The following is a 71,392-nucleotide window of genomic DNA, read 5'->3' on the forward strand; positions in this document are numbered from 1 at the left end:
TATACATTTGCTGTAGGATAGGATAACAGTTGTTTAAGAATTTTAGAGGTCTAAGAGCGCGCAGTTCTCATGGAAAAACATCCTATATCTGACATTCCATCTTGGTGTGTACGTGCAAAATAGCAGCCCGCAGTTAATCGCAAAACTGCTGTCTGATTGGTCTGTTTGAAAGCACCCTGGCATGATATGAATGGTTGTTGCCAAGGTTCCTGTTCTGCCTTGTGCGCCCTGGATTGGTTGTTACCAGGGCCTTTGTTCTGCCTTACACGCCCCCAACAGATTGCTTATATACCCATGTCTGTGAGAAATAAATGCTTCTGACCATCTTTGTGTCACTAGTCATTATTAACCCTTCTTGCTTCCACAGGACCCTTCTTTTCCTCAGAAGAGTGCTCTCCACCCACACCGTTGTGCGACTACCTGTTGAGCAGAGCCTCAGCCGCTGGCCGGCTGTAGGCTCGGCCCTAGGGCCGGCTCCGGGAAACCGCAGATGTACACAGAATCTATTATGCTGAGTGAAATAAGTCAGAGAGAGAGAAAAACGCAGAATGGTCTCACTCATCTATGGGTTTTAAGAAAAATGAAAGACATTCTTGCAATAATAAATTTCAGACACAAAAGAGAAAAGAGCTGGAAGTTCCAGCTCACCTCAGGAAGCTCACCACAAAGAGTGATGAGTTTAGTTAGAGAAATAACTACATTTTGAACTGTCCTAATATTGAGAATGTATGAGGGAAATGTAGAGCCTGTTTAGGGTACAGGCGGGGGTTGGGTGGGGAGGAGGGAGATTTGGGACTTGGGTGATGGGAATGTTGCACTGGTGATGGGTGGTGTTCCTTTTATGACTGAAACCCAAACACAATCATGTATGTAATCAAGGTGTTTAAATAAAAAAAAAAAGTCAAAAAAAAAAATTTCTCTTTACCTGGAAAATCTCAGCACCAAATTAAAGACACTTAAAACTATTTTTTTTCTGTCTTTAAAATTCCCTTTAAGTTCCTGTATTTTTGGAACTTAAATATTTTGTACTTATCTCTAAAAGAGACTTGAACACTTGTTTGACTTTTATCTCAGAATTTACATAGAAAAGGTTTGGCTGAGATGTAGCATTGGGCTGTTGAAACTTTTACTAAGTATAAAAATCTGCATTTCTTTAGATATAGCCTCTTTCACCTGCTCCTTATACACAAAAACGTCTTCCTGCAGAAATATGAAAACTGAAAGGGAAACTTAGCTCCTTGCTAACTTCCAAAAATTTACATCTGAAGCTAGCTGGGTAGGATCTGCATTGAGATGTTAAAATTAACATTCTCCCTTCTAACTCAGGACTCGTACTTAATATAGTTCCTTTCACCAGAGCTGCATATCCCACTAGCCAGGTGGGATTGTTATGTAAAGCAAACAAGGCTAGTTTCTGTGTACTAGAAATCTGTGCTTTGTCAATCTGAAAATTCTTCTCATACCTGTGACTGGCAATTTACCTCATGGATACCTGTCCCCCAGATTAAAAAATTAGAACATTGTTCTCCCACAGATTTGTATGGTCTCTCATTTCTTCGTATCTCACCGTTTGTGTCACCCATTCTCAAGGGAACTCAAAGAAGTTCTGTAATGCAACTGAATGCAAAAAGCTAGCCTGTGGCATAATGGGAAGAGTGATCATCAGCTAAGTCATTAAGACCCTCAAAAGCAAGAAAAACATAGTAAAGGGCGAAGGACTCTTGGCAAGACTGGAGTACTTGGCTGAGTCCTGGTTGATGCAGGAAACAGCCCGACATGGTGCAGGTTGGCTGAAGCCAGGAAGCATTCCCTCTCCAGAATGCCCTGGAGGCTCCCGGGGGACTTGTCTTTGGGGGAGCTGCTGAAGCTTCATAGGAAACTGCCCATGTAGATGCCTCTGGATGCACCCCCTTTCTGGGGTAGCCATGTGACAGAAAAAATCTGGAAGCAACCCTTTCTCATATAGGTTCCTTCCACCAACTCTTCATTGGCACAAGATTTAAGTCATGTCAAGGGGCCTCCATCACCCCTAGTTCCTGGGGAGCCCCAAAGACATGGAGCTTTGTCCCTGTGTGCAATGAATTTCTTTCAGAATTTTCTCAAGGGACGGGAGCTGGAACGCAGGAGCCTGGAAGAGGCCGTTTGATGAAAGAAGACGAAGCCAGAAACAAAGTGCATTTATTAAAAGAAAACCTGCACGTGGTTGGTTGCACACTTGGCAACTGCACAAAGATGCAGCAGGGCCCAGGGGATGTGGCTCACAGCACAGAGGAAGGATTAAGGCTTAACTTGGGGCCGCAGAAACTAAGACAGAAACATTCAAAAGGGACTCGGGTACCCACATGTTCCTGATGCGAATCATCTCGGGGTGACGGGCAAGGATGGGTAACAACCTCGAAGCCTATTCAGCAGAGGCCTTCGAAACTCTCAGGGACTAACTGGATGCACAGGACGGGGCAGCTGTTCCACCACTACCTCTCAAATCTTTTTGTTTTTCTTTGTTTTTGTTTTTGGACCACACTTGGCAGTGCTCAGGGGTTACTCCTGGCTCTGCGATCAGAAATCACTCCTGGCAGGCTCAGGGAACTATATGGGATGCCGGGGATAGAACCGGGGTTTATACCAGGTCAGCCACATGCAAATGCCCTATCACTGTGTTATCACTCCAGCCACCCCTGTCACATCTTTTATTACACACACACACATACACACACACACACACACACACACACACACACACACACACACACACACACACACGACACAGCTGAGAAATCTGGGACCAAGAACAGGGCCATGAGAATCAAGGGGACAGCTGCGGCCACATGGGTCACTCTTCCAGCAGGACTCTCAAAGAATGCAGAGCTCAAAAGTATGCTGGGGTCAGCTCTGTCTTTCCCTCCGAGGTGACCACCTGGATCAGGCTTCCCGAGCTGGGCCGGTTTTTCTCTGTGATCCAGTCATGGAAGGTTCTAGAATGAAGAAAGAGAAGCTTGGCCTTTTGAAAGCAAAACATGGGGCAGATGTTTATTTATAGCTATGCATCTGTGGCTGGGGGACTGACGGGCATGTGGGGGCACAACAGCTGTGAAAAGGTCTCAGGAACATGATCTGGGCTCCTTAGTCTGAAATCTGGGCCACAGGATATGCCAAGAAATCGTTTCATTCCTGTATTCAGGTCCTTCATAATGTCATGCTTTGATTTTTAAGGGATCACAAAAGGTTTGAGTTATTTTCTTCTATGAGTGAGCCCTCTGCATCAAACTACATACTTTGTTATGTTACTACCCTAGAAATGTAAGAAAGAGAAGAAATACATTTTTTTTTTCATTTTAGTGATATGGAGCACCTAGACTGTGCTAAGCAATGGAAATAAGATAAAAACAGAATTATCAAAATATGTCAGTGGGGCCAGAGAGATAGCATGGAGGTAGGGTGTTTGCCTTGCATGCAGAAGGACAGTGGTTCAAATCCCATAATCCCAGAATGTCCCCTGAGCCTGACAGGAACGATTTCTGAGTGTAGAGCCAGGAGTAACCGCTGAGCACTGACAGGTGTGACCCAAAACCCAAAAGAAACTAAAAAAGTCAAGTGCAGATATGAGGGTCCCTGCTTGAAGGCATGGAAACCTCTAAGAACACTCCAAAAAGAGGGGCCGAAGTGGTGATGCAAGTAGTAGGGCATTTGCCTTGCACGTAGCTGACCAGGACAGACATGGGTTCAATCCCAGCATCCCATATGGTTCCCCAAGCCAGGAACAATTTTTGAGCGCATAGCCAGGAGTAGCCCCTGAGCATCACCGGGTGTGGCCCAAAAACCAAAAAACAAAACAAAAAAAAAAGAGCACCCCAATAGAAAAAGGTGAATTTTACTAAGATAGCACCAAAGATTAAAAACAAAATATCTCAGGGGCTGGAGTAGTGGCGCAAGGAGTAAGGCATCTGCCTTGCCCATGCTAGCCTAGGACAGACCGTGGTTCGATCCCCTGGCATCCCATATGGTCCCCCAAGCCAGAAGTGACTTCTGAGTGCATAGCCAGGAGTAACCCCTGAGCATCTCCTCACCCCAAAATAGTGCAGTTTAAAACAGTTCAGATCTCCCTCACCATCCCCTCATCCCCACACACACACTGCCATCATCCCATCAGAAAGACAGACAGCCCAGTTCCTCCATTAAGCTCCATAAGGAAAGAATGGTGCCAATACTTCCCCCCAGGGAGCCTAGTCCAGTCTACTCTCTCTGTGGCATTCTCAGATCGAATGAGATCTATGATCTCAGGAGATCAAACAGATTCCCCTTTCTGCATGAATTAACACCAACACCAGCCCAACACCCCGCCCTCCCTACACCCTCCAACAGAAACAGCCTGGCCCAGTGACTTAATCCTTTCAAACTTCCAAGCCACCCCATTTGCTTCCAATCTATAAATCCTGGACCGCACAACCACACATGGCCACGCCAAGCCTAAGTATTTTTTTGTTTGTTTGTTTTTGAGCCACACCTGGTGACACTCAGGGGTTACTCCTGGCTGTGCAGTCAAAAATGGCTCCTGACTTGAGGGACCATATGGGAGGCTGGGGGTCAAACCACAGTCCATCCTGGATTAGTCATGTGCAAGGTAAATACCCTACCACTGTGCTTGGCTCCAGACCCTCAGTATGTTCTAGTAGTGGCAGCCCAGTAGTAACCCAGGAAATCTGATGGGAAGGTTCCATAGAAATCACCCAAGCTCAGTCAGCCCAAACAGTAGCACAGAAGCTCACAGCCCAGTCGATTCTTCTTTGGTTTTGCTTTGTTTTCTTTTGTTTGCTTATATTTTGGGCCACACCTGGTGACACTCGGGGGTTACTCCTGGTTCTGTGCTCAGAAATTGCTCCTGGCTTGGGGGACCATATGGGATACCAGGGATCAAACCTGCATCCATCTTGGGTCAGCTATGTGTAAGGCAAACGCCCTACCGCTGTGCTACCACTCTGGCCCCAGTCCCACCGATTCTTACACACTGACTTTAGTATGACCAAGGAGAGAAAGAACAATCATTTCAAACGGACCCATGTTAATCTAAGCTTTGATTGTTCCATTTGCCTTTGAGTTGTAATGAATGAGCTGAAGTAAATTTGTGCCTGCGAGGGGGCAGGCTAGCTAGGGTGGTGGTTGAGAATCTGGGGACACACGGGTCACACTGGTGATGGGCTTGGTGGTGGGCCATTTAATGCCTGGAATGACTGCATTAGAAACAGCTTGGTAGATCATGGGACATAAAAAAGTAGAAGGGGTAAGGAAAAAAATCCATGCAGATGTGAACATGGTTCCAAAAGTCTGACTTCTTGCACAATTTCGGCCTTTTCTTTTGTTGCAGTGCCAGCATGAAGCATGACATTCAGCCAGGGCAGAACTGAAAGCTGGCATAGAGGATGCTGCCCCATCATGCTGGAGTTTGGTCCTGGCTCTACTGTGTGACCCCAGATAAGTTACTCAGACCCACCCTAGCTCTCCTGTCTCCGGGCCATAAATTAACGATGACAGCAATTTTGTCACAGACTTGCCCAGAGAGTCAAATGCCAGCTTAAATACTTTTTCTGAGCATAACAATCCCTCAATCTTTCTACTTAAATGAGATCTGATCTCAGGCAAGAGGTCCCCAAAAGTGACACAGCTCAGGGGCCTGAGCAAGTTAAGGTACTTGTTTTGCAGCAGTCAATCAGGTTTGATTCCTGAGAACAGAGTAAGCCCTAACACTGTCAGGGCTGACCCACAGACAAAAATCAAAAATCAAAATGCTCATACAAGCTGCCAACACAGTGATGAGGTCGCCACCTACTGGGGTGGGCAGGGATGGCATCTCATTCATGGTGTCCCACACTGGGTCTTGGGCAGGCGCTTCCATGCAGGGGTCTGGGGTCCTGCAATCCAGGCAAACTCCAAGCTCAAATTCTTAAGGGTTGGCTGACATGCTGGGAGCACAGGATGCTTTCCGGGGGCTGGGCTCAGCATGAGTTCAGATCAGATGTTCTCCTCAACCAGTCCCCCTCCCTCATTAGCTAAGATCATGACATTACCAGGAGGTGAGCTTAATTTATAGAATCATGGGCCTCTCCATGGACTGTACCAGCTGCCTGGCACAGGAGACCATATGCACTCCTTCCTTCTCACAGATAAGATGAATCCCACACAGACAAAACACTGAGGCCAAGGCGGGTAGCAGTAAATGTTCTCAGAAGAGAGGGTTGGGGGAGAAGGGAGGTCAGATCCCTGCCATATCAAATGAGAGAGAGAGAGAGAGAGAGAGAGAGAGAGGAGAGGTAGAGGAGAGAAAGAAAGGAGAGAGAGGGAAGAAAGAGAGATAAGGGAAAAAGATAGGGAGGAAGAAAGAGAAGAGAGAGAAGGGGAAGAGAGAAGGAGACGGAAGAGAGAAAGGAGAGAGGGGAAAGGAAAGAGGGAAAAGGAGGAGAGAGGAGATGAAAGGGGAAGAGGAGAGAGATAGATTTGAAGGTTAGAGGAAGCAGAGGGGGAACAGAAATCAGATGAGTGGGCAAGAAGATAATGAGATAGGACAGTGATGGAGAACAGGAAGTGGAAGGTGATGGGCAATAGGAAGAAGACGGGGATAGGAAGCTGGTGAGGAACAGGAAGTAGATCGAGCAGGAAGTAGATGAAGAACAGGAAGAGGATTGAGAGGCATGAAGTAGATGGGAAAGAGGAAACAGATGAGGAAAAGGAAGTGGAAGGAGACAGGAAGTAGATGGGGAACAGGAAGTAGATCAAACTCAGGGAGAAGAGGGGGCACAGGAAGGTCAGCCAGGTGATGTTTGATACTTACTCCACTAGAAACTCCAAGGGGGTCCAGGAGCTGAAGTCAGCCTCAGGCATGGACTTTCGGTTCATGGGGGTATCCAGGGTAACTCTGTGGGTTTTAAGGGACCAAGCAAGAGCATTAGGGGGACCTCCCCATTTACAAGAAATGGCACCAACGAGGACATATCTGAGGGACTGGGAAGCAAAGATCCTCGAAGTGACCAGGTCCCTCCCGTCTTGCAGATGGAATGAAGAGTCATTCACCTTTGATTTTCAAGAGTCCCTTTTGGGGGCAGGTTGGGGGTGAAAGCAGGTCAAGCCATGCTTTGCACACTGCATGCAGGAGATCCTAGTTGGAGCCCTGGCACCACATGGTATCCCAAACATCACCACTAGCAATCCCGAAACAAAGCTGAACAGAGGCCCAGCAGAACAATAGGTGGGGTCAAATAAATTAGTAAAAACTGAAAGTGCTTCCCACCCCCTCAAAAAAAATTAAAAATTACTACCTGCCCCTGCCAGGCCCACTCCCCACTTCCAGCCAATCTCAAAGATGGTTTTAGTGAAAGTGAAATATTTGCTACATGCACGCTAAGATTTTTCAAGTGTGATAATACCATTCCTTTAAACATGGGAGAAAGCCAGCAATGAGGCAAGGAAAGCCTGGAGTTCTAGAACATTCGGGGAAATAATTCAAGACAGCCATGGAAGCAGGTGCGAAGAGTTAAGAATAGGACAGGCCCCAACCCCAGGTGGATCTTTCTACTCCGAAGCAACTGCTCCTTGGGGCTGCCCCCAGAGACCCCCATTCTCTCCCCAGTATGGTCTCCTATGACTTGAGGGATATTAAGACCAGAAACACCAACAACTGTCAAGAGTCAGCAGAGGGCAGGGCTGGGGAAGGTGCTTGTCTTGCATACAAGGACCCGGGTTCCATTTCCGGCATCCCATATGGTCCCTAAAGCCTCACCTAGAGTGATCCCTGAGCGCAGAGCCAAGAGTAAGACCTGAGCACTGCTGTGTATGACCCCTCCTTCCCCCGCAAATAAATAATCTAAGAAGGGGGGAAAGAGGGTTGCACAGAGGGGGAAAAAAAATGAGGAAGAGGATGAAAAGGGAGCAGAGGGCACCCTGAGCCAAGGAGGTGGCTGCACTCACGGGAGCAGAGCTATGGCAGCGGCGCCGGCTGGCATCCCGCTGTTGGTCCCTGCCAGGCTCTGGCACAGTTGGTGCACGGCGCCCTTGGCCATGCCGTAGCCGATCATCCCTGTCGGAGGGGGAGGAAAAGGGCTGAATGAACTCTGGCTCCACTATGGGAGGTGGACCTGCATTTATTTGGGGAAATGCATTAATGTGATACCCCCAATATAAAAACATATTCATCCGATTGTCACCCTTGACCCCTAAGTGATTAGGGCAGAAACAAACATGCCACCCCCCCCAGCCGTGACAGCATGACAGGAAGTGGGTGGCCCTCTCCTATCCATAGCAACCTACCCCCCAGAGAGGCTCCCCAACTGCCTGTATCGTAGCCCTCAAAATGAAGGGTTGCTTGCTGCCAGGGCCTCACTTTGCCAGCACCCACTATTGCTTCTTCGCAGGCTGGCAGGAAACAATTTAAATAGCAGTTAAGGGACCAAAGCAATAGCACAGTGGTAGGGCATTTGTCTTGCATGCAGCTGACCCCAGGATGGACCTGGGTTCGACTCCTGGCATCCCATATGGTCTCTTGAGCCTGCCAGGAGTGACTTCTGAGAGCAGAGCCAGAAGTAATCCCTGAGCACCACCAGGTGAGACCCTCCCCCCCCAAAAAAAACAAAATAAAGTAGATAAATAAATAAAAAATAAACAGTAGGGTCCAGAGAGATAGCACAGTGATAGGGCGTTTGCCTTGCATGCGGCCGACCCTGGACTGACCCAGGTTCGATTCCCAGCATCCCACATGGTCCCCCAAACATGCCAAGAACAATTTCTGAGGCCACTAAGAGTGATCCAAAAGCATAAACAAGCAAACAGCATTTCTGGGTGGTTCTGGGTCATAGTACAACCAAGCACTCAGAAAAACTGCCCAGAAAAAAACCTGAGCTGGGAGCAGAGCGATGACCAGGGGGAGAGTGTTTGCCTTGCAGCGGCCAATCCAGGTTCAATCCCCGGCATCCTATCTGGTCCCCCAAGCCTGCCAGGAGTGATATCTGAGTGCAGAGCCAGGAGCAAAAACTAAAAACTAAAATAAATCCTCATTCCAGGCTTATCTGGCTCCTCCTTCTGTGCTGTGGGCCGAAGTATCAAACCCATTTCGCTGATTCAAAGGAACTGGCCTGGGCAGCTCATTCATGGAGCCCCAGGCCTATCAGCCTCACTCACTTCCCCAGGAGAGTTTTTTCATTCCATTCAAACAGAGCAGGGAAATTAGAAACCAGCAGGCAACAAGCCCAATGGCTCACGCTCTAGAACCCAGCATTCTGTGAGTCAGGGGCTCATGTGTAGAAGAACAGGAAAAAAATCTGCACTTCAAGGCCAGGGAAGCAGCTCAAGGTGGGCACGGGGGCCTTCCATGTCCAAGGTCGTGGGTTTAATCCCCCACACTGGGCACTTGGTTCAGAGCACAATTCCCAGTGCCTCACCACAGAAGAGTCACTGTCACTGTGTCTGATTTGTCTACCTGCTTGTTTGGGGGTCACATCCAGGCATTCTCAGGGCTGATTCCTAGCAGGGCTTAGGGGAACATCAAGGATGCCAGGAATCAGGTCAGCCATGTTCAAGTTAGGGACCTATCCACTATACTATCTCTGCGGCCCTCATCCCTGTTCGATGATAAAGGGAACTGTAGAGAATTGGCCAGAAAACAAGCAAGTCTACACAAACAGGTAAAGAATCTGTTTCTTTCATCCATGCCACTTCCCTTTGGGGAAACACAGCAGGGAGGCCAGACCCGTCTACCCTAACAGTGTTCCTTCGTGGGCAGAGAAGCCAGATGGTCACACTGACCCACACTGATCAGGCACTAGGAAGGGGGACCAATCAACTTTCGCCTCAGACCCCAAAGATACAGCTAAGCCCCCCATATGCAAAACTACTTCCGGGGTTTTGCTGGCCGCACAAATGGAAAATGGCAGCTGGCCAGGGAGATAGGACAAAGTCCATGTCCCACAGGGGCCATGCAGACTCACCAGGGGTCCCATCTAGGGCAGCCTTGGCTCCAGCCAAGGTCAGGAGGCCTCCGTCCTTGAGATGCTTGGTGGCCAAGTGGCTGGAGATGGTGGATGTCCAGATGCTCTGCTTCCACATCAAGTCACAGTTCTTAAAGAGAGCTGAGCGAGTAAGAGGGGGGAGAGAGAGAGAGAAAGAGAGAAAGAGGGGGGGGACAAGGGGTAAGACTCTGGCCTGGCACACATCAGGATCTGGTTCGAATCCCAGTACCCCATAGGGTCCCAAACAGAGCCCCAGCAAGAGTAATCCCTAAGTGCAGAGGCAGGAGTTATGTCCAGAGCACTCCTGGTTATGTCCAGACAGACAGATAGGCAAAGGAAGCCTATGGGCTATGCATGGGTTTGAATCCATGCTAAGCGACCAGGAGTCTCCTCCTCCTTCCTTGTTCAACTGTTGACATTTTAGCCCAGAAATGAGGATTGTCACACAGCATTTGGAGCCAGAGTGATAGTACAATGGATAAGGCACTCACTATGCACAAAGCCAACCCGGGTTCAATCCCCAGCATCCCATACACCATTGCTGGGTGTAGCCTTCCCCAAAAAAGAAATGAGGGCTGTGAAGAGATAGTGGACCCTCATCGTACTCGGGGGTCCACGTGGTACCAAAGACATGACCCTGACCCCTGACTCTCTCTTACCTGTTAATCAGGATGCTGACACCCACTCCCCACCTCCCAGAGTTACCAGGAGGCGACTGCAAGACCGTGGCTGGCAAGACATGTGCACCACCAAGGTCTGTGTCTGTTGCTTGGAGCATAGAGCAAGAGAAAGGAGAAAAGTGGAGAAAGACTCACATTTGGACTTGGCATTTCCGCCGGCCCAGCCTCCAGCCACACACAGGATGGCATCCACCTTCTCTTCTCCCAGGAGCTTGCCCACCTCAGCTGTCACCTGGAACAGAAGGGGCAGAGATGCAGGTGAACCCCACAAGCTGAGCCTTTACTGATATCCGGCTATAACCCCACTAATTTTTCTTATATTTAGGAGATCATACCCAGTGGTGCTCAGGGTTTATTCCAGGATCTGCACTCGGAAATCATTCCTTGCAGTGTTCAGCTCAGCTCACCAGGGTTGAAATCTTGATGGGCCGCATGCAAGGCAAACGCCCAATCTGCCTATCTGTCTACAGTTCAGCCCAAGTTTAGGATGCAGCACATGCAAAAGTGCTAGTCGGTTCAGTCCCCAGAACGCAAGGCAGAGTTGCTAACTACAACCCCCAAAAGAACGTCTTTTTTTGTTTTGTTTTGTTTTTTGTTTTGGGGCCACACCCAGCGCAGTGCTCAGGGTTTATTCCTAGCTCAATGCTCAGAAATTGCTCCTGGCAGGCTCAGGGAACCATATGGGATGCCAGGGATCAAACCCAGGACCATCCCAGATTGTCTGCTTGCATGCGCTGTGCTATCGCTCCAGCCCCTTTATTTTTATTTTTAAAGAGATATTAAAGGACCAAAGAGATGGTACAGCAGGGAAGACACTTGTCTTGCACATGGCCAGCTGCTCAGATTCAATCCCCAGATCCCCATCTGTTTCCCAAACCCTACCAGGAATGACCTCTCAGCACAGAGCCAGGAGAAAGTCTTGAGCACCCCTTGTGCTCAAAAAATAAATAGCAATGAAATTGAATAAAATGTCAAAAATGGCGGGCCTGGGAGTTTTATTTGAATTCTCTGCTTCTGCTGATTAAAATGTTTCATTGTGTTGGGGTTAAAGGGATGAGGTTAGGGATTAGGGCACCTTCCTCACATGCCCAAGGCCCGTTTCAGCTCGAAGACCCATGCACCCCAACTCCCAAGCTACCAGATTTAGCCCTATGGAGCATGCCGAGGAGTCTGAGAAGCATCAAACAGCAGACCCAGACACTCAATCATCAGATCACCCAACCAACTAAGCACCACCATCAACAGTAAACAAAACAAAAAACAACAACAAAATCAACAAGAATCCTCCCCTTTAAACTGTGCTCTCTGCCCTGTTCATTGGAGAAACTGAGTCACTCTAACCTCCACCCTTCACTGTCAGTACACATCCTGCCCAGGGTACCAACTTGAAGTGTTTGGAGATTAAGTTTCCTCTTCATTAAGCAAAAACCATCTGTTGAGTTGTTCTGTCCAGTGAAGAAGTAGGTGAGATGTGAGGAAGAATGGGAGACCTTAAAATGTCAACTGATAATAATTAACTCACAGGGAATGCAAGATGTGCTTGAGGCACTGGAGCAATAGTGCAGTGGGGAGGGTACGGCCTTGCAGGCAGCCAAACTGGTTCAATCCCCAGCACCCCACATGGTCCCCGGAACCTGCCAGGAGAGATTTTGAGTGCAGAGCCAGGAGTAAGCCTAGAGCACCTCCAGGGATGGCCCCAAAACAAAAACAAAAGAAATAAAAAATTTAAAAAACAAACAAACAAAAAAAAAAAAACCTTAATCCCTGGGTCAGATGTTAGCTCTCCAGAAAATGCTGAAAATTAAGCATCTTAGCCAGAGTTAGGTCAACGCCAAAGCAAGTTTCTACCCCCATCACACTGATAGTGCCAACATTAACTGCACAGGGCGAGCATCCCATAATAGAGGGCTGTCTTGTCTCTCCTGCAGAGGCTTCCAGCTGGCTCCATTTCTCAAGGTGGGATATAAATCTGTGTGTTTTTCCTTCCTCCATCTCCGTATGTGTATATGAGCTCCACCCCCACAAAATTCAATTGGGTTCACTCCTGATCATCTGGCAGGTATAAATTAGATTATCTAAACAGCTAAAGAAGAACTGAAGGCCTAGGAGACATTTCCCTCTCCCAAAAGGAAAAAGAGAAAAATGCCAGGCTGGAGTGGGTAGAGAGACTGCCTTGCACAAGGCCAACCTTGTTGGTGTTCTATCGTCAACATCCCTAGATGGTCCCAAGTAATCCCTGAGTGCAGAGCCACGAGTAAGCTCTAAGAACTGCAGGGTGTTACCCAAAAACATTTTTTTAAAAAAAGAGTAGAAAACTGCTAGGATGAATTATTAATCCCTGGTACTATATATGGCCCCTCAAGCTCCACCAGGAGTGATTTCTGGATGCAAAGCTTAAAGGAAGTCCTAAGCTCCTCCAGGTATGTCCCAAAATAATACAGGGGGGAGAAAATGTTGCCTAAACTAGAGCAGAAAATAAGAAACTACTAAAAGTAAGGCAGTAGGTGGGACATCCTGAGCATTATATGATGCTGAGATAAAGTCATAACATGAGCATAAAATGTCAATACCATGCAAACACATGAACTACAATAAGTTTTTAAAAATCATGCACAATTCATAAATGAAAAAGGAAATGTATGTCAACACAAGTTAAACTTTGTTTCTTTACACTTGGTGTTCAGGGACTGTGGGGCTCCTGGATAGTATCCAGGCACTCAGGGGTTACTCCTGGTTCTGTGCTCAGATATTGCTCCTTGCAGGCTCGGGGAACCATATGGGATGCCGGGGATCGAACCCAGGTCCATCCAGTGTTTGTTGTGTGTAAGGCCAACGCCCTACCGCTGTGCTACCACTCTGGTCCCTAAGTTTTTCTCATTCCATTTGCCTTTGAATTGTAAGAAGCAATGGGAAGTTGTGCCTGCAGGGAGGCTGGTTATGGTGGTAGGTGGGAGATTGGGGACACTGGTGAAGGGAAGGTCACACCGGTGATGGTGGGGTTGGTACTGGAACATTTCATGCCTGAAACGAATATACTATAAACAACTTGCTAGATCATGGTGTTAAAATTAGAAATATTAAAATAAATGTTAAGTTATTCGGGGAGGCATCAAATATAAAACACGGGATAATCTCTACTTGTCAAATCAGTACCACACGGTGCGCAGGGAAAAGTCAAGAAAGAAAATGAGCCCAAGAGGAGCAACAGAAAACCAAAAATGGGTTATAGGTTATTCACCTCGTCCTGTTTTGAGGGCTTTAGGGGATTTTTTCCCCAAACTTTCCTCACTGGGTAAATACTAAGAGAAAAGATCCCTGCAGCGGGAGGACTGCAGGGTTCGGGACCGGGGAACTAAGGGGGTTAGATGTGAGTCACCTGGTCTGCCTGTTCCGTGAACGAGTCGGTCATTTTCACCACGACACTTGCACTGGCCTCTTCATTCTCCACCACGTCGATGCTAGCCACCCACTGGAGAGGAGGAGAAAGCATTTTAGACAAGAGCCAAGACACTGAGAAGTCTTCAAAGCTCCATACCCAGAAACCAGACTCAGAAGGGAGCCATGAAAACACATCAAGGAGCCGGAGACCGAGTATTTCAGCCTCTGCAGGTCTGGACCACAGAGTATTGTTATTCCAGAAAAAGGAAGCAAGAAAAGGAGCAGGAGAAAGATCGAGGCAGGCCCCATTCAAACTTATAACACTGGAGTCAGAATGACACAGAGATTAGCAGGAATGAAGCAAGGATGTTAGTGCAAATGAAAAATGGATTTTTTTTGAACTTGGTTTATTGATTGATTGATTGGTTTTTGGGCCACACCCAGCAGCTCTCAGGGGTTACTCCTGGCTCTGCAATCAGAAATCACCCCTGGCAGGCTAGAAGTACCATATAGGATGCTGGGAATCGAACTGGGTCCCTCCCAGGTGGTCGCATGCAAAGCAAATGCCCTACTGCTGTGCTATCTCTCCAGCCCCGAAAAATGGATGTTAAGAGGAATGAAACTGTGGGAGTGAGTTTTCACAAGCCACAACACATTCTTTTTATTTTCTTCAGTTTTTGGATCATACCCAGAAATGCTCAGGGCTTACTCCTGGCTCTGTGCTCAGGGATCACCCCTGGCAGAACTCAGGGAATCGTAAGGGATGCAAAGAATCAAACCCAGATTGACTTCATGCAAGGCAAATGCCCTTCCTGCTGGACTATAGTTCCAGCGCAGAGAGGGTGTTTTTTTTTTTATGGGGGTGGGGTGAGCATACCCAACGTTCAAGGTTTACTCCTGGCTCTGTGCCCCAAAATTAACTCCTGGTGGACTCTGGGGATCAATTGGGAAGCCGGGAATCAAACCCAATTGGCCACTTGCAAGGCAAACAAACGTACTACCACCTGTGCTATTGCTCCAGACCCCCTACGTGTTTCTTTTTGGCCAGTAATTTGGTGGATTACTAGGGTCTCTGCTAGGACCATTTATCAACTATGAAAAAGAGGAGCTGCCCTGTCCCAACTTTGATCCAGTGGTCCCGTTAGTATCTACTATAGCCTATTAGAAAGCTGTGTTTGTCCCCTGGACTGGGCACCTCCACCCCCCAGGGCCAGTAGGGGCCAAGTCTGACTTGGCAGAATGTGGGAATCAGGGTGACCTTTGACTGACTTTCCTGGTCTCCCTCCAGGGAGTTCTAGAAGCAACCATGCTTTGTCTGATGTCCCTGGAGACAGTTACATACAGTTTAGCTGTGCTCTTTGTTTTCAGTTTTCCCAGTTTTTGTGTTTGGACCACACCCAGCCTTGTCCAAAAGAAATAAATATAAATAAACACTTAGGAGGCCGAGCAATAGCATAGAGGGTAGGGCATTTGCCTTGCATGTGGCCCACCCAGATACGATCCCCAGCATCCCATATGGGCGCCCCCCCCCCAAAGCCGGCCAGGAGTGATTTATGAGTGCAGAGCCAACAATAATCTCTGAATGCAGTCAGGTAGGGCCCCCAAGAAAATAAATAAGTAAATAAATAAATGATCTAAGATCCATAACTGTAACCAGAGGTAAGGAAGAAAGGGGACCAGGAGGGGTTGGGATATAAGTAAGAAAATGGGGTCCACAGAAAGGTAAGTCACACTTTCATTGGTGAACTTAGAATAAAGTTTACAGGTGCTGACTAATAATAAGGAGTAACAAAAACTTTGATAATGTAATGATGCAAAGTGCTTCACTAAAAAAGGAGAAAATAAATAAATTGTTTAAAAAACACTTCAAGCATTGAAAACATGAACATTCGTGAGAAGAGCGTACAGGTCAGGTCCTTGAGAGAAGAGCCACAAATCACCATGTTCTGGGTCAGGGGACACGGGATGGCAGGAAGGTAGGGGGAGGGATGGAGTTCTGGGATGCTGACCTGGAAAAAAAATAAACCCTGTCCCCTCACCATGTTGCTATGATCCTAAAGGCCCCCATTGAACTTTGAGCAGCGGCAGCTGCAGGCAGGAGGCTCAGAGCAGCTTCTCCCCCACTTCCTGCCCCCCTGCAATGCCAGCTGGGCACCAGGTCCAGGGCTTGGGCCAGCTGGGGGCCCTGATAGCTGATCTCACTTGAGCCCCACTTTGCAAAACAAAAAGCCAACAGACTCTGGAGAACACGGGGCTGACCTGGCACCTGACTTTCTGGGGTTTGGTCCCCAGGTCCTCCTATGAGCACAGTCAGGTAAAACCTCCCAAAAAGAGGGGTAGGGGGGGGATAAAGTCCAAATAAAGAAGGGGTCCACAGTAAAAGTAAAAAAAAAGGGGTCCAAAATAAAAGTCCAAATAAAAAAGGGGATCAAAATAAAAGTCCCAATTTAAAATATATATACATATTAAGCAAATAAAATTAGAATGAAAATGCAAGTAATTTTACACCTCAATAAAGATGCATATAAAATATTACAGTATTGTCTCGTTTTAAAAATACTTTCTCAGCATTGACTTGTCACTGTAATCTATGAATTTTAACTGCAAGATCTTAGTAAAATAAATTATAATATGCTTTATTATTTCTTTTTAAAAGGAGCTAATGGAAAGGGCATGGTGCTGTCCTAAAAGCCCCCTCTGAAACTGGGTCAGACTTTGCAAGTGCCAAGTCCCCATGGACCCCCTTCACTGAACACATAGGTTGTATCCAGGTTGAGCACAAAAAAAAAAAAAAACAGGAGCAAGAACCCCATTTTGCTAGAGGGGGAAAGGAGGGTCAGGGGCGTCCAGCAAGGAAGCCCATTGCAGACCCTCGCTCCTGCGCCTCTGCCTTCCGTCTAGAAAACGCTCTGGGGGAATGAATGAATGAATGAGTGAATGAATGAATGAATGAATGAAGTAAATAAGTAAATAAATCAAAACCCAAACCCTTATAAATAAAGTAAATAAGTAAATAAATCAAAACCCAAACTCTTATAAATAAAGTAAATAAGTAAATAAATCAAAACCCAAACCGTTGTAGGAGCCCAGGCCTCGCTCCGTCAGTGCAGGTGAATTCTGGAAAACTCTCCGGGGGAATAAATAAACACATACATACATACATACATACATACATACATACATACATAATAAATACATTCATAGATATATAAGTAAACAAATCAAAACCCAAACCCTTTCAGGAGCCTAGGCCTAACTCCCTTGGTGCAGGCGACTTCTGGAAAACTCTCCGGGGGAATCAATCAATCAATCAATCAATCAATAAATTCTGGAAAACTCTCCGGGGGAATAAATCAATCAATCAATCAATCAATAAATTCTGGAAAACTCTCCGGGGAAATAAATAAATAAATAAATAATAGATAAATAAAATACAAATTAAGACATGCATAAATATATAAGCAAATAAATCAAGCCCCAAACCCTCGCAGGAGTCCAGGCCCTGCCTAGGGGCGCACGGGGAGCTGCGGGTCCCCAGAAAGCCACGCTCAGCACCCCCAAACACACACCCAAAAGCACCCCCAAACACACACGCAAAACACCCCCAAACACACCCAAAAGCACCCCTAAACACACCCCCAAACACACACCCCCAAACACACACCCCCAAAGCACCCCAAACACATGCCCAAAGCATCCCAAAACACACCCCAAAGCACCCCCAAACACATACACACCCAAAACACCCCCCCACACCCACACACACCCCCCAAATTTGCGACTTCACCCTCACCCAGTTGCGCGCCCGGAAGGCCTGCACGCAGCGGGAGCCCAGCGCGCCCCGCCCGCCGTACACCAGCACCCGCCGCGCCTCGCCCGCCCGCGCCGCCATCCCGCACTGCACCCCAACTCCGCCCGGGGGGACTGCGGCTCCCGGGCCGCGAGCATGGACCAACAGCCCGCCCCGACCCGCCCCGCACGCCCAAGAGGGGCCCCGCGCCGGCCCGCCCAGCCCACGCCGCGCCCGTTGCTGCTCCCTAGCGAGCACCTGGGGACGGGCACCCCCGGGCCTGCAGGATGGACAGCCAGGGACAGACCGGCCAGGCTCACACAGTCAGAAAGAAGCAGCTTGCTCTCTCGGGAGCACTGGGTGGATCCAAATCAAAAAGTTGCACTGGTGATAGGGGGTGTCCTGTTTACAACTGAACCCCAACTACAACCAAGCTTGGAACCATGGTGCATAAAGATTTATATATTTTAAAAAAATGATCAGACCTAAAAACCCAACCCAAAGTCAGTGACAATTAAATCAAGAGACCCAAACGACAACAAGCTAGACACCTAAAGGGGCCTGTGACTCTAGAAGTCCCAGGGGCAAAGGGTGGATGGATGAAGGCTAGAAATTGATGGAGGGAGGTCAACCTTGGTGGTGGGGATGGCCCTAATTCACTGTCACTATGTGCCTGAAATATAACTGTAAAAGATTTGGCATTCACAATGGTCTCAATAAAAATTAAAAAAATACATACAAAGAAACTAAAGTGCAAAAAATATAAAGATTAGAAAAACAATATTTGTATTGGGTTTGTTTGGTAAGAGATTCACTGAGGTTCCAAGTTCAGGGTGTGAATATTGTCCAGTTCCAAATGACCAATTGGAAAAAATAGATTACGGATAGCTATACTGGTTACTTGATACATGAACCGAGAATTTTTATAGTGTTATTGGAAAAGGAAAAAAAAATATTCAGAACAGCTTTTACATACAAGAGTAGTAAAGATGAAGCAATGTTAGATACTTGGGAGGGTTTTAAGATCAGTGTCAGCTCCAATCCAAAGTCATGATAGTTGTTAGTGTTTGTGTCAGGATAGTTATTTTTCTAACTGTACTCATCACTTTTTGTGGTAAGCTTCATATCATGGGCCAGTCCTTCCAGCCCTCATCTTTATTGTCTGTGGGCTTTATTACAATAATGTCATTTATTTTTCTTAAAACCCAAGATATGTGAGACTATTCTGCATCTATCTCTCACCCTCTGTCTCATTTCACTCAACATAATAATTTCCATGTCCATCCATGTAGAGGAAAATTTCATGACTTCATTTTTCCTGACGACTGCATAGTATTCCATTGTGTATATATATGTACCACAGTTTCTTTAGCCACTTATTTATTGGCAGGCATCCAGGTAGTTTCCAGATTGCAGCTACTGTAAATAGAACTGCAATGAACATCGGTGTGCAGAGGGAGAAGATTGCTTCTTATGCAAGCATCCGGCCTGGGTGTTGTCTCCTTGAAGGAGGCAAATATCCATAGTTTTGTTCCCTTTTAAGTATTTCATGTTCCTTCCAGATTTCCTGGTAATCTTCATATTACATATTCTTCAATTCACTCACTACCTATATAAACAGATCCTGCCCCCTAGTAAAATGGTCTATTTGACCATCAGTCAGTAGTCCTTCTCATCTTTTCAGCTCTATGCAGTAGGTACCCTGTACAAGTGCCCTCTCTCTACCGCACGTTGCTTGGCAAAAACTACTAGATTTTTTTCTTTGGCCAGAGTAGGAAATTGGTATGCAGGGCTCAGTCACTCACAAGTTTCAGAAGTTGGAGAAAGATTGGAGCCAAAATGATAGCACAGTGGAAGCGCATTTGTTTGCCTTACATACTGCCGACCGGGATAGACTTAAGTTCAATCTCTGGTATCCCATATGGTCCTCTGAGCCTGCCAGGAGCAATTTCTGCGTGCAGAGCCAGGAGTAACCTCAGAGCGCCGCCAGATGTGCCCTCCAAAAAAAAAGAAGTTGGAGAAGGGTGTTTGGGTACTCTACAAACCAGAACAGAGGATCAAGGAGAGGGTCTGAAATTAAGCTGCTCAAATTTTACAGTGCTCGAACTCAGGGAGCCCCAGCATTACATACTCACACACAGCGAGACTTGGGGATCTCCATAGTCATGCCCCCCAGCAAGATTTTATAGGTTATGTATTACCAGTTTATGCACCTGTGAGGCATGCGTCTTAACCACTGTGTTTTCTCCAGTTCAAGAATTAGAATTTGAATTCTGTCCCTCAAAATAATTTTGATCTAGTAAGAACTTTGTGGAAATCGGTCTTTTCCCATGAAAGTGTTTTAAAATCAACTGCTTCTTTCTCCAAACACCAAAAGTTGACACAGTTCTATCATTTGGGGATAGATCTATGATTCAAAGGGCACTCTTTTAGAGCCAGGAGTAAACCCTGAGCACTGCCAGGTGTGGCCCCAAAACAAAAACAAACAAACCAAAAAAGAGCACTCGTTTTCCTTCTCAGGACAGGCCGAATTGTTCTAAGATTATAGGTCATAGATCTGTATGCCATGCCCTTTCCTAAGACTTGTGTGAGTTTATCAACAGAAAAAACACACTATTGCAACAAGGCTATTGGGTGAAGATGAGCTGATGTGTTTCAAAGAACTCAATACCAGCTCTGCACTGGCACTAGTTTTCTTTTTTAATAATAATAATATCTTTATTTAAGCACCTTGATTTCAAACATAATTGTAGTTGGGTTTCAGTCATAAAAAGAACATCCCCCCTTCACCAGTGCAACCTTCCTACCACCAATACCTTCTCACCCACTCCCCGCCTGTATTTGAGACAGGCATTCTCGCTCATTAACATTGTCATGATAGCTAGTATAGCCATCTCTCTAACTGCACTCATCACTCTTTGTGGTGAGCTTCAGACCATGAGTCAGTCCTTCCAGCCCTCATCTCTATTGTCTTTGGGCATTATTATAATAATGTCTTTTATTTTTATTAAAACCCATCAATGAATGAGACTATTCTGCGTCTATCTCTCTCCCTCTGACTTATTTTACTTAGCATAATAGATTCCATGTACATTCACGTAAAGGAAAATTTCATGACTTTATCTCTCCTGAATGCTGCATAATATTCCATTGTGTATATGTACCACAGTTTCTTTAGCCATTCATCTATTGAAGGGTATCTTGATTGTTTCTAGAGTCTGGCTATTGTAAGTAGCACTGCAATGAATATAGGTGTGAGGAAGGGATTTTTGTATTGCATTTTTTGGTTTCCTAGGGTATATCTCTAGGAGTGGTAGAGCTGGATCCTATGGGAGCTCAATTTCCAGGTTTTTGAGGAATCTCCATATTTTTTCCATGAAGGCGGGACTAGACAGCATTCCCACCAGCAGTGAATGAGAGTTCCTTTCTCCCCACATCCCCGCCAACACTGTTTATCTTGTTCTTTGTGATGTGCTGGCACTAGTTTTCTCATGAGGAAAAGTCTAGAAAACTAAAAGCCCTGCCCACCAGTCTTGCAGCAGCGCTAGGGATATGCATCTTCTGATAACATTTTGTGTGCTTGGAGGACCCCAGCCTAAGTGTTCTGAGACATTTTCTTTATTTTCATTGTGCAGAGGGAATCTGGGTTACACAGAAGGAACCAGACATTTCCACATAATGTCCCTTTGCCCTTTTCCAGGGGAGATTCCTGAACTTTCCTTGGCTTACACAGCTGCATCAGAACACCTCTAAGCCTTCTGTGCCCAAAATAGGGACTCTTTCTGGGCCCACATTTTGTGCTCCTGCCCAAATGCATTCCCCAAAGCTATTGACTTTTGATACTGGCTCTCACCAGTATCACAGGACACTAAGTTGACATCCAACAGCAGAGCAAATGACAAATAAAAAGTGCCACTATACATGATAGGATAGAAATTAGGAAATAATTTATTCCTAATGCCCAGATCCATCTTCACTACTGGAAGAGATAAAATTCCCCAGCAAAGGGACTGGAGCGGTGGTGCAGCAGTAAGGCATTTGCCTTGCACGTGGCTGACCTAGGATGGACCACGATTAGATCTCTCGGCATCCCATATGGTTCCCCAAGCCAGGAGCAATTTCTGAGTGCATAGGCAGGAGTAACCCCTGAATGTCACAGGTGTAGCCCCCCCAAAAACAAACAAACAAACAAAAATTACCCAGTAAGGTGATTATTTGCCAATCTGTTGAAAAAAAGAACCCCCCTCCTCCATTTCAGGGATACAAAAAGCAGGGAAGAAGGAGAAAAAAACGTAAGTGGACTGATTTGGTAGTAAATTCAGGCTACATAGAAACCCTTGTTTCTACATTTCAATTCAAAGTCTAGCAAACAGAGGTCATTTGTTGGTAAGAATGACCAATTCGGTGATTTTGACAGTGGTGACATTTCAGAGAAAGAAATGTGTGGGCACATAGTAGAAATGCAACGTCCATTCCTTGTTGGCAATAGTCAATGCTCTATCATTCCATTTTTTGTTTCCTTTCTACCAGGTGCATTTTGGAAGGGGAAACAGTTTGTGTCAGATCTATCCGATTTTGCTTGTTCCTGACTTCCTGGTGGTAAGGAAGTCCCACCAGGGTTATTAAAACACTTGAACCATGGGACAATTAAAAGCCCTGCTGAAACCTTAGTGCAGTAAGAGAGATAGAATTACTCCCTTCAGTAACACACTCCTCTACACTCATTGGGCCAAGAAGCTTCAGTGGAGACTTCCGGGCGTGGTGTAGTAAACACAGACAGCAGAGGCTGGCTCATAGCGAGGACCAGGGTCCGAGTGCTGGCCAGATGGAAATGTTGTGTTTGGATGAGCTGAGAATTGCTGCCCATCTGAAACATGTCCAGGATCCCTGCATCTGCTGCAACTTGGGCTCCGGGTGGTGAGCTGCACCCAGTAGAATGCCTGGATGGTTCAAAAAGATGTGGTATGGGCTGGCATCCCTCCTCAGCTTCTCCTCCTTCGTCCTGATCATTGTGGCCCTGGTGGTCCCCCACTGGCTGAGTGGTAAGATCCTTTGTCAGACAGGAGTAGACCTGGTCAATGCCACAGATCCGGAGCTGGTCAAATTCATCGGGGACATTTACTATGGGCTCTTCAGAGGGTGCAAGGTGCGGCAATGTGGGCTCGGGGGACGCCAGTCCCAATTCACAAGTGAGTATATATATACATGGGGGGAGTTGCTTGAAAATACTTGGGTTTCCGTGTGTGTCTATGAGCTTATTTCTCACCGGGGAATCTGCCTGCACAGTTTAAAACACAAGGCTAACAATTACTGTCATTGGATGGGGTGGTTCCTCATTCAGCACCCCTGAGAGCCTTTTTTTCCTGGTTAAGGCTGAGAGAAATCTTTGAAGGGGATATTTGTTTAGCCTTGCAGTTAACCCTGACCCATGAGAATTAAGGAAATATTGGCTGCTAGCATGTATCAGGCATTGCACAGCCTCCCAAACCATCTAAACCATTTCTAATGAAGAAATGACTTTGATGCTCATTTTGTAGAGAACTACAACTGTGGCTTGGAAGGACTCACAGGACTGGTCTGATGTCACCCAGCCAGAAGGCAGCACAGCCTCTGCCCTGCATGTGACAGGGTATTTGCAGCCAGTCCAGCTGGCTTCCTCCCATAACTGTTTCTTTTAAAGATACAGAGTCTGAGAAAAATCAGACAACTCAGAAACTATTGGTCTGAGCTCAGAAACTATACTCCTCAGGTTCGAGTCCCAATTTGGTTTTTTTGGTTTTAAATTTTGTTTTGTTGTGGAGGGCACAACACCCTTCAGTTCTCAGGCTTCCTCCTGGCTCTGTACTCAGGGATCACTCCTGGCAAGACCCAGGGGACCACATGGGTGCCAGGCATCTTAACTCAGGTTGACAGTATGCAAAGGAAGGGCCTTGCCCGCTGCATGATATCTCTGACACCATGAAGCCCAAATTGGAGGTTGGCTGTCAAGGAGAAATGGACCCTAGCTCTGGACTGCCTTCCAGAACGTGAGCTGCTGGCTCTGGGTATGGTCCCAGAGCAGTTATGGCTGGGAAGAGAGCCCAAGTGTTGGCATTGCAACTGGGCAATAAGGACGCTGGGTGAACAGTGTCCAAGGAAATCATCCACATCAGAGAGTGCAGAGGAACAGAAAGTTGATCCATTTCTTCCTTTCTGTACTTGAGAACTGTGGTTTCCAGAAACCTGGCCAGGGAGAACATCTCATTAAATGCATAAAGACATAAAGTTGGAAGGCAGACAAATGCAATAGTCCCAATGGGCATCAATGATCTGCCTGAAAAAGATATATAATTGTTAAGTCTATTCAAGAAGAAAAGACATCTTAGACTATTTCTATTTATCCAGTAACTGAATTGCTCTGGAGATATTGGCAAAGCAGCTCTATTGAAAATAAAGAAAGCTGAGAAAACACACACACACACATAAATAGATATATATACATATATATATATAAAGAAATAATGGGGTTTGGAGTAATAGTACACTGGGTAAGGTACTTGCCTTGCATGGGACAGACCCAGGTTCTATTCTCGGTATCCCATATAGTTCCCTGAGCATTGCCAGGAGTAACCCCTGAATACCACCAGGTGTGACCCAAAACTTAAAAAAGAAAAGAAGGGCGTGTCAGAGATAGTAAGGTGATCACATAAGATGCTCACTTTGCATGTGGCTGACCCTGCTTCAGTTCTTGGCGTTGCAAACAGTTCCCAAGCATAGCCAAGCGTGATTCCTGAGCACAAAGTCAGGAATAAGCCCTGAGCACTGCTGAGTGTGGCCCCAAAAATATATAAATAAAGTGGAAATTTCCCATGGTCAACTATGTTTCCTGGTCAACAGCATCTGTCACTCTGTAGGTTCTCAAAAGCATTGTTTGAATAAGTACCAAGAAGTCATTTATATCAAATAATTCACTTACAAGATGCCAGACATATGATTCTCATTCTCGGCAGCCCTTTAAGGTAGAAGGAGAAAGATTGACATTGTTCTGAGAAAGATTTGGGGATCAGAGCATCAATAGATAAAATATTTTTACCTACATGTGCCTAATATTTTTTAAAAAATCATTAATAATAATTAAAAGTCTAAAAAAAGGAACTCATATATCAGAATGCCTACTAGATCAATTTTTAAATAGTGACTTAGGTGAAAAAGAACAAGAGCTCACTTAACTAGGAGGGGTGGGATGTGGATGAGGGGAATGTGACTAAAATTCAGCCCTTCTATTAGTTTGTTTGTTTGTTTATTGGTTTTGGGGCCACACCCAGGGGTGCTCAGGAGTTACTCTTAGCTCTGACTCAGAAACCCCTCCTGGCAGGCTTAGGGGACCATATGGGATGCTGGGGATCAAACCTGAGTCCTTCCTGAATTGGCTGTGTGCAAGGTAAACACCCTACCACTGTGCTACACTCCATGCCCAAATTCAGCCCTTCTAATAAATTATTTCATTTAATAACATTAATAAACCTCCTACCATAAAAATGAAAGATTATGCTCATCTTCCCCATTTACCCTTATGCCCCAAGTTTTTTCTTTTCCATTATCTTTATATGTTCATTAAGATCTATTATCAAGTTTTTAATAAATCAAGCCAGGAGATAGATTCTTGTATGAATGTAATTTGAGGGTTTTCAAATTATTTGGTTGTTACTGAGTTTTTTAAAGCAGACTACTGTGGATTCATTCATATTTGATTTTTCCATGAATTTCCATGACTATAACAAATATCAAATTGATAAGTTTTTGTGAGTGATTTTTCCAACAAATCATTTTGAAACATGTTGTAAAATTGCTTTAGGAGATTGTATGGATTAATTTCCCAACTTGAATGAGCAAGAGGGGAGATATTACCATAATGGATAACAAGTCATTGATTCCCTTTTTTTTTTTTGGCCACACTTGGCTGTGCTTAGAGTTTACTCCTTGTTCTGTGTTCAAGGATAACTCCTGATGATACTTGCTTAGGGGACTATAATGGGTGCCAGAAATTGTACCCCAATTGGCCACGTGCATAGCAAGCACCCTACCCACTGGTGCTATCTCCCCATCATAACAGTTCAGTGAAAGAAAACTGAGAGCTTGAAAAGCAAAGGCTGAAAGGCACTGAAATAGTAGGGAAGCAAAGGGGAGAGATATCAAAAGAGGAAAAATCTTTTGGAGAGGATCGTTTTGGAGGGTAAAGTTTCTGATGTGGCTGAGATAAATGGAAAATACAGATGTGGAAAGGAACATCAGAAGGCAGGAAGCAGGCCTGAGTGGTGAGTATGGAAACTTCTCAATGGAAAGGGCAGCTGAGAGGAAGCCAGTCAGAGATACCAAACTTCTTTGAATGAAGAGTGGTAGGTGGAGACATGGGGGATCCAGCAGGAAAGGGGTTCAGGCAAGAAGATGGGACTGGAAAGCTGAGTCCTGGGCCCCGACAAAGCAAATGAATATTTCAGACAAATCTATGTGATAAAATAGTGTCTCTTATATCTATGGAAAAAACTCTTGTACCTTGCTGAGTCATTATGAGGGATCCATGATGATGCTTCTCCCATGGCTTCTGTACCTGCCAAGTGGCTGCAGTTAAAATCCACTCATGGTGTGGCTGGAGAGATAGCATGGAGGTAAGGCATTTGCCTTGCATCCAGAAGGACTGTGGTTCGAATCCCGGCATCCCATATGGTCCCCCAACCCTGCCAGGAACAATTTCTGAGCATAGAGTCAGGAGTAACTCCTGAGCACTGCCAGGTGTGACACCCCCCCCCTTTTTTTTTTAAATCCATGCATAGTTCCTGTGATCCACACAACGATCTCTAAGATGGGTACCAAAGGCAGAATTTGGAAGATCCTATTTATAGTAGTGTGGGTGCCCTTCCTGCAGGGACACCAGTTAAGATGTGGTTATTCTTTCTTGGAGGGAGACGCAAACACAAAGACACAAAGGCAGACAGACAAACAGACAAAAGTGGGAAAAGGATTTCAGCCAAGACTGAACCCAATTCTGTTTATTGATACTCAAGGCCCGGCTTAAATACATTTTTGTGGGCACAGTTCCACTCATTAATATGTCAATAAGAGGTAGATATATTGAACAGGACAAATCACAGGACCCATTGGCAGGTGAGAAGGAATGTGCAGATATGAGCTCTGTCTCCATCAGGTCTGGGATGTACTGATAATGGAACCTATCTCCAGCAGGTGGGAGCTACAGATAAGTGGACCTTATAGACTAGACTTAGTTTCCCAGGACCAAAGTCTTGTGCCTTCTTCGTTTCTAAATGTTTTCATTTAATTCTCGAGGCTACCTGCTTTGATCATGGCTTGCTGTTTGGTAGCCCTTAAGCCTTGAATCTTAAATGTTTACTTTTAATTCTCAAGGCTGCCTGCTTTTATAGCTCTGTGTTTGTTGCCCTTAAATCTTAATGGTTAACATTTAATTCTCTAGTCTGCCTTTTAGCAAAAGTCTATGCCTGTCATAAGGCCCTGCATTTCAGCCCTGTATTTTCTGCCTATTCTTAAAGGCGCCCATCATACTAGTAGCAAATGGATAATGCTGGGTTTTGAACCAAGATCTTGGGATATTAGATGGAGGCTTTTCTCTGACTTTTCTTGCCATACAATGCAGAGCCATGCCCCAAACCTTCACTCTGACTTCATAAAGACAACCCTTTAGCCCAGATTAGAGTTTTTCAATCAACCTTCTTTGCCTGCTTTCTTGCCAGTCTCCTTTTCTAAAAAGACTCCTGTGACATCTGGCCGTCAATTCATTCCAGACTCTAGAGATGTGAGATCATGTAACTTTATTTTGTGTTTGTTTTTGGTCCATACAGGACTGTGTTGAGGTCTTGCTCTGGACTTTGTGTTCAGAGGACCATATGTGCTATTAGAAATCCAGCCAAGTTGATCCCTTGCAAAGCAAGGTTCTAACTCCCATACCAGCATCTCTCTTGCCCTGAGATAATGCAATTTAAACGACCAACATAGGTGCATTTCAATTTGCAAGCAATCTCTAAGAAGGAGAATTTATTGGTCAAATAAGAAAATCTGGAGGTTATTAATTTATCTTAGAATGTCTTGAAAATCTCACATTATTGCCTGGTCTTTGTGTTTCTTTGTTAAAACTTTGAAAAGTTGAGTTCACAGGGCTTCATAAATTTAAACTGAGTTCTGATTCCTCTGTCTTTTCTCCCCAGTCTTTCCACACCTAGTAAAGGAGTTGAACACAGGCCTTCATGTGACAATTCTGATGCTCCTCTTCTTGGCCTTGGCCTTGGCTCTGGTCAGTATGGGCTTTGCCATCCTCAACATGATCCAGGTTCCCTACAGTGCAGTCAACGGCCCTGGGGGCATTTGCCTCTGGAATGTTCTTGCAGGTAAGAAAGGCCTCCCTACCCAAGACAGGAAAATCATGCTCTGACCATTATGAAATAAGTTCCAAAGAAGTAGAAGGTGGAAAGGAAGAGGGAACAAACATTTCCCATCTCTGCCTTTACTTACCTGATCTAAAACCTTTACTGATAGACATAAATTTCTTTACTAAAAAGTTCTAGTATCTCTGTGGGGAAAAAAAAAAGAACAAAAGGCTGGAGAGATATTAGAGAAAGTCAGGTACTTACCTTGCAAGCACTTGACCCAGGTTCAATATCCAGAACCACCCCTAAGCACTGCTAGGCATGATCCCTGAACACAACTGGGTATGGGCCAAAAACTAGATAGTTGGATGATAGACAGACAGAGATATATAGATGATTAGATAGATAGATAGATAGATAGATAGATAGATAGATAGATAGATAGATAGATAGATAGATAGATAGATAGATAGATAGATAGATAGATAGATAGATAGGTGGGTGGTGAATAGATAGATAAATGATATTATAATGTGTATAGATGTGTTTAGTTTACTGTATTGATCCAAAGTCATTCCCAAAAATGTCTTAAAATGTAAAAAGAAATTGCCAAATTGGTACTAACAAACATCATCCATCATGAAAGAAGCAAACTCCTAAGAAATGAGTATTGTTTCAGAAGATATAGGTCAATAATACCCTTTCCTTTCCTTACTCTACAAAGATAAATATAAAGTTTAAAACCAGGTGCTGCTGTTCTAGAATGTATACTAATATAATATGAATTATGTTATAATGGATAACATGAATAATAAGATATCTTGAGTTTGTCCTACTTGCAGATTGTAGGCCTCCTGGTGAATTTACTGTATTTGAGGCTCACCCTTATCTTGACTATAGATGCCTTGCTTATCTCCCTTAAATCCTCATAAGTGGTTGTCAGATAAAAAAAAAAGTGTATGGACCGAAGCAATAGTACAGCAGGTAGGGCACTTACCTTGCATGCAGCTGACCCAAGATTGATCTCTGGCACCCCATATAGTTCCTTGAGCCCCGCCAAGAGAAGTCTCTGGCGTATAGCCAGGTATTAAACTCTGAGCACCACCATGTGTGGCCGTAAAGCCAAAAAATAAACATAAGTATTTTGGAGCCAGAGAGATAGCACACTGGTTAAGGCCTTGCATGCAGCCAACTCCACTTCAATCCTGGCACTGGCATGGTTCCCCAAGTAGTACCTGCGAGTAACCCCTGAACACCACCAACCATGTGGCTCATGGTTGCCACACCAAAAAAAAAAAAAAAAAAGAAATGGAGTTCTCAACCTAGATTGGGGGTGAGAGGGATTTAGCCACACCCGGTGATGCTCAAGGGTTCCTTTTGGCTCTGTGCTCAATAATTATACCGGCTGGTGATCAGCGGTCCATATGGAATGCTGGGTATGGAACCTGGGTTGGACACATACAAAGCAACCACCCTATACTATATCACTATAAGCTATACTTTCATTCAGACCCTGACATATTTGTATTTTAAAGCATTAAAATAGTGTTTGGTTTTGTGGGGCCTTCCCTTAATTGTGCTGGGGACTATTATACATCCAGTGGTGCTTAGAAGACCTTGACACTGAATATCCAACCCAGAACCATGACCCCAAGAGCACAATAACATTTTCTATATTAATTGAAATTAAAACAGTTGGAAAAGGGGAGAGGCCCAAAAGTCAAAGTTTGAAGCAATTGGTCAGAAAACATCTTCTATTTAAGTGTCCTTCCAAGTTTTCCGAACAGCAGTAGTACCCCACACCACTAAAATCTGCGTTGACAGTGTGTATATATAAACATAAGTATTTAACATAAGTATATAGGAGTGATATCACAACAGGTAAGGCATTTGCCTTGCATGCACTGACCTAGATTCAATCCCGAGCATCGCATATGGTTCCCTGACCTTGCCATGAGTAATTTCTGAGCACAGAGCCAATAACCTCTGAGCACCGCTGGGTGTGGTCCAAAAGCAAAACAAACAAAAGCAAATCAAAGCAAAATAAAAATTATATATCCACATGCAACTCACATCTCCAACAAGGAGCGTTGAAACCCAACCCGAGTTCCTTCCTATGCCCCAAATACCCCCCTTGTATCCAGTCACCAAGGCAGCAAACAGGAGCTGAGAGAGACCATGTTTCAACTTCTGGGTTCCAGGTGGTGTCGTGGCTCTGGCCATTGGTAGCTTCATGGCAGCAGTGAAATACCACGACTTGACTGAGCGGATTGCCAACTTCCAGGAACGCTTGTTCCGCTTCGTGGTGGTGGAGGAGGAGTACCAGGAGTCCTTCTGGATCTGCGTGGCCAGCGCCTCGGCCCACGCAGTGAATTTGGTGGTGGTGGCCATCAGCCTGATCCCCCTGCCAGAGATCCAGACCAAAGTTGAGGAGGCCACGGTCACCGCTGAAGATATCTTGTACTGACAGCTCTCTCCTGCCCACACACCTCCCTGGATGAGCACTGGGCAGCGAGTCCTCATCCTATGTGCCAGCTATTCTTTCTGGATTGGCTGAGATTTGGGGTGGGAAGAAAGAAGAGGGAGGAATCCAGGTTGTGGGCTGGCCAGGAGAGAAAGCTTTGCAGAGCTCCTGGCATCTTCCACCTCTTTCCCACCAATCCTGAAGACCCTGAATTTCTGACTGGAGTTAGAGATGCCACTGATGGCCGTTTAGACAGCTTCCTCCTCTGTAATGGGGGGACAGTTGGGACTCCACAGTGATATGATGAAGTTAGGAGGGCAGCGGTGTCACTGGACCTTGTGAATGGGGGTACCTTATATATGTCAGGTATGTGCACCTCAATAAATATCTATAGATCCTGGGTCTAGACCCCAGCTTTGAAAACCTGAGTTGTGACTTCATATGGAATCATATAACTGAATGGGAGGGGTGGAATCACAAAAGATTGGGCAGCAGTGAACATTTTCTGAACACACAACTACCAAAAATTGATTCAAAATCAGCTCCATCATTTACTAAGGTGTTTCTGGCAGTGTTCATCCATATGGCATTTCTTGGGTGAAAAATGTTCCAAATAGGAAAACTTTCAGAAAATAGAATCAAGGGGCCTAAACTTGAACAATCTAAACTCAAAGGGGTCTGTTACACTGGCAGGTCAGGGGACAAAGGTGACAGGATAGGATGCACTCTGGTCCATTGGTGGAGGGAGGTTGAAACTGGTAGTGGGAAGGGCCCTAACTTATTGTATATCTCAAATTCAACTCGGAAGGATTCTGTTGATCACAGTTGTTTCAATAAAATAAAATTAAAAAAAAGTTTCAGAAGTCCTGAAACAAGGCCAGAGAGATAGCACAGCGGTAGGGCGTTTGCCTAGCATGCAGCTAACCTGGGACAGACCCAGGTTAGATTCCTGGCATCTTATATGGTTCCTCCCCCACCAAGCCTGCCAGGAGCAATTTCTGAATGCAAAGCCAGGAGTAAACCCTGAACACCACTAGGTGTGGCCCCAAAACAAAAACAAAAGTCCTGGAACATTTGGGGGATGCAAAGAGAGATCTGATTATTCTCTGCTCTCCAGACACACTTCATCTTCCCATACGGCACAAATATGAGGCAATAACACTAAAATTGATTGACAGGGGCAATAGGGGCAGAAGTACAGTAGGTAGGGTACGTGCCTTGCATGCGGCTGAGCCAGGTTCTATTCCCAGCATCCTGTGTAGTCTTCTGCACCCCACCTGTAATGATTACTGAGCTCAGTCAGGAGTAACCCCTGAGCACTGCTGGGCATGGCCCCCAAACCAGATAAAATAAAATAACATGACACTAAGAATAAAAATAGCTGTTACTCTTTGAGTGGCTACTGCATGCAATCCTACATTTCATATATTAATTCATCTAATTCCCAGATGATCCATACTACTTTGTCCTCATTTGATAGATAAAAAAAATGACTGAAGCCTTGAGAGAATTAAGTTCTGAACTGAGTTACATCATGGAAACCTGGTGTTTATCCTTTGATTCACTGACTTATCCGATGTCTTAATGATGTATAAGCAATTGCAATGAATGCTATAATGATCCATGCATGAAGCAGCGAGCAAGAAAGGAATTCTCAGAATGGCACATGGAAGTAAAGGAGGTGACACTTGATCCAGACTTTGAAAGGGGATCTCGCTTTTTCCAGTCCAAGCTGGAGCAGGGCATCCCAGGATGACACAGTGAGCTCTGCGCCCAGGGTAGACATTATAAATAGCCTGTGAACTCCAGTCGGATTAGAATATTGCTCCAAATCACCTGTCAGGTAAACCTGTCTGCTCTGTGTTGGATTTTCCTAGTAGATGTTGGGGTAGTTCATTCTATATCTCCTTGGTTGAATGTGGTACCCAGGTAGCCAGGATTAGATTTTTTTTTGGTTGGAATTGAGGTTTGGTTTGTTTTTTATGGAGCCCTGACACCCCCATCCCAGACAGGGTGAAGTGAATTTTTGAGTAATGATGTCACTCAACAAATAGGTGACTGGCCAGTGATTGAAGGGCAAAACCCACAGAACCCATCTGACAAGAGATGGACCCAAAAGGTGGTAGCAGTATCTAGAGGGTGGGGAAGAAGAAAGATTGAGAGGAGGAGGAGGAAGAGGAGGAGAAGGAGGGAGAGGAAGAAGAAGATAAGAGGAGGAGGAGGAGGAGGAGGAGGAAGAAGAAGAAGAAGAAGAAGATGATGATGATGATGATGATGATGATGATGATGATTGGTTTCAGAGACAGATGAGAGTTGCATGGAGGTGGCATAAGGGAAACTGAGGACATTGGAGGCAGGAAATGTGCACTGGTGAAGGGTTTTGGAAACTCAATAATGAACAACATTGCAACTGTGTATCTCATGGTGATTAAATTAAATAATTTATTTATTAAAGATAGTAATAAAATAAAATAAAAAAATCTTCCCCAGAAAAGGTGGTGGCTGACTTTGTGCTATCTTGAAAACAAATGGAAATGCCAATTCCCACAGTCTTGTAGATAGTTGAATTGATTTATAACAGAAAAATCAGTGAGAATTTGCATGGTAAACATCTGAATGCTTGGTATACTTATTCATTCTACAAGAATGAAAGCTGGGGGCTGGAGAGATAGCATGGAGGTAAGGCGTTTGCCTTTCATGCAAGAGGTCATCGGTTCGAATCCCAGCGTCCCATATGGTCTCCCGTGCCTGCCAGGAGCAATTTCTGAGCCTGGAGCCAGGAATAACCCCTGAGCACTGCCGGGTGTGACCCAAAAACCACACAAAAAAAAAAAAAAAAAGAATGAAAGCTGCCCCAATACCAAGCACAGACAATCCTGGTGCTCTCTGGAGCCTCCTTCCCCTTCAGGTGGGGGTAACCTCAGGCCAGCTGGTGGTGGAGCTGGGCATACTCTCTGTTGTGTGTGGTGCATGTGAGTTCTGTTTGGCCTCCGGTTGCAGAAAGACCTTATCAAGATGGTAACCTTGATCAGGAGGGCTGTGTGCCAAGGAGGCAAGGTCCAGGCTTTTATCTGTGCGCTCGTTTGTTCCTAGGATGAGAGTCCAAAGTCTTCTGGGTTTGTTTTTGTTATATTCATGTACCATGACTTCAAAGTTACTCATAGTTGAGTTTTAAACATTCAATGTCCCATCACCAAACCCACCACAAGATTCAACTTCCCTTCACCAATGTTCTCTGGTTTCCTCCCATACCCCTTTACCCTCAACCTGTCATCTTCACAAGGATCTTTTTATTTGTTTTGTTTTGTTTTGTTTGGAGTACATACCAGTGATGCTCAGGGGGTCTTCCTGCACTCAAGAATCACTCCTGTTGGTACTTGGGGAACCATTCTAAGTGCTGGTATTAAACCTGGTATTATACACATGCAAGGCAAATGCCCTACTCACTGTGCTAACACCTTTATAAGGTTGGTTGTTAAAGTTTGGGTCTCATGATTTCGATGCTGTTGACTGGGTTATTTGGACATATGGATCTTTTATTCTTTAATATCACCCATGTACCTGAGTCCCTTGACTCCTGTCCCCATTACTTCTCATCTGTCTTTTCCCTTTCCCTTTATTCTATTTCTTTCCTTCTCCTCTGTTAGGTTACACCTTATTTTACCCAAAACAAAGATCATCCCCAGTTTCTTTGTGTCTTTTTCTTTACAGCTTGGTTTCACCCAAAATGAAGATTGCCTTATATGTAAACCTGGATGGGACAGGCTCAGTATAGCCTGAGCTATCTGCCCTTACTATGTCCTTACTGCTCCACTTGGGGGTGGTCTCTGTACTCAATAAAAACAGTCCTGGCACGCAACTGGCTTGATATAAAAGATAGAAGATTGCCAGACTATACATGTTTCATCCTCAGCCTAGATTATTTCATGTGAGACCCTGCTTTAGATTTGTTTACCTGGGGTTGGAGGTATGATGTGTGGGATGATTTTACACTCCTCCCTAGATTCTGGACCAAGGATGACCTAAACATCCCTCCCTTTAAATTTTGCACTCCCTCATGCCATCATTCTAAACACCACCTAGACCCAAAAGGCCCATGTGATATTTCATTTCCTGGCATTTCATAGGCTTCTGTTAGACACCTTAAAAGTTTCAAACTTTGATCTCTGACATAACAGCTGTCATATCTCTGGACATAAGCACCTGAAAAGCATTTCTGGGGACACCTGCAAACACACCAGGTAAAACTGAGCAAGAGTTGGGGAGGGAGAGGGGGTGTGCGTAACAAAGGGTGGGGGCAAATAACTGGAGTCCCACCAGCACAGAAAGAAAATACTAGATTTCTTTTTTCCACAGCAGGGTCATTGCCAGCAGGGTCAGGAGTCATTCCCATCTCTGCACCCAGGGATTCCTCCTGCAGTGCTCAGATGACTGAACCACACAGGGAATTGAACCACCGTCTCCTGCCTACACATGAGCTCAGTGTGGTGAGCTACCTCCAGCACTTCTGCTATGCTCTGGCTATAATGAGTGGAGTTGGTGTGTCAGTAAGAAGTCATGATTTTTTGTTTGGTTTTTGGTTTTTAAGGTCCACACTGACTGTGCTCATTGGTTACTCCTGGCCTTGCACTAAGATATCATTCCTGGAAGGCTTAGGCGGCCAGATGGGTTGCCAGAGATCAAACCCAGAGTGGCTGCATGCAAGGCAAAGTCCTACCCACTGTGCTATCACTCCAGAAGTCATGATTTTAGATGCCCACAACCTAGCAATGCTTCCACTGCTGATTTCATTGACCAAGACCCACTAGAATTGTTCCTCAGCATCCCTATGCACTGTAGGGCACTGACCTTCCCCCCACTGTACCATCTCCCCAGCTCTGAGTCAAGGGCTGATGTTTAAAACGTATCCAGCAACACAATAAAGCTATTCAGATATTGGGGTTTAGGGAGAAGAGGGATTTAAAAGAGTATCTCATTGTACCAGGCTGCCATTCACTCTTGTATATTTTCCAGAAATTTGTCTCCTGGCATCTCCTTTATTAAAAAAAAAACCCTTGAGTTTTGGACATATAATGTTCCTGCTGCAATGTCTGCCTCCCTTCACCAGTGCTCCCATGCTCCCTCCTGTCCCCCAAGACTGTCACTTTACTTAACTGGCACATGTTACAGTTGGATTATTGCAGCTTCTATTTTCAGTGTTCTTGAGTCTGTGGTTTGGATACAAAGCTAGACCACTCTCCCCACACACCCCAATTTATTTTCATCTCTGCCCTTCTCCTACCTATATGCTGGGATTGGTGGTGATTTAGGCATCTCCCTTTACTACATTGCATTCCATCACCCAACACCTTTTTTATTTGTTTTGTTTTGTTTGAGGAGTCACAGCTAGTGATGCTCAGGGTGTTCCTCCTGGCTCTGCACTCAGGACTTACTCCTGGTGATGCATGGCAGACCATATGAGATGCTGAGGATTGAACCCAGGTTAGCCACATGCAAGGCAAATGCCCTACACATTGTTCTATTATTCCAGCTCCACATCAGTTATTTTAGAAGACTATAATCATTTTTAAGTGCTCATGTAGCTTCTTCACTCCCCTCAAACTGCCTGGTAGTATCAGCCTCACATCTCAGGACACTGCCATCCCATCCCATCCCCTCCTGACATTGCAGCTAGCCTGAGTCTTCCTCTCAAAAAGCCCTCAAGGATGAATCTATGGACACAGTTGTCTCAATGATGCCACAACTCTTCTCCCCGGGGCCATGTTCTTCCTTGGATCATTCCTATGTGAAGAGGGTGGGGAGGGGACATTTGTCAGTTTCTATTTCTTATTGGAGGCATTCTCCAATCACTCTCAGAGCAAAGCCTTCTGGTGGTCTGAGCACCAGAGAACATGTGTTCTCATCCCCTCGCTTTGAGTCATTGGCCAGTTGTCAAGAATTTCCAGATGGGTCCCCTGGGTAAATGTCCATTTTGCAATTACTCCAAAACCAAACCTTCTTGAGGGGACCAAAGCTAGTTCATGGTCCTTCAACTGGACCTTCCCTCACCTCGGTGCATGAAAGTTCTCTGAACGTGTTTCTAAGCAGCTCCAAGAGTTCCAGTAGGTAGTTTTCGTGCTGTCCCCTCATCAGTCTGGCTATTTTATCAGCAGAGAAAGTTTGCTATATTTGGGGAGTGTGGCCATGTGTTTGGCCCTGAGTCCCGAGGCACCCAAGATGAATAGGACATTGTTTGTGAGTTTGGCAACCCAAAATGAGAAGCACAAACATTCCAGCGAATTGTCACATGAGGCAGTGTGGACTAGTTTGGCCCTAACACAGACTGGCTCCAACAGGGGCAGGGGCTGTGAATAAAATCATTATGGAGCTTCTGGGTAAAGGGAGCAGCGAGGGTCTCCTGAAGTTGCTGCAACAAAAGCACATGTGCAGTTTTATTTGGTTTAAAAAAATATGGGGCCAGAGAGATAGCACAGCTGTAGTGCATTTGTCTTGCAAGCAACTGACCCAGGATGGACCTGGGCTTGATTCCCAGCATCCCATATAGTCTCCTGAGACTGCCAGGAGCGATTTCTGAGTGCAGAGCCAAGAGGAATTCCTGAGTGCTGCTGGGTGTGGCCCAAAAATAAAAAAAAAATTATTGAAGGAAATTTAGAGACATTCAGGCTGTGGGAAGATAGAAAAATTGTCTATATGTGTGAGTGTGTGTGTTTCTCAATATAGAAAACTGGCCTGAAACTAGATGATAGATAGATAGATAGATAGATAGATAGATAGATAGATAGATAGATAGATAGATAGATAGATAGATAGATAGATAGGAAGGGAGGTAGATAGATAGGGAAGAAGGGAGGGAGGCAGGTGGTAGGTAGGTAGACATAGGTAGACAGGCAGATAGATAATAGATAGATAGATAGATAGATAGATAGATAGATAGATAGATAGATAGATAGATAGATAGATAGATAGATAGATAGATAGATAGACAGACAGATAGATAGGTAGATAGGTAGATAGGTAGATAAGTAGACAGAGAGGTAGACAGATACACAGATAGTTAAATAGATAGACCAACAGACACCATGGTTTACAGAACTGTTATCAGGGGATAACAGTTGGAGAGATAGTTGAGTTGTGTAGTTTCTTTCCTTAAATGCAGCCAACCCCTAGCATCACAGATAGTCCCCTAAGCACCACTGAGAGTGATCTCTGAGTATAGAGCCAGGAACTATACCTGAATACCACCTGGTGTGACCCCAAACCAATAACAAGAAGCAAACAAAAACTATTATTGGTAGGGTTTTGTACATTAAGTATTCCAGCACTGGGGCTAGAGTGATAGCACAGCAGGTAGGCACTAGTCTTGCATGCAATGACCTGGGTTTGATCCCATCACCCAAATGGTCCCCTGAGATTGCCAGAGTGATCATTGAGTGCAGAGCCAGGAGTAAGCCTTGACAGTTTCCAGGTATGGCCCCAAAAGTATATTTCAGAGTTGTTTTCAGTGTTCAAAAGACCCCAAGATTTCCTCATGCCACTCACTGCACAGAACTAGGCAGTCACAAGATGTCATGCTTCTCAGGCCTGTCAGGGCTAGAGAACCACCAGGACTATACTGGGAAATGCAGAGGGGGTCATGCAAAGAACAAACTGCTTTCTGGAAAAAAAAAATGTTTACTAAATCCTGAATCTGGTAGTAAAGTGTGCCCAGATACTTTCCCTTTTTTATTCTATTTGTCACCCAAACCTATAACTACATGGTAGCCATTTGCCATCCCAAATTTGCCTCGAAATTTACATACTCTGGTTTATATTGTTGTATAGTGTGATAAGGGTTGATGGAAACTGTCACAATCACGTGACTTTCTATGAGACTTCTTATTTCTAGAGGATTGCAAACCACAGCTAAGTTGTGTCACTTGAAAGAATTAGTTAAAAAAATAATTAAAGGGTCTGGAGAGATCTATAGCCTAGGGGTTAAGATGAGTGCTTTATATACAGCCAATCTCAGTTCTCTCTCCAGCACTGTGAGGTACCCTGAGCTATGCAAAGTGTAGTTCTGGTGGCCTCTGAGCACCAGAGAACAGGTGTCCTCATGCCCTCACCTATAACCATTGGCCAGTTGGCCAAGAATTTCCAAATTAGTCCCCTGGGCAAATGTACATTTTGGAAGTCCCTACCTCTACCACCATCCCAAATCTGGAAAAGCAATGAATTCCAATTTTCACATTGCTATTTTTTATTGATAAAATCATGAAGCTGTTGTTATTATTAATGCAAAATGATATAGGGTCTGAAGAGGTAGTAGAACATATACCTTGCACATGGTTGACCAGATTCAATTCTCTCTACACCAGATGGTTTCCTGAGCCCACTCAGGAGGGATCCCTGAGCTCAAAGCCAGGCGTAAGTCCTGAGCAATGCTGGATGTGCCTCCCAAAACCAAAACTTTTAAATTAAAGTTCCTGAGTGATTGTACAAAGACTAGGACACTTACCTTGCACTCTGCCTACCTGAGTTTGATCCCGAGTATCCCATATGGCCCCTGAGCCCCACCAGGAGTGATTCCTGAGCTCGGAGTCAGAAGTAATCCCTAAACATTGCCAGGTGTGGCCCCAAGAAAACACACAAAATTCAATTTAAAAAATTTATGATTGTATTTTTTAAAAGGCAGAGATATTTATTAGTTACAGTCAAAGCAATGCTTGCTATAAAATGATTTGTAACCGACCATGTGATATAACCCACTTGAAATATCAAGTGATATATGCATTATATGCCCACTAGGAGGCAGCAACCCACTAGCAATGAACCTATTGTTCTGGCTTTGGGCAGCTGGCGACGAGCTCAGCCAACAAGAGTTAAAGAAAGGAAAATGCCAACTTTCCATTTCAACTCCAGGCAAAGAAATAAATGCTTTTTTCTCTCTCACAAATCCTAATATATATTATTTATTACATATTACATATTAATATATATTTAAATTTTCTTAGGCGGTTACTGGCTACATATAATGTATAATATATATTAAACTTATTATATATACCAGGGGTGGCGAACAAGTTCGACACAAAGAGCCAAAATTTTAAACTGTGAGAGTTAAACAGAGAGCCACACCACGCAGTGACCTGCCAAAACAGACAAACACACAAAAGCATCTAATTTTAACAATAATCTATTCAACACATATTGCATGTTGCCATTTTGAGTGACGGTCAAAATCCTGCAGTGATGGTGAGGGTGTGCTGCGTCCTCCACACTCAGAACTAAAGTTAGGCCAGATGTGACCCAACATGTGCCACACGGGTCCCCCACTCGGGGCAGTTGTTTCCGAGGGATGGGAGACGGAACTCCACGCTCAGAGATCTCTCCTCAGAGGTCCCTCCCTCCTCAGAAACAGCAGAACAAAATCCAAAGTTGGCAAAGAGCCACAGTCTACAAAATCATGATAAGAGGCAAAGAGCCGCATTCATTTTGGCACGGAGAGCCGCGTGTTCGCCACCCCTGATATATACAAATATATCCTCTTATATCATTGCTGGCTAAATATAAAAGGCACCATTTCTTAGGGAGTTGGGTTGTTTGGTTTGGTTTTGGGGCCTACATCTGGCTGTGTTCAGGAGTTCCTCCTGGCTCTATGCTCAGAAATCGCTCCTGGCAGGCATGGAGGAACCATATGGGATGCCAGGGTTTGAACCAGTGTCTATCTCTGGTTGGCAGCGTGCAAGGCAAATGTCCTACTGCTCTGTTATCACCCCGGCCCCTCTCAGGGAATGTAGCACGGTGTTAAATGATAGAAACTACTATGACTTTAGAGTTATATCTCCCCTAATGAGTTGTGCTGCACTTGTTTTGCCTCTTCTGGTCTTAAAGGGTGGGTGGGGCAGAGAATTTATTTTTTAAATATCAGTGAACCTAACTCATCAAATATAAAATAGTTGATAGAGGGAAATACCCAGATTAGAGCAATGCTTTTATCCATCAAAATTTATTCTTTAAAGTTATCTTTAAGGACCAGAGCAATAGCACAGCAGGTAGGGCATTTGCCTTGCACGCATTTAACCAGTGTTCAATCCTTATCATCCTATATTGTCCCCTGAGCCTGCCAGGAGTAATTCTTCTTCTTCTTCTTCTTCTTCTTCTTCTTCTTCTTCTTCTTCTTCTTCTTCTTCTTCTTCTTCTTCTTCTTCTTCTTCTTCTTCTTCTTCTTCTCCTTCTTTTTCTTCTTTCTTCTTCTTCTTTCTTCTTCTTCTTCTTCTTCTTCTTCTTCTTCTTCTTCTTCTTCTTCTTCTTCTTCTTCTTCTTCTTCTTCTTCTTCTTCCTCCTCTTCTTCTTATTTTTAGTTTTTGGGTCACACTGGCAGCGCTCAGAGGTTACTCCTGGCTCTACGCTCAGAAATCGCTCCTAGCAGGCTCAGGGGGACCATAGGGGATGACAGGATTCGAACCACCAAATTCTGCATGCAAGGCAAATGCCTTACCTCCATGCTAAATCTCCGACCCAGGAGTAATTTCTGAGCTCAGAGCCAGAAATAACCTCAGAGAGCCATCAGGTGTGGCCCAAACACCAAAAAAAATTTCTCTTCAGTAGAGAGGTGGGATACAGTACTAGATGTTGGACCACACACTGTGACTGACACCAGCTCCATTCTCAGCACTACACGTAGTCCCCTAAGCCCTACCAGGAGTAATCCCTGAGCGCAGAGCCAAGAGTCAGCCTGACCACTGCTGAGTGCGTTGCAATAAAAAAGTGAGTTAATTAAAGGCCATTTTGCAATAATAATTGTAATGGCATCTGCTTGAGGCCTTGCCCACTCTAATAATATCCTTGTTAAGGTCGGTGATGTTTTATTGAGAAGACATCTGTCTGGTTGAAAGCCTTTCTCTGTGGTCAGCTGTCCTTGGCACTATGTTAAGATGAACAAAGTGCTACAAAAGGAACTGGGAGTTCTCACTCCCCAAAGTCCTTCTAGAAAAAAAAAATAAAATAAAGTCAACAGAAACTATCTTGCCTATTTATTTCTCAGGCCTGTCCTTTACATTCCAAAAGAAGATCCTTCTTCAAAAAGATGGTATTGGGGAGTTCTTGAGGGGAGGTTCCAGGCCTGGGGGAGGTGAGAGTAGAAGGCTTTATCTTTAACCTTAGCTTCCCAAGGCAGGATAAATGCAAAGACAGGGGCCAGGGTGATAGTATAGCGGGTAAGGTGTTTGCTTTGCATGTGGCTGAGCTGAGTTCCATCCTTGGATCCCATATGATCCCCTGAGCCTGCCAGGAATAATTTCTAAGTACAGAGCTCAGGAATAACCCCTGAGCACCGCTGGGTGTGGCCCAAATGCAAAACAAAAAAAGATTGGAGGCATCTGGGGAAGAGAAAGCTCAAAGGTCTTAGAGCTGAGACAGGAAAATGACAAGCAGTCAAAGGCCTTCAGGCACCACTGAGTCACATTTAAGGCGACAGCTTTCTCCAAATGCTCCCCAAGAAAGAGCCAGGCCAGCAGGTTGAAAGCGTCTTTGCTGAGAGCTGAGTCAGAGCCAGAAGGGTGACTGTCTTGCAGCCAATGAGGCGCCCAGGTCAGAAGCTGGGCCCAAAGCCCAACCAAGGCTGCACTCCAGTGTGCAGCCCCAAAGCCTCCTCCAGCATCCAGGCCAGAGGTAGCCAGAGACCCAGAGGCCTGGGAAAGGCCCCTGGGAGTTTAAGAGGCGACAGTGCCTCTTCCTGCTTAGAGACTCTCAGACTGGAGCAATGTTTTTAATCCATAAAGGTCTATTCTTTCTGGTTACCTTCAGGGGGCAGAGCAATAGCACAGCAGGTAGGGCATTTGCCTTGCAGGCAACCAACCGGGCTTTGCTCAGCTCAACTCATTAGGGGAGATGTGACTCCAAAGTTATAGTAGTTACTTTTTCCTGAACAAGTCCGCCTGGCAGCCACACACTGTGGGCCCAAGGGGAACTTGGGAATAGTGGGAATTCCCAATTTGCTCCCTCTGGAGACCCACTGGACCAGAAGGTGCATCTTCTTTTATTATTTATTTTTGGTTTTGGTTTTTAAATAAATGTTTTAATTGAAGCACCATGAGACACAGCTGCAAAATGGTTCAGGATTGAGTTTCAGTCAGTGAGTGTACAAACCCTTCATCAGTGCACGTTTCTCATCACCAATGTCCCATTTTCCTCTTTCCCACCCTTCCCATATATGTAGATAGATAGATAGATAGATAGATAGATAGATAGATAGATAGATAGATAGATAGATAGATAGATAGATAGATGATAGATAGATATAGATAGATAGATAGATAGATATAGATGTATATACACACATATACATATCGTATCTTTCTCTCTCCCTTTATTTTCCATCGAGACACTGTAATTTGCAATATTGTTACTGAAGGGGGTATCCTGCCTATCACTTTATCTCCTTTCATGATCCAATTCTTGTCTAGAGGGATCATTTGTCTCTCATTGTCATAATGGTCCCTTCTCTGCCCTAGCTGCACTCCCCCACTTTGTGGCAAGTTTCCTATCATGAACTGGTTCTCCTGGCCCTCAAATCTATAGTCTTTGAATATCAGCTTTATTTTGATATCCCACAGATGAATACAACCAGAATATTTCTGAAGAAAGAAAAGGGCCCAGCAAAGAAACATACCACCTTCTCCTTCCTCCAGCCCCCTAATATTTTGCTAAAATCTCCCATTGGTCACATCAGATAGAAGCTAGAGTCTTAGAAAAACAGCTAAAGAGAAGTACTCCTAGGCCTTCAATAAAATGCCTGAAATGCAGAAATAGATCTATGCCTTTATTCACTGGTATGATGGGATAAGTCAACTATTTCAGCAACTTCCTTCCCTAGGCAAAGTCAAATGCTCCCTTATTGCTGGGAAAATCACGGCTCCCACATGCTCATTGGTCCGGGGTACAATGGTCAATGGTACAGACACTCCCCTACTCCTCGGGGCTCAGTCTGTCTTTACCTCACAACCTGTAGTCTATGTCCATAGCTTAGATACTGCATTTCTGTCTCTAGAATCAGATTCTGTGGGACTCAGAAACATAATTTCTACAGTTTTCAAACTTAGCCTCACCTATAAAGTGTCTTGAAAACTCTAACTTGAGGGGCTGGAGAGATGGTAAGCAGGTAGGAAGCTTGCCTTACATGTGACCAACCCAGGTTCAATATCTGGCATCCCATATGGTCCCTGGAGCAACACCAAGAGTGATTCTTGAGTACAAAGCCATTAGTAACCCTGAGTGTCACTGGATAAAGCCCCAAACCAAACCAAAAAAAAAAAAGTGAAAAAATATTCCTATAATTTGATAATTATATTAAAACTACCCAGGACATGTTTTGAAGGGTTATTGCGCATGCTTTGCATCACAGAAGCCTGGGTTGGATCCAGGTACTACCTGGTGCAAAACCTTAGCACTGAGTAGGAAGTAGCCCCTGAGCATGGCCAGATGTTAACCCCAAACAATAGAAGAAAACCTAAAATTTGGCTCAGTCCTGAAGAGGTTCTGATTCAGAGAGGGTATGGAAAGTCCCAGAAGTCTATACTGTGTTCAAGTACTCCCTGTAGGTCCCTCCTGAGTCCTGTGATCCCTTGGAGAAACCTGGGCTAATGAACTCTTTGTTCTTGGGCATAACCCCTTCCCACGGGTTGGGTGAGTCAAATTTATGAGAATAGTTGGGTCTCTCTGTGTTGCAGTTTACAAGCACTTCTGGCACACTGGGATGCCAGTGAAATGCAGCTGAGCTTGAAGAACTTGAGGAAATTGCCTGGAGGGCCAGTCAAGGAAGGGAGACACAGCCCTGGCATGGGCAGGTGTGTGGGAGAGGCTGAGATTTGAACTTGAGCTTCACCCAGGATTACCCATGATGAAGTCAAGAAATGCATTTTCTTTAAGAGAAATAAGCTCATACAGCTAGATCAAAAGATTAAGCACTTTGTCTTCTCCTGTGAGTGCCTATTACTGTAAGAAAATGAAACAAACTCATCTCACGAACACAAAAACAGGGCACAGGGATAGCACAGCGAGCAGGGCATTTGCCTTGCATGCAGCCCACAAAGTTGGGTCCCCGGTATCCCGTATGGTTTCCCAAACCTATCATGAGTAATTTCTTAGCTTAGAGCAAGAAATAATCCCTGAGTACTGCTAGCTGTGGCCCCAGAACAAAAACAAACAAACAAAAAAAGAACACAAAAACATTTCTCTCAAAAAAATACACACACAGGGGCTGGAGAGTACAGGGCATAGGGCTCTTTTTTTTTTGTGTGTGTCCATCTGGGTTTGACCCCCAGCTTCCCATATGGTTCCCCAAGCCCTGCCAGGAGTGATCCCTGGGTAAGAGGATGGAGTAAATTCTGAACATCACTGGCTGTGACCAAGGAAAAAAATGTTTGTACACATTGAGGTACATGATGATTCTCATGTAGCTTGTAGCATGATAGTTAGCTACAAGAAAAGATGAAATCTTGCCTTTTACTACAACAGGTATAGAGTTAGAAGATGTTATGTTGACAGGGCCGGAGAGAGAGCACAGTGGTAGGGTGTTTGCCTTGCATGCGGCCACCTTCAGATGGACTCCGGTTCCTTCCCTGCATCCCATATGGTCCTCCGAGCCTGCCAGGAGGGATTTCTGAGCACAGAGCCAGGAGTAACCCCTGAGCACTGCCGATGTGACCCCAAAACCAAAAAAAAAAATGTTGTGTTAAGCAAAATAAATCAGAGGGAGAAAAACAAAGTCTGAATGATCTCCCCCATGGCAACAAACCTGGGGCCGGAGCATAGCACAGCAGGTAGGGCATTTGCCTTGCACATGGTTGATCCAGGTTGGATTCCTGGCATCCCATATGGTCTCTGAGCCTGCCAGGAGTAATTCTTGAACACAGAGCTAGGAGTAACTCCTGAGCCCAAAAACCCAAAAGAAAAAAAGATAGTAAACCCCAAGTGGAGTGGGGAGGAGTCTTGTAGTAGGAAGGAAGAGGTGGACTAGAGGGAACACAGGACAATGGATGGGGGCTTGGGCACTGTGGAGACGGAAGTGACTGACTTGGAAATCAAAGCCATAAGCAGTAACATGATTGTAATCATTGATAAAAAATAAAGGAAGAAAAAGGAACCTGGCCAGCTGTAATGCTGGTCACAGAGATCAACTGTACAGTCATGGTGCAGATATTTATTTAATATAATAAATATTTGGCTTTATTTAATGCAATATGTGAATGTATTTTTTTATTTGGGGGGGCTACACTCAACAATGCTCAAGGCTTTTTCCTCACTCTGCATTCAGCAATCATTCTGGCAGGGTTGGGGGACCATATGGGATGTGGAGGATTGAACCTGGGTTGACTCTGTGCAAGGCAAATGGTCCCCTCCCAGCTGTGCTATGGCTTGCCCAAGAAACAGAATTTTTTTTAACTTGATTGATTGATTGATTGATTAGTTTTTTGGCCACACTTAATGGTGCTCAGGGACTACTCCTGGCTCTCACTCAGAAATTACCCCTGGCAGGCTGGGGGACCATATGGGATGTGGGGAATCAAACCTTGTCCCTCCTGGGTCAGCCACTTGCAAGACAAATGCCCCACCGCTGTGCTATCTCCCTGACCCCCAAGGAATGTATTTTAAAGGGTGATTAATTAAAGGAATTAATAAAATCAATAAAAGGAAACTTCAACCACTGCTTGAAATAGTGACTGAGCCCAATGCTTCACAGTGACCATGGAAGAGTGTCCCATCTGGTCTCCTAGCATAAGCACACATGTACATATTTAGACACACATGTGCCCACAGCTGCCGGTACCAAGAAGGTGCTGGTGCCACATGTCAGGAGCATCAAGGGCAGCCACTCTGAGGACAGAGCACAAAAGTCCTAATGTCTCAGCTACAAGCTTTCGCCATTTTTGTCAATGCAAGGGACAGCTAATAACTGCTTCCTTTTCTTCCCTGAGCATTTCATCTGTTGAGACTCATAATAACTCTCGGAGGTGGGCACTCTTACTGCTGTTTTAGGAGGAAGAACAGAGCTGGAGATGCTCTGGATCCTGTATCCAGTGTGAGCCATGAGAAAACTGCAGGACCTCTGGCTCCTGATCCCAGGGAGGCTCTGTGTTTTGCCACCCTGGATATGCACCCACTGTGCATCACCTAGGTGGTAGGGGTCTCTGCCTACCCCATGCCAGCCTCTTCACTCTTCTGTGTCTTTACCAGTGAAGGCGAATCTTTCATTTTCCTGTAATTGAATCTACATTAATAAACAGAAAATCTCTCTATTTATAGGAATTCTATTTATATTTTGGTTTCGGTTTTGCAGCCACACCTGGCAGTGCTCAGGGGTTACTCCAGGTTCTGCACTCAAAAATTATTTCTGGTAGGGGCCGTAAAGATAGCACAGTGGTAAAGCATCCCCTGAGCCTGCCAGGGACCTTTTCTGTGCAGAGAGCCAGGAGTAACTCCTGAGCGCCACCGAGTGTACCCCAAACCCCACCAAGTTATTTCTGGTAGTGCTCATGGACCATATGGGATATTAAGGATTGAACCTGGGTCGGCCATATGCAAGGCAAATGCCCTCCCTGCTATGCTATTTTGGCCCCTGTTTATGTACTTTTTATTTAGCCAATGATTTTCTCACTTCCTTTTCCTCCTCTTTTCTTTCTTTCCTTTCTCTCCTTTTTTCTCCTTTTCTCTTTCTCTCCTCTCTCTCTCTCTCTCTCTCTCTCTCTCTCTCTCTCTCTCTCTCTCTCTCTCTCTCTCTCTCTCTCTCTCTCTCTCCTATTTGTTTTTCTAATCATTCATATATTGGGAGACATTTTTTATTTTGGTTTATTGTCTGTTTGGGGGCCACACTCAGTGGTACCCAGTGCTTCCTCATGATCATGCATTCAGGAATCAATCCTGGCAGACTTGGGAGACCTTGTGGGATATGAAGGATTGAGCTTAGGTTGCTGTGTGCAAGGCAAATGGCCCCACTACCCCCAGCTATGCTGTCTTCTGCCCAAGGAATGTGTTTAAAAAGGGGATTAATTGGGCCCGGTGAGATAGCATAGCGGTGTTTGCCTTGCAAGCAGCCGATCCAGGACCAAAGGTGGTTGGTTCGAATCCCGGTGTCCCATATGGTCCCCCGTGCCTGCCAGGAGCTATTTCTGAGCAGACAGCCAGGAGTAACCCCTGAGCACTGCCGGGTGTGGCCCAAAAACCAAAAAAAAAAGGGGGGGGATTAATTAAAAGTGTCCAGATTATGGGATGAAGGAGACTCCAATCAAGAGCACTGCTTAGAGTTGTGCTGAGCTCGATGCATCACCGTGACCATGGAAGTCTGTCCCATCTAGTTGTCCTGCTTACGCACACATGAGCACATTTACTCTCGCCTCAGTGGTAGAGGTTTCTGCCCACTCCGTGCCTGACTCTTCACTCTTCTGGTGTCTTTACCAGTGAAGGCAAGTCTTAATTTTTCTGTAATTGAATCTATAGTAATAAACAGAAATTAATCTAGTTATAGGAATTCTATTTATATTTTGGTTTTGGTTTTGGTTTGGGGCCCACACCGGCCAGTGCTCAGGGTTATTCCAGGCTATGCACTCAGGAATTAATTCTGGTAGTGTTCAGCCATAAACAAAGGTTTTTCCTCAACTTCCTTTTTCCCTAAATCTCTTTTTTTGATATGTAAAAGCCCACTAGATAGTTCCTTTTGTATCTGACTTGACCTCCCCTCTCCTGGTATTGCGAGTTGATTTGAATAAAGAAAGGTTGTCTGACTTAGGGCCTGGGGAGTGAGAGAGCAGAAAGAAGAGGGAGCACATGGCAGAGAGAGGCTAAGAAGCAAAAAGCAGGCTGACTCCCATTATTCTTTCTACTGGCTTTGAATTATTTCTCCACTGCTACCCAGCTTCATCAGATTCGTTCTCCTGAGTGGTTAGAAACAAGGCATATGGGGTGATCTCACCACTTGTGGATATTTTTATTTTTTAATCAGGGGACCAAATGGGATACTGAGGATTGAACCTGGGTCAGCCACATGCAAGGCAAATGCCCTCGCTGCTGTGCTATCATTCTGATCTCTCTCTCTCTCCCTCTCTCTCTCCCTCTCTCTCTCCCTCTCTCTCTCCCTCTCTCTCTCTCCCTCTCTCTCCTTCTCTCCCTCTCTCTCCCTCTCTCCCTCTCTCCCTCTCTCTCCATCTCACCCTCTCTCTCCCTCTCTCTCCCTCTCTCTCTCTCTCTCTCACACCTATATTAGGAGACATTTTTTACTTTATTTTTTTGTCTCTTTGTTTGAGAGCCACACTCAGTGGTACCCAGTGCTTCCTCATGACTTTGTACTCAGGAATCACTCCTGCCAGGCTTGGGTGGGGGGGGGGGGGGTAGGGTCATAGGGGTTCCAGGACTAAAATTTGTGTCAGGTGTGTGAACTTCCTGCTGTACTCTCGCACCAACCTCTGAGTTAGCATTTGTATCTGAATAGTTTATTTATTATAAAAATGACATTACAGAGTCCTGGACATAGGATAATCTTTTAATAAATGAAATTCTGCAAGTACAATAAATGAAGTCAGTGAGCTGACTATTCATACAAATAAAAATAAATTTTGAGGAGACAGAACAATTATACAGCAAATAGGGCACTTGCCTGGGTTCCATCCCTGGTATCCCATATGGTCCTCTGAGCCGTGTCAGGCATGATCTCTTATCACTCAGAGCCCTGAGCAGTGTGGCCCAAAAACAAACCCCCAAAAGTTATATTGACTCTTACTGCACACCAAAGACAAAAACCTTGCAAGCAAATGTAATATAATAACAGTTATAGTAGGTAGCATACAAAATTATTTTGATGAATCTGGAGTAGGTAAAGGACTCTAAACTGTATTAAAAATACTACTGAGATGGGGTCGTTGCAGTGGCGCAGCAGTAGGGCACTTGCCTTGCACTCAGTTGACCTAGGACAAACTGGTTTGATCCACTGTCATCCCATATGGTCCCCCAAGCCAGGAGTGATTTCTAAGTGTATAGCCAGGGGTAAACCCTGAGCATCACCGGATGTGGCCCAAAAACAAGAAACAAAATACTACTGAGAATAGTAAAGTCTGGTCATTATTGTAGTTACATTTGAAGGAGAGTAGGAATGACTGGCATGGTAGAATAAATAACAAATAAATGTACGCTCAATAGCCATATGTGCTATGAAGAAATGAAAAATGAGATAGGACGCTTGAGTTTAAGAAATGTGGTTTGAGGGCCGGAGAGATTGCATGAAGGCAAGGCATTTGCCTTTTATGCAGAAGGATGGTGGTTCGAATCCCGGCATCCCATATTATCCCCTGTGCCTGCCAGGGGCGATTTCTGAGCGTAGAGCCAGGAGTAACCCCTGAGTGCTGCCGGGTGTGATCCAAAAACCAAAAAAAAAAAAAAAAGAAAGAAAAGAAATATGGTTTGAACAAGATGTCAAGTATGACCTCACAGAAAGGCAATATTGAGTAGGATGAAGCCCAGGAGTGAATTTGTTAGAAATCAGGAAACCTCCTTCTTGGTAGAGAAAGAGAAAATGCAAAGACTTTGTCCAAGAATCCCCCTTGATTTTATAAGAAACAGCAAATATGCTAAGATCCCAGAAAGAACCGTTGAAAAATACTGGTGACCTTCCCGTCACCAAGGTCAATACTAACCTCCACTTTGCACCATCTATTGGACTTTTCCAGCCTTCCTCTTGCTGACTGTCAGGAGTACTTGAACATGTTGACCACATTGACCTTTCTCTGTATCTTTACCACTTTCATCTTGGGCAGCTCCTCCATTTCTCCTCCTCCTCCTCTCCCTGTTGCATAAGTGAGGGACTTATGGGATTATACAGGTGAACCCTCCTATCAATAAGTAAAAGTCCTCATCTTAGACACCCTTATCCTCTCCCCCAGGTGGCCTCCTAGCTGTATGCTGGTGTTTACAACAGCAGTATCATTAGTCAGGATGATTCACCTGAGGTCCAGGCCCACACATCCAGCTGTCTAAGCATTTCCCTTTGGACTTCTCAAGGGCCTTTGCACTCAGTCTGCATGACATGCAGCTGTTTCCCCTGACAACTTTTACCTTAAATCTCCAGACCTATGCCCCTTTCTGTGTTCTCCATCTGAGTTATAAGTAGCACAGAAAACTTGGTTGCTTAGATTAAGATGTAGAGTTTCTCAAACTTTTTTCACCGGACCAGTGACACAAGCGGTAGGTAGCATGCCTTGCATGCACTAACCTAGGACAAAAGGCAATTGAATCCCCTGGTGTCTCATATGGTCCCACCAAAAAAAAAAGGTGGGGAAAGGGCCTGTGGAAAGGCAGGAGTGTGTGACTGATCTTTCCAGTGATGGAAGGAAAGTTGAGTAGCTGCATGGAGACAAAGAGGGACAAAAAGAGCGGGCCAGATAAACCAGAGTCAGTAGTTGGAGACATCAGTGGCACATTGCAGAGAAATCTCTGTGTCCAGTCCTACAGGGCTGTTGAAGCAAAACCAAGAAGGTGACATTTACCTTGTCACTTGACCTCCTTCTAACCTGGTTTCTTCCATGCAACCCCCATCCTATTAGTTGTCCCTATTTCTTCATGCCATGCCCCCAAGTTCATGTTATTTATTGGGCCCTTCCATATATCTGTCAGCAACAACTTCACTCATTAAAAGGGCCCATCTTAATGAATGAGTGAGGTTCAGAGATGTAGAGTCACCTATCCATGTTCCCAGGGCAAGAATTTGACCTGCCACACTTGCAACTCCTAAGTCGTATCTTCCAGAAGGTTTCAGGGGAAAAAAACAATCAAGGCAAAGAAATCCATCACTGGTTATGTTGACAGCAGCAAGCAGAACTTTGTACTTGATCTGAGTAACATGCTAATATCTATGAGATATCATGTTCCATTCTGTTTTCTTCCTGTGTAACTTGATTTCATAATTGCTCTGTCCAGAGTCAAGAGGATGGTACTCGAAGTAACTCTATATCAAGCTGATTAATTTATTACTCCTTAGACCCTGCAATGGGATTTCTTGATGGTGGTTCATTTAGTCAGCAGTTATTAATTTCCCATTTTGTTTCAGGCTAAGTTGTGTATAGGAATGCACAGGGAAGAGTATCCTGAGTGAGACATGATCCCCAAAAATCTTGTTCCTTCATCATGTTATTCAGAGAAATTTTTGAGGTGTTACAATATGCCTGGTAATGAGGTAGGCCCTGAGAGACAATCTAAATAAGATCCACCATCTGCCTTCATCCCAGCAGCTCCTGCAGTGAAGGAGAAAGACTTTTCTCAACAAGTCTCTGCCAATGACATGACGAATGAGGAGGAGAGAGCTAGGGAAAGGGAAAAGTGCTTCTAGATCATGGAAAAGTCTTTGCTGCCTGACTCTTGGGTCAGGAAAGTTCTCCCAGACACATGAACATGGAAGACATGGCCTGTGAGCAGAATGGTGTGAGGAGAGAATAGATGAAGGAAGGGCCTGTGGAAAGGCAGGAGTGTGTGACTGATCTTTCTAGTGATAGGAGGAAAGTTGAGGTAGCTGCATGGAGACAGAGAAAGACAAATAGAGCTGGACAGGTAAACCAGATCAGTAGTTGGAGACATCAGTGGTACATGGCAGAGAGATCACTGTGTTCTGTCCTACAAGACTCTTGAAGCAAAACCAAGGAGGTGACATTTACCTTGTTTTTCAAGAGGGAAACAAGATGCCACCATGATGGACAGAGTAAGGAGTAAGGTTGGAAAAAATGACTCATTAGATCAGTGTTTTCCAACTGGAAGAGCCCTCTGGAGACTCCCAGGATAATTCATAGGGGACATGGGGAAAATGCATAAAAAGGGTGCTACTGTCCCAACATTCTAGTTCACAGGATGATGCAAAGGCCTGAATTATCAGTGATTGATCCTTTCTGGTAGTAACATGCTAAGTAATAGAACTCTTTCCTTCAATCAACAAGTCTTTATTGTGGGCCTATAGCCAGAGCAAGCTTAGAAGTTTGAGAAGTCCCTATCTGTGGGACTGCAGGGCACTAGAAAAGTCATAGGATTTCAGTCAATGAGCAGAACCACAATTTTTTTTTCTTTTTCCTTTCTTTCTTTCTTCTTTTTTTTTTTTTTTTTTTTTTTTTTTGGTTTTTTGGGTCACACCTTGCAGCGCTCAGGGGTCACTCCTGGCTCTACGCTCAGAAATCGCTCCTGGCAGGCTCGGGGGACCATATGGGATGCCGGGATTAGAACCACCGTCCTTCTGCATACAGGGTAAACGCCTTACCTCCATGCTATCTCTCCAGCCCCAGAACCATAGATCTTGTGAAAGCTCAGTGTAAAAGCTCACTGAGGTTCAGGGACTGTCACCCAAAAATGTTTTCCTTTGAATGAAAGATACTTCAAAGGCATCTAAGTACAAAAAAAATTTCCGTTGGGCTTCCCTAAAAGCAGGTGTTAAAACTCACATGAAAGACACTTATATAACACCATGGAACTGGTGTGATAGTACAGCTGGAAGGGCATTTGCCTTGCATCAAACCCAAGTTTGATCCTCAGCATCCTATATGGTCTCCTGCGCTTTCCAGAAGTGGTTTCTGAGAGCAGAACCAGGAGTCATCCCTGAGCACTGCCAGGTGTGACCCAAACACCAAAAATGAAAAAGAAAAAAAAAAGATTTTTATCACCAGAGGCCAAAGAAGAAATGTACATAAAAAAAAAAACTTTCTTTTGAAAGAATGGCAAGGAAAAGGTAAAGGAATGACTATGTTGGCCCATGATAATGTAAAGGAACTGATCAAGGATCTAGGACATTTGGGTGTTTAGAGGTAACTATGTACATAAAAACTATGTACATAAAAACCTTAAGTCATTAAGGTTTAAACCTTAACCTATTGTAAACATATGACTTAAACAATAATAAGGACTTTTTTTTTTAAGCAAATGAGTTTGCTAAGGGATAGGGATGGGGAGAAAAAGGAAATCTTAGACCACTAACTAATCTTGGTAGAGGGACACTACCATTGCTGGGGACTTTGGACTTAAAACTTTGAATGTCAAAACTGTCATCGAAAGCTTTGCTAAACATCATGCCTAAATAAGAACAAAAACACAAGCACAAAAATCTTGTGAAATCTCTTCCTAATCACTTTTCCACAAGAAATCTCCTTAAGCTGAAACCCTTTTGTTTCATCCTAATTTACTTCTCTTTGTCTGACCTAGTAAATATAAGTTCTTCATTCCGATTGCTTCTCTGGGTCTTTACTTTTCCTCCAGACACTTCCATGCATATATAAAATTATTAAATATGGGAGCCAGAGAGAAACTATATTAAGGCAGTTTCCTTGTGTGTGGTTGATTCTATCTCTGGCACTGTAGAAGGTCCCCCAAACACCACCAGAAGTACAGAATCAGGAGTAAGCTCTAAGCATCACTAGGTGTAGAACCAAGTTGCTCCTCCAACTTAATATAAACATAAATTTAAATCTAGTTTAAATTATTTCAAAATATATCTGTGCCTTCTTCCTGTTCATCTGTCTTTACCCATTTAACAGTAAGGCCAGTAGCTAGAGACCATGAAGGGTCAAAGAGAAATATTACCTGCTTACAATGCTAAGAAGCATCAACAAAGAAAACCTGATCTGAACACAGGCATCAAGTATTTCTTTGGAGAAGGAGAGATCTTTTTTTTTTTTTTTTTTTTTGGTTTTTTGGGCCACACCCAGCGATGCTCAGGGTTTACTCCTGGCTGTCTGCTCAGAAATAGCTCCTGGCAGGCACAGGGGACCATATGGGACACCGGGATTTGAACCAACCACCTTAGGTCCTGGATCCGCTGCTTGCAAGGCAAACACCGCTGTGCTATCTCTCCGGACCCGAGAAGGAGAGATCTTAAAAGAGATAAGGCAATGTGTCTTATACCCAGTCAATACCAGTTAGATCCCCAGCACTGCATATAGTCCCACCAAAAACTGTCAGGGCTGAGCAAAGCCCCAACAATAACCCCTGAGCACTGCCAAGCATATCCCCCCAAATAAACAATCAAACAAATGAAGAATTTCTTTGGTAAATAAAATTTAAGATGGCCCCTGAGAATAAGCAACAATTACTGTGTGGGCAGAAATTGCTTGTTGCCTAAGGGATACTCAGCCTCTCTGTGATAGTTTCAGGTTTTAGCCCTCCTGACAGCTAGAAGGGAAGCAGCCATTGTTGAGTAAAAGGGCCAAAGCATCCTGTAGAAAGAATGACTTCACTATGAGAGAGGAGCTGTGTCTTCTGTTTTTATCTCTTTCCCACCCTTGCCTTTTGAGGCCACACCCAGCAATACTCAGGGCTTATTTCTGGCTCTGCACTTAGGGATCACTCCAGGAAGGCTTGAAGGACAAGATGGGATGCCAGAGATTGAACCCAGGTTGGGTGGACCACATGCAAGGTGAATGCCCTACCCACTGTGCTATGACTCAGGCCCCTTTGGAAAGAAGGTTCTTGGGTTTCCCTTGGTCAGATGGTAGAAGACAGTCATCCCCCACCCCACCCCCACCTTCAACTCAAGTGCACTCTGCAAATAAATCTTCTGGCATTCGGTGATACCATTTTCAATTCTATGCAGGCCAAGGCAGGGGAAAAGTCAATCTTCTCCAGGCAGAAATGTAAACAATCCTTTCAAGCAAAAGAAAGTGTAAACATCCGCCAACATCTCTGAGTCACTACAGAGCCTGCATCTTCCCAAGAGCTTAGCAAAAAGCTAATGGAAAATATGCTCAGAGCTGCACTGAGGATCAGTAAAATGTCAGACTCTTGTCTTAAAATCCCATCTGGAGATGTCGGTGTACCCTCGCTCATACTGGCAACTGTGAATAAAGCAGAGGGCATCCATAGTCAGGGATCAGTGGTCCAAGCTAGTGGCATTGTGGAGAGCCAATAAAATCCCTTGTACCAATTCTCTCTCTTTCTCTCTCTCTCTCTCTCTCTCTCTCTCTCTCTCTCTCTCTCTCTCTCTCTCTCTCTCTCGCTCTCTCTCTCTCTCTGTCTCTATCTCTCATGACTCTCCTGTTTCTCTCTCTACACACATATACATGTCCTTCTATTTAGGTGTCCTTTCTCTTTTTACCCCCAGTAAAGGCTCACATCTTTGCAGCATTGAGTCTTTGCATTTCACCATATGTCCAGACAAATTCAAATTCAGAAATCATTCTTTTGTACAAAGACTTAACTTTCTAAATACCTTTTTACCGATAATGCCCCAAATCTTTGACTAGACAGAACTAGTCCATAGAGGCAGCTCAATGGAACCCTCCTTGAACAATGGCCACCTATCTAATTACCTTATCAGAATCTGCACATGTTTGTATATATGCTCATTCTATATTCTCAATTGTAAGTATGCTTAATGTTTTCCTGGAGAAATCCCAAATATGTGAGATATTATATCACCCTAACTTCCTTGGCATAAAAGCAAATCCCTTTATGCACTTCCTGAAGCCTTCTCAACAGCCTATGCTGACCACACTAGCTTCCCAACTTGGGATCACTCTTTTTCCAGTAAAGTTCTTATTTTCTCTGCAAATGCTCCTGAGACTTGGAGATAATAATGGGTAGATTGTTAGTATAAGATAAATAAGTGAATAATAAATGAATATGTGGATGAATGGGTGAGTGGGTTGGTAGATGGTTGAATGGATGGATGGATGGATATGTGGATGGATGATTGGATTAATTGATGGATATGTGGAAGGTTGATGAACACAGCATTCATTTCTCTGACCACCCCCACTTTATTTCTATCGAAATTAAGTAATGGAGACACTTTCTCACTCTGTGGCTATGACATGTAAGCAGGCAGGTGACATAGTCTGGAATGATGAGAAGTCAGTGAGAGTCCACTAGGGAGCAAATGCTTGTTCATCAGACATAAGAGAGACATGTTTGGTACCAGCTTTTTCCCCTTCTTACTGCCTGTATGTGGATCTGATGCCTGAACCTACACAGCAGAAGGCAGAGAGCAGGAAAAGCAGAAACATCCCTGAGCAGCTGAACGAACACAGGAAAACACTATCTCTAAACTGTCTGACAAGAAAAATAAATCATCCTTGCTGGTGTTTGCCAGACATCCCAACATTTGCAATGAGTGCATTTCCAATTTAAACAGGAATTGGGGCTGTCAGGGAAAGGTGGAAGAAGAGCCTCCTTGACAAGTCTATAGAAATGTTTTTTTTCTCAATGTGTTCCTTCATCTTCAGGACATTTGTCAGTCATCAAACTCCTTCCTCCCATGGCTTTAGCCACTCAATGTCAGGAAGCTGAGCACAATGAGAAGCCCCAATCTGTCTGTGGGGGCTGTGCAGGCAGAAAGCTTTACCATGCAGTGTTTTAACTTAGGGACAGGCTAGTCTGTGTTCCCCTGACCACATAAGTCACCAGTCTTAGAAGACCCTGTGCGTTTACTTTAAATTTTATGATTATCATCTTGTAATTCTGAAAAAAAATTGTTTTGCATTTTTGGTTTTTTTTTAACTTGTCTTTGGACCACATCTATCAGTACTTAGTACTTCCTTTTTGCATAAAATGTGGCTCAAGGTATACCTTCTTAGAGGTTATTTTTCTAAACTAGCAAGGTTGTCTAAGTATGACAAAAATATTGCATACTGGTTTGTCGATTTGTTCAGCTGGTCTTTGAGCTATATATTTTCTAAGAGAAAGAAGTGCTAGATTTGGTATGCCAGGAAGTCTATGATATAAATTGAAATGACTTTGTGGGGACATTATGATGTGTATAGCACTATGACTTTATAATTCATGATTGTGAGAACAGAATGGACACTATGATGCACACTATTATGAGGACAGAATTCATGACTGTATCATTACAGTGGACATGATGATGTGCCTCCACTATGAGGTCATATTTCACGATTGTGACATCACAATGGACATTGTGATGCACACCAAAAAAAGGACATAATTCATGATGTGACATTACAATCAATACTGTGAGGTCATAATTCAAAATTGTGACATCATAATTGACATCGTGATGCCTCCACTATGAGGTTGTATTTCAACATTGTGCTGTTAATTGTGACATTATGATGCCAACACTATGAGGTCATATTTCATGTTTGTGACATCACGACAGACATGTTGATGCACACCACTATGAGGTCAGAATTCATGAGTATGATGTCAGAATGGACGCTATGATGCACCACCGCAACGAGGTCATAATTCATGGTTGTGACATGACAATAGACATAATGACACAAAGCATTGTGACATCATAATTTATAGTTGTGATGTCAGAATGGAGCTTATGAAGCGTGTCACTATGAAGTCATAATTTATGATTTGATGTCAAAATGAAATATGACCTCATAGTGGAATCATCATAATGTGCGTTGTCATGTAACATTAGTGAGTTATGATCTCAAAGTGGAGGGCTGATTGGAAGGAAGGGATTTTCCGTAATGGCACTGGAATCCAGGAGGAGGCTGAGGGAAGGCTGAAAAGGTGGCCCTGTTCAAGCTTGGTGTAGGAGATAGAATAGGAGCCTCAATGCTTTTGCCTAGACACAGGCCTGAAAAAGAATCTGCAGTAGGTTGAGCCCAGGAGGAGGCTTGGAAAAGACCCAAAACAGTCCTATTTGCATTTGGTGGAAGGAATTAAGGCATGAGGTTCCCTATTCCCTCCCTGACACAAACCTGGCTGACCCTAAAGGGCAAATGAACAGTGGTGGCACTGGAACTCAGAAGGAGGCTTCCTTTTTTGCAATGGAGGTGTTCAGGGACCGTATAAAGTGCCAGGGATCACAAGGGGCCTGGCCACTGACGAGGCAAGTACCTTACCCATTGAATTATATCTCTAGCCCAATTCTGAAGCATTTTGAGCAAGAAGCCCACATTTTCATCCTGATCTGTTCCTAAATTTACAGATCCAGAAAAAGATTCTAGAACTTTATTGGACTTAACCAGAAACATGAGTTATGGAGAGATCTTATAGTGGGTAAGCCTCTTGTCTGCATACATCTAACCCAGGTTCAATCCCAGGCACTGCTTATGGTTCCCTGAATACCATTAAAAGTGATAGGAAGGAAGGAAGGAAGGAAGGAAGGAAGGAAGGAAGGAAGGAAGGAAGGAAGGAAGGAAGGAAGGAAGGAAGGAAGGAAGGAAGGAAGGGAGGGAGGGAGGGAGGGAGGGAGGGAGGGAAGGAGGGAGGGAGGGAGGGAGGGAGGGAGGGAGGGCAGGAGGGAGGGAGGGCAGGAGGGAGGGAGGGCAGGAGGGAGGGAGGGAGGGAGGAAAGGAAGAAAATGTCTTCCCTGGGGCCGGAGAGATAGCATGGAGGTAAGGCATTTACCTTTCATGCAGAAGGTCATCAGTTCGAATCCCGGAGTCCCATATGGTCCCCCGTGCATGCCAGGAGCAATTTCTGAGCAAGGAGCCAGGAAAAACCCCTGAGCACTGCCGGATGTGACCCAAAAACCACAAAAAAAAAAAAAAAAGAAAATGTCTTCCCCAGAGACAGGCAGGAAGGAGGACAGCAAGGAAACTGGGGACACTGGTGGTAAAAAAGGGGGGCACTGGGCCCGGAGAGATAGTACAGCAGCGTTTGCCTTGCAAGCAGCCGATCCAGGACCTAAGATGGTTGGTTCGAATCCCGGTGTCCCATATGGTCCCCCGTGCCTGCCAGGAGCTATTTCTGAGCAAACAGCCAGGAGTAACCCCTGAGCACCGCTGGGTGTGGCCCAAAAACCAAAAAAAAAAGGGGGAGGGCACTAATGAAGGGTGTTGCACATTGAATGACTGAAACTCAGTCATGAGCAACTTTGTATCTGTGAAGAAAAATGTATTATGAACAACCTTGTAACTACAGTGTTTAGGTAAAGTAATTTTAAAAAGAGTGATTGATCCCTTAGCAGAATCAGGAGTAAGTCCTGAACACTGTTAAGTCTTGCACCCACCCCCAAAAGGAAAAAAAAAAAAAATAATGAACTCAGTGTCCTTGGACTTAATTCCTATATCCAGAGAAACCTAAATTGACCTCCTCTACTGAAGTACATAATACTCAAATCCTCCTGAGGTCACTCTGCTATGGGGGTCTTTTATGCTCAATAAAATTCGTGCAAGTTTTAAAGAAAAGCAATAAATCAACACGCTCTCCCCACCTTGACCTCAGTCCTTGAGTGTCTTTTCAGTCTTGAATAGTCACCACCAGAGAAAATGTAATGATGACTTAGGATTTGCTTCATTATCTAAAAATTAACACTTCTGGGCCCGGAGAGATAGCACAGCGGCGTTTGCCTTGCAAGCAGCCGATCCAGGACCAAAGGTGGTTGGTTCGAATCCCAGTGTCCCATATGGTCTCCCATGCCTGCCAGGAGCTATTTCTGAGCAGACAGCCAGGAGTAACCCCTGAGCACCGCCAGGTGTGGCCCAAAAACAAAACAAACAAACAAAAAAATTAACACTTCTGTAGCTGCCACGAGAATTTTTCCAGTGTGGAGGAGAAAAACAAATAAAACCCAAAGGAGATAAGGATCCCAGAAGCTGGAATATTTCCCTAGTCTCAAATCTGAAGCATGGAAGAAGTTGAAAAAGTATTTGAAACAAAGTTTTGTCTGGTTATGTGTAAATTAGCAGAATTAAAATTCAGCTGTTATTACAAAGGTCAAAAACACTGTGACCCTTTTGTGTTTTAACAGTGGTTTAACAGTGGTTTCTCTCTCAGTAACAGGATGTCAACCATCCAGAACATTCAGTGCCTTCCCATGGTTGAGGTACCTTTATGTCTTGGGGTTCTCCATGTTGCTTCACCTGCTTTGACCCTTCAGGCCTTCATGCAGAGAGAAAGAGGAAGAAGAATTATTCATTCCCATGGAAATCTCAAAGGTCTTTTCTTTTTCCTCTGAGTTTTTCTCCTTATCCTCACTTGTACATTTTATTCTTTGAGTTGCATCTTCTTTTTGGAGGTAGAGGGATTGGCTACATTCATTGGTGCTCAGGGCTTACTCCTGGTTTTGTGCTCAGGTATCACTTCTGGCTCAGGGGACACATGTAGTGTTGGAGAGTGGATGGACAGGCTATATAGGAGGCTTGTCCCTTGTGCTCTCTCTGACCCCTGGTTGAGTCAATGTAGACTCAATTTTTCTGTGCATCTTCATGCCAATTGCCCACATTGTCCATCTCCAGGTTAGAACTTTCTCCTAAACTCCAGGCCTCCATGTGGTTATCTATGAGGCATCTCACACCTGACTCCCCTAATAAAAACCTGCCTCACCCACATCTCCTCGTGAATGAGATTCCAGTATCTACTCACACTGATAGCCATTTTCTTAGAGCTGTTCTGACCAAACACTGAAGTCATCCTTATTTTTGTCTCTTCATACCCAATGTCCAACCCAGGAAAAGATTCTGATGGCCCTATTTTAAAAGTATATACTTGGGACCAGAGTAATAGCATAGTAGGAAGGGCATTTTCCTGGTACACGGCCAACCTGGGACAAACTCAGGTTCGATCTCCAGCACCCCATATGGTCCCCAAGGCTACCAGGAGTGATTTCTGAGCACAGAGCTAGAGTGAACTCCTGAGATCCATCAGTGTGACCCCAAAAAGGTATTATTAGGAGTGATATCACAGCAGGTAGGGCATTTGCCTTGCATGCAGCTGACCTAGGTTTGGTCCCCAGTAGCCCATATGGCTCCTGGACATAGCCATGAGTAATTCCTGAGCACAGAGCCAAGAGTAACCTCTGAGCACCACTGGGTGTGGTCCAAACACAAAACAAAGCAAAACAAACAGAAACAAATCAAAGAAAACAATAAAAATAAAAAGTAATCCATACCAGTTCTAGCAACTTCCAGCAACTCTGTTCGCCGTAGTTAACTCTTAGTTCCAATAGCCCAACTGGTCTCTCTTCTGCCACCTTTGGTCCCAATGAACTTCTCTCAAGCCAAAGGCTAGAGTGATGATGCCTTTGAAGTTCAATCAAGGCTTTCCTTGGCTGAAAATTCTCCAAGATCTTTCACTACACAAAAAAAGAAAGCCAGAGCCCTTAACATGGTCGCTAGGTCCCACATAGCCACCTCTCTTATCTACACCTGCCATACTTTGTCACTTAAACCATTCCTACCACGCTGGCTTCCAGGCTGCTGCTTCCATTAGCCATAGGCTCTTCACCCTGGCTATTCTCTAGGCCAGGAAAGTTCTTTCCCTTATTATTTATTAAGCTCCTTCCCCCATTTGTTCTCTGATGTCATTTCATGATTGAAATCAACTTGGACACCAATTGCTCCCATCCCCTAATCCAGCTCAGCTTCTTCCCACCTCAGACGATCATCTAATCCATGACATCACCTGTCATGCTTCATGTTCTTGGACTCTCAACCTGAACCAAATAATTCTCAGGATGGCTTTAGTGAGTGAACTATCCAGAATGTTCAGTTTCTTGAGAAGTTTTGGAAACAGATTAGAAGAGGGTTGAGTACAGGCCTCTACTTTGGCATATGAGTTATTTTGTGCTTGCTATAGTCAAAGGTCTGCAGGCTAAAGAGAGAACTTTTGGAGGGAGGTGTTGGGCTATACCCAGAAGTGCTGAGGGCTTAATCCTGGCCCTGTGCTTATAGATCACTCCTTGCAGGGCTAAAAGCCATGTAAAGTGCTGGGGAGTAAACCCAGGTCGGCTGTGTGCAAAGCAAAAACACTACCCATTGTACTATTTCTCCAGTCAAGAGATAAATTTTATCCCTCCCTTACTTACTTTAGATTTGGGGCCTTTCCCATATTGGGAGCTCTTACTAGGAATCAATTTTTATGATCCATGTTCTGTAGGGCAGGGCACACATCTGTTCATACATTTTCAAAATGGCCTTTGACCCTTTTGTGACCTTTGACCCTCCACTCTTCATGTCAGATTTAAATGACATATTATCTTGCTTCCCATATATTCTATAATAAATAAGTAGTTTATAAATGTATAGAATTTTATTTCTCAGAGTCTTAAATTTGAGTTCATATTTCTCTTCTCTCAAATGCCATTCCATATCCCCATCTTAACTTTTATGTACTTATAAGTATAATTTACTTGTTTATTACTTTGTGAATGAAAAAATACTTGTTTTTACTCAAATGCCTCACTGTAGTCATAAAACCATATAAATACTTAAATGTAAATAAATTTTCCTCTTTTAATCTTTTCACATCAATTTGATTATTAAAGTAGTGAAAAGAATCTAGAAGGCTGAGAGAAGTATTTTCTTCCCCCTAAAATAATGTAGGTAGGGGATCTTCCAATGGTAAGAGCTATAAAACATAAAATTTTATTATCTATCTGTCTAGCAAAGCAAGCATTTAATTACAACATCTATTCCATTGGACTACAAAAGTTAACACATAGAGTAGCTCCTTGAATTTGAATATAACACGAGTTATACAATTTATATGACTAGAAAAAATTGCATTCACTCTCTTATTGTTAATTTGGGGGTGGGCATATCCAGCTGTACTTGGGTTTACTTCTTGCTCTGCGCTCAGGGATCACTCTTGACAGTGCTCAGAGAACCATACGCGATGCCAGGGATCAGCCTACGGTTGGCCTCAAATAAGGCAAGCACTTTAACCCCTTTATTTTCTCTCTAGCCTGTTACTGATGGTTTTTTTGTTTGTTTGTTTGTTTGTTTTGGGGCCACAGCTGGTGGCACTCAGGGGCTACTCCTGGCTTTGTGTTCAGAAATCTCTCCTGGCTTAGGGGACCATATAGAATGCCAGGGATTGAGCTGAGGTCCATCCTGGGTTAGCTGCGTGCAAGGCAAACACTATACCACTGCACTATCTCTCTGGCCCCCAGTTACTGATGTCTTAAACATATCAGTTAGGACATGGTATGTTCCTCCAGGTACTAAGAGATTATTCCTGGCTATGCTCAAGTATCTTTACTGGAGGTTTTCAGGAGACTACATGCTATGCCAGGAATCAAACCTGAGGTTAGCTAGATGCACTTGACTTTCTGTCCTATCTCTCTGGACCCACTTGAGTGATCCTTCCAAGGATAGCCCAAAAATAACTAATTGTTATTCAACAAGGTTTATCTGATTATGTCCTTTTTCTGGTCATGTTCCACTCTGCCTACTTGCTTCACCTGTCTTCTGCCCTTTCTCTTTGCTCCTCTGAAAGAACCAAATACCCTTATTACCTAAGGTAAAACAACCACAAATGTTGATGTCAGAGTGTGCCTTTGCTTAGAGATGGCATTGCTTTGGCTTCTGTACAATGAAAGGACTCTGCTTGCTTAAGGGACTGCTATAAGCTCAGTTTTGAAGTAGAATGCCTGACCACCTCTCATTGAGCTGACAGCCTGCCATAACTCTTTGTCTATGCTATATTTGAACTAGAACACCTAGGCCCTTGTATAAGGGAGGACGAGTTCTCCCTGTGATGCAAAGACAAGGGGGGGGGATGTAAGAACCAAGACCCCTGGGTTCAATTACTTACCCCAGTGAAGTAGTTTTTTTTTTTTCCCAGCCCCTTGAAGTAGTTCTTCTTGAGACAGGGAGTTAATTTAGAAATAAAACCAAAGTTGATGCCCTCCAGGAATGAGGAACTAAGAGTTGAGTGGGCTTAGAATGTTCTATAATATAAGGCTCCCTTGACAACAAAAGGTTCCCTTGACGACCAAGGTTCGATTCTGAGTATCCCTTGACAGCCAGGTTTGAATCAGAGTATCCATAGACAACCAAAGTTGAGCCAGAAAAATCAGTGATGAATTAAAACATCTATACAATGAAATAATTGTTCTGTGAATGCTTGTGATTTCTATATAAACTGCTTGAAGTTTTGACTTGAGGACCTTGTCAAGACTCCCTAAATTGGGTAAGATTTGGACCTCAGCTAGCTGAATAAACTCCATTTTGCATCTTGCATTAGCGGAGGTGGTCTCTGGCTCTCAGCACCATTTCGGGTATCAACTCAGACCCCATCACCTCATGCTCTATAATGTCTCTTTAAGTCTGTTGAGCTCATCCTGTGAAAATTTACACAATCAGCTTAAGCTCCTGCTGAACTTCTCTCTGCTTTCCCCTTCAATATTTTATTTATTTTTATTTTATTTTATATTTCAATATTAATTTTAAAGTCATTGTTTATCCCCAAACTCTCCATCACCTTCACAACTTCTTTCTTTATCAAACAAGGGAACGATAGGGCTCTGAGCAGAGTATTTTTCTATTCCCTGACACTTAGAAGCTGTAGCTGGCTGGTTCTTCCTGTTTCCTGAATGGGGAGACCTGACCAAGTTCACTTGCTTACCTTCTAGTAAAAGATACTTTTCCAAAAAGTTAAAAGCATGATTCTCATCTAGATGAACATAGCTCATGACTCATACCTACATAGATTAGGAATATTTAAATAAATATGCAAATAGAGATAAAAAGTAAGAGAAAACTGTCAAATGAACTTCTCATGACATAATTTTCATATGTACAAGCAGGACCTGGATTGCTCTGCACAGCAAGCTACAAAGTGATAAAGGGATTCTTGTAGACTCTAATTCAGATAATGACCTAATTGAGGGAGTTTAAAACAGACTCCCAGGATAAACTCATTTGGGTATGTGGATTATTTTGAGCTAAAGTCAAGAGAGACTCAGCAAGCTCAAGATCAACCTTTAACTCCCCCATAACTCTCCCTTAACTCACCCAAAGAATTTAGCCTTACAGGGGACTGAAGAGATAGTACAGTGGGTAGTGTTTGCCTTATATGAGGTTCAGTCCCTAGCACCCCATATGGTACCTCTGCCTCCCGTCCAGCATTGATTCCTGAGTAGAGTCACAAGTCCTGAGTACAGTCTCATGCTGAGGGCTGGAAGGTCCAGCTCACAACATGAAGCTCACCACAAAGAGCGGTGAGTGCAGTTAGAGAAATAACTACACTGACAACTAACATAACAACATGAATTAATGAGGGAAATAGAAAGCCTGTCTCAAATACAGGTGCAGGGGGGGCGGGGGATTAGGGAGGTGGGAGATTTGGGGCATTAGTGATGGGAATGTTGTACTGTTGAAGGGGGGTGTTCTTTATATGACTGAAAGCCAATTACAATCATGTTTGTAATTATGGTACTTAAATAAAGATATTATTTTTTTTTAAAAATCAGAGAAAAGAAAAAGTATTTAGCCATATCCAGGATGAGAACCAGAGAGATCAATGCATACAAACTTTCTGTATCGCTCAGCAAACATTTGCCCTTACTGTTCTGAAAATGATGCACCTTCTTGGTGAAAGCCTCAGCTCAAGCTGACACATGATCAACTTGCTTTGTCCTGATGCTTTGGGACCTTTCATGTCTATGTGGGAGTTCCCATAAGTGTGAACTTCAATTATCCCGTAATTCTGTCTTATGGCATTTTAATGATCAAATCAGCTGGAGCACGAGAAAGGCAGAAGGGAAATGCGGCCACTCCCTCTCTCCAAACAACTCTGGTGCTTTCCCAAAGTTTCCTCACTCTACTCGACCTTGACTTTGATTCCAACTCTATATATCATACTTTGGCCTTGACTTCCCCCAACTTCTATCATCTATATGGAATTCCCACAGCCATCAGAAGCTCTTCCAGCCTTTCAAGTTCCTCTTTAAACCAGAGTCACTCTCATAACCATGTTTTATTTTAGGCCGGACTCATGCCTACACCCCTAGCGAAGCCAACACCCTCCCACTCACTCCTCCACTACCTGCTGTCCTCCCCAATGATCTACATCCTGCCTCATTCTACTAGCTAATTTCACTCTTGGTTTTGCCTTTATTAGCTGAAGGCCACAAGTAGAGCTAGTCATTTGCAGGTAATAGTCTGCTCTGTAATTATCAAGGCTACATCCATTAAAACTTGGTCATGCCTGCATTACGACATTTTATAAAGACCTTATTATACGTGCCAGGTGGGCTAGACTCTCCGACTAGGTCTTGGAAATCCAGAGATAGAAAAAAGCATCATTTTCAAGATGCCTTGGGCATAGCAACAAGAATTACAGGTGCTTAGTCCTTTGACCCAGCTGCCTTAGAGGAAGATACATAATCTAGATGTCAAATGTCAGCAGAGTTATGCAGGGGCCATGGGTGTAAGATCAAAGTCTGCTCTAACAAGAACATGACTGACATAACTGGAAAACACACACATCACTACATGAAACATAGTCTATGGTACAATCATGATATATGGTGTGTTAGATATAGCTATCAGATGATCATGTTTTTGAGACCAAGTCCTCTTGGTCTTGGAACAATAGGGGCCGGAGAGTTAGTACAGTGATCAGGTGTTTGCCTTGTATGTGGCTGACCCAGGAGGGACCCAGTTCAATTCCCAGCATCCCATATAGTCCCCGAGCCTGCTAGGGGCAATTTCTGAGTGCAGAAGCCAGGAGTAATCCCTGAGCTCCACTGAGTATGACCCAAAAACCAACCAATAAATAAATAAATTGTAAAAAAGATTTGGAACAGTAAAGTATAGTAAACACTCAGGAAACGTAAGTTTCCTTGAAGGACCAATATCTCAAAATGTTTGGTAAGGGCAAAAGTAATGTGAGATATGCAAAATTTATTTGTCCTTCTATGAGGCCTATGAAAATGAAGACTATGTGATCCTTGTAGTGAAAATAAAAGTAAACAAGAAATACCAGAAGTCCATTTATCTCTGGCTGGAGAAGCAAATGAAAGGAAAGTTACAGACTGAACTAAAAGGGGAAAATGAAAGTGTAACATACAGGACTGCTGTTGGTTGTCTCTGAAGATCCATCGTCCCCTACACACACACACACACACACACACACACACACACACACACACACTTTGTGAGGAGAACAGGCCTCACGTTCCTTTTTGTTTTGTTATGTTTTGTGACCATAGCCACTGGCATTCAGGGGTTACTCTTAAGGAATCACTCCTGGCATACTCAGGGAACCTTATGGGAATCGAACCCGGGTTGGCTGCATTGCAAGGCAAAACAACAACAACAAAAAACCCTACCTGCTGTGCTATCACTCCAGCCCTTTGCATTCTTTTTATTTATTTATTTATTTATTATTTTGAATTTTGGGTTTTTAGGTTCTGGCTCTGTGATCAGAAATCACTCCTGGCAGGCTCAAGGGGCCATATGGGATGCCAGGGATCATACCCGGGTCATCCTGAGTCAGCCATGTGCAAAGCTCTACCCACTGTGCTATCACTCTTAGAGGCCCTTCACATTCCTTTTATTTATTTATTTATTTTTTATTTTGTAAAATGGAATCACCCCGAATTACAAAATCACAGAATTATTCACGATTGGGTAGTGTTCCAACATTAATCACTTCACCAAGTGTCCATTTCCCTCCACCAACGTCCCCAATTTTCCTCCCACTCACCCCACCTGCCTCTACACTACTTTTTTCTTTTACTTTCCTTTTCTTTTTGGTCCTGTGGTTTACGGGAATGTTCCTGAAGGTGTGTCATGCATGTCACTTGACCTCCTTTCGGCACCCAGTCCTTGCCCAGGGACCACTTTCCTCGGTCATTGTCACAGTGGCCCATCTCCCTGTCCCATCTCCCTCTTCTCACCCCCCATCACAGGCTCCCCATCAAGGACCAGTTCTCCTGCTCTTCGTTTCAACCATCTTTGGACTTTAGTTATCCCCTTTCTCTTTTTCTTTACATCCTGCCGATGAGTGAGGTCATTCTCTATCTGTCCCTCTCTCTCTGGCTCCTGTCACATCCCATTTTTTGAGTGTTGCCTGTGGCTTGAGCTCACTGGAAGAAGGAAAAGCTATGAAGGACCAGCAAAGATTTTTTAAAAACCTGAATAAGTTTTGTGAGTTTACTATGCTACTTTGTTCTTTCTGAAAGGGGACAAAGAAGATCTACCATACAGTTCCCCCAATCTTGGGGGAGAAAGATTGATCAAATCCTTGCCCCACAATTTTCTTCCTTCTGACCAAGTAGTGCCTGGGCCCCTCCACCCTCTACTCCTCTAACAAGCAACAGACGCTGGGATTAGCATTAAGAGCAATTTTCCTCTCCAAATTGCTTTCAACTATGTATGTTTCTTATGTATGTTAAAGAAAAGAAAAAAAGGGAGAGGTGTGAAGTAATAACAGTAGGGCGTTTGCTTTGCATGCAGATGACCCAGGACAAACCCGAGTTCGATCCCCAGCATCCCGTATGGTCCCCAACCCTGCCGGAAGCAACTTCTGAATGCAGAGCCAGGAGTGACTCCTGAGCACCTCTGGGTGTGGCCCCAAAACAACAACATCAAAAACAACAACACCTTACCACAGGCTCTGTTCTTTACACTGACTGTATAGAAAGAGGAGGTACAGTAAATGCACCTCATATACACCTCAACCCAGGACCTTTGCCTGCTCTGTATTGTGAATGGGGGACAAAAAAAAAGGGGGGACCAATCTTCCCTTTTAAAAAAAATAAGGTTTCTCTTTTTCAGTTTAGTTAGAGAAATAACTACACCACTGACAACTCCCATGACTATGGTAGTGAGAGAAATAGAATGCCTATCTCAAAGATAAGCAGACTGGGTGGGAAAGGAGGAGATGGGAAGATTGGTATGGGAACCTTGCACTGGTGAAGGGGGTGGTTTTATCCTGTTTTGTTTTGTTTTGTTTTATAACTGAAACTCAACTACACACATACTTGTCATCTTGGTGCTTTGATAAATGTATATATATTTACTTATTTATTTTTTGGTGGGGGGGGGGTTTGGGTCACACCCGATGACACTCAGGAGTTATTCCTGGCTATGCACTCACAAGTTGCTCCTGGCTTGGGGGACCATATGGGACGCCGGGGATCGAACCTTGGTCCGTCCTAGGCTAGAACTGGCAAGGCAGACGCCTTACCTCTAGTGCCACCGTGCCAGCCCCTATTTTTCATATTTAACTGTTCAATGAATTGCATTTCACAATACAAGCACAAAGCACTCCCACAGAGGTACATACCAAAACTGAAAAATAAAATGTGGCATGAAAACATGTTAAACTCAAATCTTTTATTTTTTTTAAATCTCTTTATTTAAACACCTTGACTACAAATATAATTGTAGTGGGGTTTCAGTCATGTCAAGAACACTCCCAATAAATATATTTTTTAAGAAAGGTGCAAACAAGAAGGCATGTCAAGTCAGAACCAGATAGAAGAACCAATTATATACTTTTAAAAGTGCAAACAATAAGGCATAAATCAAGTTGGAGCAAGATAGAAGAACCAATTATAAAAATAAAAAAAAAGCCAAAACAATATTTGGGGCTAAAAGATCTTACTAGGTTTGACCTTAGCACAAGATGACAGAATGTCCCAACCCAAAAAGCAGTATCCCCCAAAAATAATGAACATAAAAACAACCCACCAGTAGGGGGCGCCATCCCCGCCCTGCTTGACCTCTACGGGCAAGAGGCTACAAAGAAAGTATCCGTCCCCAAGGAGCCAAAAAACTGAGCGCCGCCTTCCTATTGGTCAGAGTTTCCAAAAAAAAAAAAGAAGAAAGAAAAACCCTGAGTGCCTCCTTCCTATTGGTTAGAATTTCCCTTAGACCCGCCTCTAACCACGGGGGGGGGGGTCGCAGGCACGCGCATGCGCACACGGGCGCGGCTGTCCGTAGGAGCGCGTCGAGCAATTCCCCAGGTTCGCCTGTAGGTGTCGCTGCGCGGCGCCGCCGGCCACGCGGGTCACCCCGCAAACTCCGCCCCGCGTGCTCACCGGAGGGCGGAACCGGGGGCCGAGCCGCAAAGATGTTCCTGCGGCCTCTTCCGGCTGCGGGGCGACTTGCGGGGCAGCGACTGATCGGGGAGCGTCTCTGGGCTCGGGGCTTGGCCGCTGCAGACATGACCAAGGTGAGAGAAAGATAGATCCACCTGGGGGTACAGCCCCGAGGGCTTCGTGGAGGAGGCGGCCCCCGGAGCCTGCCCGCCCGCTGCATGGGCTACAGGGGAAGGAATGAGCTCCAAAGTTTCCTCCTTTTGCCCAGATTCCCTTTGGGCATTGGCAGGAGTGGGTTGGCATTGCAGCTGCTCCTGTGCCACAACTGTGAAGGCACCCTACTACTTATCACTTTGCATCAGAGGGTGCTAAGGATTGGGGATCAGGGGGTTGCTAAAGATTGGGGACAGGTGTCTTATTTCATCATTTTGCATCGTGCACCCAGCGAGTCTGGGGTGCAAAGACACCCTAGCTTGGAGGAGTTCCCAGATGGGTGAGCTTGAGCCCTCCCTGCCCATGATCTCCCTCCTGCCTCAGGGCCTTGGAAAACCTGGGTCCTGAACCCCTGAAAGAGAAATAGTCTCCCTCTCTCTAGGGGAAATGGGCCTTGCTAAGAGATTTATGCCCCCCCCCCCAAATTGGAAAGCATCGCCTCTGCCTTGCAAGAGGTAAAACTTCAGAGCTTGCAAAAAAAGTGGGGATGGATAGTCACTTTGGGAGTGTGAAGAAAGATACAGAAAAAGGAAAAGGGAACAAGCTTGGGGGTCAAGTTTGGGGAAATAAAATGACCCTCCACCCCCAGGGAGGAATGTTCTAGGATGGAGCTTGCCCTCAAGGCCCACCCCACCTCCCCTCTGCTGTGTGGCTTGCTCCTAGGATCAGAGTACCTGCCACCTGATTTTGGCAATTTTGGGAGACCTCCCACTCTGGGGTTCCGGCCTCTCCCTGTTTCTCATCACCCTCTCATGGTTCCATGGAATCTTGAACTATGGGCATCTATGGAACCTTAGAACTCAGAGGTGACCAGTGC

The 71,392-nt window shown here is 44.5% G+C and overlaps 3 protein-coding genes and 1 non-coding gene across 4 annotated transcripts in view; 3 read left to right on the top strand and 1 right to left on the bottom strand.

The window, feature by feature from the left end:
- Positions 1 to 2,551: 2,551 nt before the first annotated feature.
- Positions 2,552 to 17,987, bottom strand: QDPR (quinoid dihydropteridine reductase). The gene is made up of 7 exons (XM_049789972.1): positions 17,838 to 17,987; positions 14,043 to 14,135; positions 10,802 to 10,898; positions 9,966 to 10,106; positions 7,954 to 8,062; positions 6,821 to 6,904; positions 2,552 to 2,972 (listed from the first exon to the last, which is right to left on the bottom strand). The coding sequence occupies exons 1-7, from the start codon at positions 17,934 to 17,936 to the stop codon at positions 2,867 to 2,869; spliced, it is 729 nt and encodes a 242-aa protein (XP_049645929.1). The 5' UTR covers positions 17,937 to 17,987; the 3' UTR covers positions 2,552 to 2,866.
- A 4,783-nt stretch (positions 17,988 to 22,770) lies between these two features.
- Positions 22,771 to 30,727, top strand: CLRN2 (clarin 2). The gene is made up of 3 exons (XM_049789973.1): positions 22,771 to 23,023; positions 28,049 to 28,228; positions 30,409 to 30,727. Exons 1-3 carry the CDS (start codon positions 22,771 to 22,773, stop codon positions 30,672 to 30,674), a joined length of 699 nt encoding a protein of 232 aa, XP_049645930.1. The 3' UTR covers positions 30,675 to 30,727.
- Positions 30,728 to 68,914: 38,187 nt separating this feature from the next.
- Positions 68,915 to 69,040, top strand: LOC126032750 (small nucleolar RNA SNORA51). Its single transcript, XR_007503965.1, has one exon. It is a non-coding gene; the product is annotated as a small nucleolar RNA SNORA51 (small nucleolar RNA).
- Positions 69,041 to 70,374: 1,334 nt separating this feature from the next.
- Positions 70,375 to 71,392, top strand: part of LAP3 (leucine aminopeptidase 3) — a 27,085-nt gene continuing 26,067 nt past the window's right edge. The window contains exon 1 of the mRNA XM_049789966.1: positions 70,375 to 70,496. Within this exon, the coding sequence (XP_049645923.1) occupies positions 70,395 to 70,496 (102 nt within the window). The 5' untranslated portion in view covers positions 70,375 to 70,394. The remainder of the gene's footprint in view (positions 70,497 to 71,392) is intronic.

Source organism: Suncus etruscus, chromosome 16, assembly GCF_024139225.1.
Source record: "Suncus etruscus isolate mSunEtr1 chromosome 16, mSunEtr1.pri.cur, whole genome shotgun sequence".
Lineage (NCBI taxonomy): Eukaryota > Metazoa > Chordata > Mammalia > Eulipotyphla > Soricidae > Suncus > Suncus etruscus.

Excerpts from the sequence above, each read along its gene's own strand:
- QDPR (XM_049789972.1), bottom strand. The coding sequence starts at position 17,936 with ATGGCGGCGCGGGCGGGCGAGGCGCGGCGGGTGCTGGTGTACGGCGGG. Across the intron at positions 14,136-17,837 it reads CCTTCCGGGCGCGCAACTGG|TGGGTGGCTAGCATCGACGT; the intron begins GTGAGGGTGAAG and ends CCTCCTCTCCAG. Across the intron at positions 2,973-6,820 it reads CCCTTGGAGTTTCTAGTGGA|AACCTTCCATGACTGGATCA; the intron begins GTAAGTATCAAA and ends TCTTCATTCTAG.
- CLRN2 (XM_049789973.1), top strand. The coding sequence starts at position 22,771 with ATGCCTGGATGGTTCAAAAAGATGTGGTATGGGCTGGCATCCCTCCTC. Across the intron at positions 23,024-28,048 it reads ACGCCAGTCCCAATTCACAA|TCTTTCCACACCTAGTAAAG; the intron begins GTGAGTATATAT and ends TTTTCTCCCCAG. Across the intron at positions 28,229-30,408 it reads CCTCTGGAATGTTCTTGCAG|GTGGTGTCGTGGCTCTGGCC; the intron begins GTAAGAAAGGCC and ends TCTGGGTTCCAG.